The 67277-nt window shown below is 37.5% G+C and overlaps 1 protein-coding gene across 1 annotated transcript; it reads right to left on the reverse strand.

The window, feature by feature from the left end:
- Window positions 1-21040: 21040 nt before the first annotated feature.
- LOC149302819 (solute carrier family 13 member 1-like) lies at window positions 21041-39938 on the reverse strand. Its single transcript, XM_089481998.1, has 16 exons — window positions 39840-39938; window positions 38561-38689; window positions 36736-36872; window positions 35718-35905; window positions 35224-35275; window positions 35104-35149; window positions 33209-33271; window positions 29325-29482; window positions 28832-28951; window positions 28603-28701; window positions 28419-28520; window positions 26334-26437; window positions 25135-25244; window positions 23670-23831; window positions 21384-21521; window positions 21041-21172 (listed from the first exon to the last, which is right to left on the reverse strand). Exons 1-16 carry the CDS (start codon window positions 39936-39938, stop codon window positions 21041-21043), a joined length of 1839 nt encoding a protein of 612 aa, XP_089338124.1.
- Between the last annotated feature and the right edge of the window lie 27339 nt (window positions 39939-67277).

A 67277-nucleotide genomic window follows, 5' to 3' on the forward strand; every position in this document is an offset into this window, starting at 1 on the left:
AACGGAAAGTGGTTTTGGAACAAATTCACCAAGGACACTTAGGCATGGCTCTGTGCAAACGACGGGCACGGGAATTGGTTTATTGGCCTAACATAGACTCTGACATTGAGAGGTTTGTGAAGATTTGTGAAACCTGCAACGAATTTCAACGACGAAACACAAAAGAACCCCTCATCCCCTGGAGTATCCCTTCTCGTGCTTGGCAACGACTGGCTACTGATATTTTTCATACTGAAGGAAATGACTACCTGATTATTGTTGACTATTACAGTAAATACTTTGAAATAGTACAACTGAACGATCTGAAGTCCTCCTCTGTAATTTCGGCTTTCAAATCAATACTAGCCAGGCATGGTGTATGTGAAGAACTTGTCTCTGACAATGGTCCACAATTCTCCAGCGCTGAATTTCAATCTTTTCTCCACGAATGGGGCATCAAGCACAGTCCCGTTAGTCCACATCTACCACAGGCTAACGGACTAGCTGAAAAATATGTAGGCATTGCCAAATCCATTCTAAGGAAAGCACAATCGTCCGGGCAGGATGTTCATTTGGGTCTTCTGAACTATCGTGCAACACCTCTGGAGGGCTTATGTTCTCCTGCACAGTTACTTATGGGCAGAGCACTGAGAACTACAGTGCCAATTTCTCCAAAGAAACTTCAGCCTCAGAACCTTGCACACGAGCATGTAGCTGCGCAACGAAACAAAATAATTTCCAAACAAAAGCAATATTATAACCAATCAGCCAAATCTCTGACACCACTTGCCACAGGACAAGCTGTAAGACACAGAGTAGATGGAAAAACTTGGGAACCTGCACGTATAGTACGAGTATTGGAAACCCCAAGGTCATATGTAATCGAGAATCGGCTGGGTCAGGAACTCAGACGAAACAGATGTCATCTACGTCGTGACTTTTCAAGTTCTACTACATGTACCTCAAATGATGCTGCAGCTTCCAGCACACCCGCCTTAACAGACAAGCTTGACTCGTATTCTGAGGACAACACTGAACCAAATAAAACTACCGACTCCCTGGGTTTAGCATGTTCTACGGCTCCAGAAAGAGAGAATGCTCTGAACACTCCTATGGAATCAAGGGACACCTACTCTAGTTACGGTCGCAGATTGAAACCTAAAATATGGGAGGACTTTGTTACACATTAAATGAGTAAATGTTTGAGGGGGAAGATGTGATGTAATGTTATGTTGATTTGTGACACTGTTAATGTTGTTAATTTCCAAACTCTAAAGTTCTACCTTAAATACTAATATATGGTCTACCTTAAGTCCTGTTATGCAACTAGGAGGGGGGAGCAGACAGAGAGGAAGAGAGAGCATGGAATGAAGAAGTTTCTGCCTGATCTGTCTGTCTTTATTGTACATACAACACACCCCCTTTGTAGCTATAACAGCTTCCACTTTTCATTGTGGGTCAAGGAGATGGAATGAATATAATTGTTGCTTGGTTTTAATGGTCAGCACACATAGTAACCATAGTAACATAATAGACAAGGTGAATGTATTACTTTTCGCAAAGAAAATATTAAGTCATAAAAGGTATTATCTACAGGTTTTAGATTCATTTTAAAGATATATTTTAAAGTTATATTTTAATGTTATTCTGCTCTCAAAGATAAAAATGATCTTATCACTAGACTTGTGCATTCGTCTTCGGGCGAACATGAAAACGAACACGAAGAGTGCGTTTTCGTGTTCGTTCCGAAGACATGAAGAAGAGAAGACAGTGCAGGTAAAACGTAGGCGAAGACGAAGACTCACACACGAAGAATCTTCGCCTTCGTCTACTAATCTACCCGGTCCCTCCCCCATCTAATTTACCTTATCTTCACAGCATCGCGGGAGTTGACTGAAGTGGAAATCAGAAGGTTCGTCGTCAGGGGTTACAGGGCAGTGTGAGTGAGCCTATTGGTCACCTGCAGGGTCTTCCTCTGGCATCAAACAATTGGTTGATGCCAGAGGAAGACCCTGCAGGTGACCAATAGGCTCACTTGCACAGCCTTTTTAATTCCTGATTTCCGCTCCCGTTAACCCCTGCAATGCTGCGTTGGATAATGGGAGCAGAAATCTGTAGGGTAAAGGGCTGTGCAAGCGACCAATAGGCTCACTCGCACGGCCCCTTACCACTAGTTGCTAGGCAGAAAAAAAAAGCAACCTGGGACCCTGCTGCACCAGTTAACTTAAAAGTCCGTGCCAGTGACCAACAAAGTCACTGGTACGGACATTTAACTGACACAGCAGGGACACCAGTGGTCTCCCCACTGTGTCAGTTAAATGTCAGTGCCAGCGACCAACAAAGTCGCCGGTACGGACATTTAACTTAGTATAAATAGCTTACTATAACTTCGGACAGAATGCTGCCCTCTGTTGGTTTTACATTAAGTAGCATATGCTTGAAATCCAAAGTTATTCTGCTACTCAACGTAAAACAAACAGAGGGCAGCATTCTGTCCGAAGATATATTAGCCATATGTGGCAGTGTGTTCATTTTCATTTATTAATTATTTAAATAAAATATATCCCCATGATCCGCTGGTCTCCCCGCTGCAACAGTTAAATGTCCGCACTCGCAGACATTAATTTTGTCGAACTTCCAAACTCTTTTTTTCTATTTATTTTGGGTTTTTTTTGTATTAAACTGTTAGACGAAAGGATCATGGGAATAAATGCAAATGAGCACACGGCCCCATATGGCTTATATATCTTTGGACAGAATGCTGCCCTCTGTTGGTTTTACATTAAGTAGCATATGTTTGAAATCCAAAGTTATTCTGCTACTCGACGTAAAACCAACAGAGGGCAGCATTCTGTCCAAAGATATATTAGCCATAGTCTAACAGTTTAATACAAAAAAACCCCTAAATAAATAGAAAAAAAGAGTTTGGAAGTTCGACAAAATTAATGTCCGCGAGTGCTAATGGCTAATATATCTTCGGACAGAATGCTGCCCTCTGTTGGTTTTACGTTGAGTAGCAGAATAACTTTGGATTTCAAACATATGCTACTTAATGTAAAACCAACAGAGGGCAGCATTCTGTCCAAAGATATATAAGCCATATGGGGCCGTGTGCTCATTTGCATTTATTCCCATGATCCTTTCGTCTAACAGTTTAATACAAAAAAACCCAAAATAAATAGAAAAAAAGAGTTTGTAAATTCGACAAAATTAATGTCCGTGAGTGCGGACATTTAACTGTTGCAGTGGGGAGACCAGCGGATCATGGAAATATATTTTATTTAAATAATTAATAAATGAAAATTAACACACTGCCACATATGGCTAATATAGCATCGGACAGAATGCTGCCCTCTGTTGGTTTTACACTGAGTAGCAGAATATTCTGCCCGAGAATATATTAGCTATATATGGTACTGTGATCATTGGTCGACAGCAGGAGGCCCCCTGCTGGCGACCAATGGAGTTGCTGATACACACATTTAAAGTACTGGCGCCAGAGCTGCGTTAACCCCGTATTAACCCCTTAACCGGAAAAAACGAAGAAAAAACGAATATTCGCCCGAAGAGAAGACAGGAACGGGCGAATATTCGCGGAATACGAAGATTTTTTTTTCCCCGAAGACGAGCACGAAGACGAACACGAAGAGCCCCCTGGTGCCCAAGTCTACTTATCACATAATAAGGACTGAAGAAAAAATGCAATGTTCTTAATAAATATTATTTTTAATTTACGTGCAAAGTTTGTATTGTTACTATTTTTACATTTAAGTATATTGTGCACATCAAAGTTTTTTAGTAGGTATTGAAATCACAGGATAAAGTAAAATGCAATGTAGTTAAACCTGTTCTCCTCACCGGCTGGAGGACTATTTATTTATCATATGTCACAGCTTAACTTGGTAGCCTTTACTCTACTGCTAGCCTAATCCCCCTATTTTGTTTTAGCATATTAAAGTTTGCACACTAATTTATTTAAAAGTTCAGGATAAAAATACATTTACCCTTAGCTGTACTGTCCCATGGGCTACAGGCAACAAACCACTTCCAAGCAGAGGGGTAAGGTAGAAAGTCTACAAAGAAATTTCTGAAGAATCCATGCACTGACATGCAATAAAATGTAACATACAAGATGAGACTGGGTGCAAATGTAAAACCATTCATTATTCAGGGCAGCAAAGTTTTCAATGCAATCCCACACTATGACATGACACACAGTTAATGTACTATAAAAATGCATTATATTTGATTTATTGAACACCAGAGCTACATAGATCCTAATTAACCCAGCTATACTGTTTAATAACCTATGGGAAAAGAAAAATACTACTATCCCAAGTTAAGTGTCAATGGACCTATAAGTTACTTGAGTAAATACTTGATCTCATTTAAACAACATATCTCAAAACTTGATAAATGCAGATGGAAATATATACATTTTCAAGTAAATATTCCAAATCAATGTTTAATATCCAACAATCTTTGAAGAATTAATGATTAATATTTATATTATTGTGCAGCATTGATAGGAAGATCATAACATAGATGGAAATGTACAAAAGCACACAGTAACATTTCCTAAAAGATTTGCTTTCAGCCAAGTAACAGTGGGAGGGTCGAACCTTCTGCCTGTTTCCTGGCATGTTCTTCTAATTAAAAAAAAATCAGCATGCTTTCTCTTATAGCAGCAGCCAAAGTTATCCTAAATTAAGTAAACAGTACTTTTGTAATCTGCAATTTTATACTTATATGCAAAATATACATGTCAGTCATTGTACACAGTCCTTGAATCATTTGACCAATGTGTGAAAATTTTTATTTTGCTTAAATTAAATGCAATGCTATTTTAGTCTAGGCTCAGTGTAGGTATGGACCACCTGCTGCACAGAAATGGCTATACCTGTCTATAAACTACAGCACCCAGGGGATGATTTTATGTTAGTAAATATATATTATCAGCTGCATGTCATAAAAAGACATACATTAAAAGCGCTAGAAAGGACACTCCAGCCACCATACGCACTATGATAGCTCATCTAAATCTTCATAGTGTCCTCCTTGCAGATGCATGGAAGGTGTCACGGAAGCCTTTGTGCCCTGGGCTCCTGGTAGGGCTTGAGGGCCAGCCTCCTCCTTACAGACTAGGGGCCATTGCCTTAGAAGAGAGGCTATTTTTGGGAAGGTGGGTACGGGGGTCCACTTCTTGTTCTAGAGTGCCACATTTCCCCAATTACCATAGACTCTAAAGACTGTAGAGCTCGGACACAGAGTTGGGTTTTATCTGTGGTGTGTTACTCTCCATCAGGACAGAGACCTCTATGGCCAGTATTTGCACCAAGATCTTATATCCATCTGGTTTTGGACAGAAGCAAGGGAACTGCCCACGTTTACCATCCTCCCCACAGACTACAATAGTGTCTCCCTACTGGGCTAAGGTGGGCTGAGTGCAAATATTGATCCGTGTGCAAAGGAATGCCTGATTGAGAACTAAGTGTGTTTGGCTCTTACTATTGTATGTTAATTATAGGGCTGAAACAACGAATCGATAAAATCGATAATAATCGATAACGGAAATCGTTGTCGACGATTTCCGTTATCGATTAATCGAGTGATCGATTTGTTGTTTACTTACCTCCGCGAGCGTTCCCCGCTTCTGCAGTCTCCGCCTTCTTTTAGTTACGTGACGCGTTCCGGAGGTAAGTATTCTTCATGTCTGTGCGAATCGCTCTGTGCGAGTGGCTCCATTCGCACAGAGCGATTTGCTCTGTGCGAGTGGCTCTGTGCGAGTGGCTCCATTCTCACAGAGCGGTTCGCTCTGTGCGAGTGGCTCCATTCGCACAGAGCGGTTCGCTCTGTGCGAGTGGCTCCATTCGCACAGAGCGGTTCCTGTGGGTGCAGGGCAGAGTGGGGGTGGGGATGCAGGGCAGGGTGTGAGTGTGGGGGCAGGGCAGGAGACTGGGTGCAGGGCAGAGTGGGGGTGGGGATGCAGGGTGTGAGTGTGGGTGCAGGGCAGAGTGGGAGACTGGGTGCAGGGTGTGAGTGTGGGTGCAGGGTGTGAGTGTGGGTGCAGGGCAGAGTGGGTGCAGGGTGTGAGTGTGGGGGCAGGGTGTGAGTGTGGGGGCAGGGCAGAATGTGGGGGCAGGGCTGGGTGCAGGGCAGAGTTGGAGACTGGGTGCAGGGGCACAGTGCAAAGTGCTGGGTGCAAAGTGCCAGGGCTGGGTGCAAAGTGCTGGGTGCAAAGTGCCAGGGCTGAGGCAAAGTACTGAGTGCTGGGCGCAAAGTGCCAGGGCTGGGCGCAAAGTGCCAGGGCTGGGCGCAAAGTTCTGGGTGCAAAGTGCTGGGTGCAAAGTGCCAGGGCTGGGGCAAAGTGCTGGGTGCAAAGTGCCAGGGCTGGGTGCAAAGTGCTGGGTGCAAAGTGCTGGGTGCAAAGTGCCAGGGCTGGGGCAAAGTTTCTTGAACAGTAATAGTCCACCTCTTTTCAGAATGTTTGGGGTTATTTTGTTTCATAAATATTGTGTTTGGGTTCTTGTACTTTGAAAATATTGTTTTTTATTACATCATAACAAAATAAGAATGTTAATGTAAATTTTAAGTTGTTTTTTAACATCCAGTTCATTAAATTATTTTAAATAAACGAAAAATTTGCATATTGTTTTTTTTTTATCCGATTAATCGATTAATCGAAAAAATAATCGGCCAACTAATCGATTATTAAAATAATCGTTAGTTGCAGCCCTAGTTAATTACCCTCTTGTACTATTTTAAATACCTGCGTATTTCCCATTAAACTCAGTCCATGCTTTTTACCCTCAAGCCTCTAGTCTCGGCTGATGTTTCTTGAGGGGAAGACGATAGCGTGGCCTATAAAAAGCATGAGGTTCAGCATTCGGAGTAGCGGAGGAAGCCGACTTAAGCGGATATACCCATTCGGGGTACTGAGTTCTGTTACAGGAGGTTTCTGCCAAACTTCTTCATATGATCTTACCCCTTTCTCCTCCCCCGAGCTGTATGTCCATGAAGGAGACGTGTTCAGCTAATCATATCTCCATACATGTGATATACTTACTAGACTAGACTAGATCTCCGAAATCAAGGCAAACACCCCCACAAAACGAATGAAAATCACACTCCCATTCACTCTCTTTCTTAAGCTCTCTGAATGTCTCCATACCTTTTCCGACGACCACTTCCATGTCTTTAAGCTCCACTTCTTCTTTAGCATCTTCTTCATCTCCTTGTTCATTTGTCTTCTTTCTTCATCTGCATCTCTGCAGACATGACCTCCAGATGAACTTCCACAAAATGCTGGAGCTTCCAGTGACATCCTTTCCCCCCACTGGAGATGTTGTGCCCGAAACATTCCCCATTTTGGCGGAAGATAATCTCCTGAGGGGTTAATCATGAACTGTGGTGGCAAGGATTAATTTGCCTTCTTGCTATGCTTCTTGGGTTTTTATCATGAACGGTGGTCAGCATTTCCATTAGGGATAATAATGCCCTCATAGACAGGTCTCAGCAGGATTGTCCTTGAGGATGGCATTTGGGCGGGAATGCAATTCTGCAAGGCCAATTTTCAATTCCCGACCACCCTCCCTCCTTTATTTTATCTTTTAATTATGATATGCCATTATATGATAATTAATCCTCATTAACTATTAATAATCATATGGTCTTTTATTTGGGCGAAGGTCACTTGCCTATTCAAAGACAGGGTAGACTAGGTAGTCTTGGGTAATATGTTTTTAATTCAGGCTAGTAGGGCTGAACAGTAAGATGTGTAAGGGGTCATTTTCTGGGGGTTTGGTACAAATCTATATGTTACATTTAATGGATGTTTAATATGCTGCACATGTTTTAAAGCAAAATAAGACCACAGGCTTATTTCTTCAAGTGGGTGTTTGTTGTTTTGTTTTAAAGGTAATGTTAACAAGCTTAAGTAATAGCTCCTGTAGCGCACAAGCTCCGATACTGAACATTGAAGCAGCAGCCATTAGCATGTTTGCTAGCAAAACATCCATGTTCAAAAAGCTGACTAGTAGAATTCCTCCCAACTTAACATTGTACTCCTCACAAAACTCACTTGATGCATTCATACACAAACTACACGCAAAATGCAAATAATAATGGCCTCAGCATTTATTAATAGAATCAATAAAAGGATAATAGCAGCACATTATGTATAAGAGAAACACTACATGCACTGACGTTCACCAATGAATGCTCGTGTCATCATGTATTGCGAGCATCATGTCCTCACATCTACCATTAGTGTTGGGGTTGGATCTGGGCATAGTCCTATTGTTGAGTCCATAAGCCCTGGATGTCCCTAATAGCCCGACTGGCTTTGAGAGGGTATCAATGCATGCCATGATCCAGCATTAGGCCGTGGTGGAATTTCTGTCAATCATTCCACCATGAAGAAATGGTGATAAGTTTGCTACCGTGACATAAAATATAAAACTGTTGCCTGAATAGCGCAGGGCGACATGTAGTTGTGGGGATAGGAGATTGAGTTCAAATAAAGGTCACCTATTAAAGTCTATGGCAGGTCAAAAGTTCAAGTCAAAGGTTTAAAAAAAAAAAAAAAAAAAATATAGATGAGTTATATAACCAGAATTTTCTGGGGTGCGCTCGCGCTGCTGAGTGGTTTGCCGCCTCCGTCGCGAGACACCGCGAGGCGCCTCGCGCAGCGCTAAGGGCGCGAAATTGCACTATAAATAGAAGTGGAGTGAGGGGCAGCGCTTCATGCCACAAGACGAACTGCAGACTGAGGTACTAACCTGTTGAAGGCTGGTGATCTTAGTTACGCAGGAGAGCCGCGGGCGAAGAAGATGGAACTTCTGCTGGAAAAGCTCCGAGAAAAAGCGTTCACGAGAGGAGGGGAAGCGTGGCTGCAGAGTTGCCTCGGGATGAATATTGAAGACTATACCACCCACTGTTGGGTTGGTAGCGAACAAGAAGTTGTAGCGGAGGCGGAGCCGGTGTGTGACGACTCTTCATATGTTCCGGTATTGCTGGAAGATTCATCGCGAGAGCAGATTGAGTCATCGCGGGAACTGGCTGAAACGTCGTTTTCGGCTATGCAATCACGAAGATCGAGCAGAAGAGGTTGCCTGGCATCCCGGGAATGCGAAGATCGAGAGGATTGTGAAGAACGCGGAAACAGAGGCAAGAGGCCGGTTTCCAAGCAAAAAAGACCCCTTTCTCGCTCTCCGGCGAGAAGAGGGTTAATTTCAAAGAAGAAGCAGCTGCTCCAGCGGCAGGAGAATGCTGAAGAATTACCTCAGGACCGGTATGGGCGACAAGGACTGGCGATACCCGGTGCTGCACACCAGGATGGGGTTAACAGAAGACTTTGAGCACGAAAAAGGCAGAGCTGGGTCTAGCAAGGGTGAGTACAATGATAATTTATGTAAATTAAATGAATTAGTTAGCTCTTTAGTGGGTTGTTTGAAAGATTTTAAAGGTGCTAGCCCTGCTCAGGCTTGGGAGAAATCCTCTTCTGAGGTAAATAAAAAAGTTGTAATTAGTGAGGGTTGTATGAAAGAATCTCTGTCATGTGAAGTGTCACCTTTAGGTTTTCACTTAACTAATGCTTTAAAAGAAAAAATTTGATATACTTTCTCTGTTACCTGCCTCAAAAGAATTTTTGCATAGACATGATAAGGAGGAAGATAGACGTAGACCTGTAGCTAGGTCTTTTAATAACTGGTTACAGGCTTTCTGCATTTATGCTAGTGTATATTGCGAAAAGCACAGTGATAAGAGCTCTGGTTTATTTCAACATCTTGAATCGGTTTTGGAGGCATATAAAAACTTTGGCGGGTTATCATGGTTTAATTACGACGAAGTTTTTCGGCAGAAGTTATCGGTGCATAAGAATTTGAATTGGGGCATGAAGGACGTAGGGACTTGGATTAGTACGATGATTCCACAGAGGTCGGCTACGGTTTCGAGGCCTCAAAATTTTTCAGGTACACAGCGTAGTAAGGGTATATGCTGGGCTTTTAATGACTCACAGTGTAAATGGCCCAATTCTTGTAAATATGAACATGAGTGTACGATTTGTGCGGGTAGTCACCCGGCGCTGCGGTGTTTTCGGAGGAATCAGTCTAAAGAGCAAGTTCAAAAAGGCGGAGACGCTGGTGAAGTGGGAAAGAATGCTCCCCTTTTGAGGCAAATACCCAAGCAAACGGAAGGCTGAGTTACTTGCATTGGGTTTTTCTGAAGGTTTCCGGTTACCGATCTTTGAAGGAAAAGATTTTGTTTGGGTTGAGAATTTAAAATCTATAACTAATAATACAACCGTTGCTCGGGAAAAAATTGAAAAAGAGTTGAGATTGGGTAGATTTGAAGGCCCATTTTCGGTACCACCTTTTGTTAATTTTAGAATATCTCCGCTGGGTTTAGTACCCAAGAAAGAGGCCGGTGCTTTCAGACTCATACATCATTTATCTTTCCCAAAGGGTAGATCATTGAATGACGAGGTTAATAAATTTGAGTTTCCAGTACATTATGCGTCATTTGAGGACGCATTAAAGTGGGTGAGATATTTGGGTAGGAATACCTTGTTAGCGAAGGTGGACATAGAGGCTGCTTTTAGGCTTTTACCTATCCATCCTGCTTGTTTTTGTTCTTTGGGTTTTCAGTTTGAAGGGAAGTTCTATTTTGATAAGTGTTAACTATGGGCTGTTCGGTTTCGTGTTTTTATTTTGAAGCTTTTTCTTCCTTTTTAGAGGGGTCAGTTGTTCAAGTTGCGGGTTTACGATATGTTGTGCATTATCTTGACGATTTTCTGTTTTTAGGTAGAGCAGATAGTAAGGAATGTTTAATGTTACTTAATTCTTTTATGGTTTTGGCAGAATTTTTTGGGGTTCCGTTAGCTTCTGAGAAAACAGTGTATCCGACAACTAAATTGCAATTTTTAGGGATAGAAATTGATACAGAAAAAATGCTTTTCAGATTACCAGATGAGAAAATCAAAAAATTGAGATGGATGATTCGTTTTGTTTTGCGTTCAAAAAAAGTTACTGTGCGATGCTTTCAATCATTATTGGGTTTATTAAATTTTGCATCTAGGGTGATTCCTATGGGCCGAGTTTATTCTAGGCTAATTAGTAGAGGCATTGCAGGGAAAAAAGAGCTTTATCACAGAGTTAGAGTAACTAAACAAATTAGGGAAGACTTGGCGGTTTGGGATTTGTTTCTATTGGGAGGGTAAATGGGCTGTGGACATATGGCCGGATGCATGGCGGCAAGCAGGATGGACCAAAAATATGGTGTTGCTGGAGTTGTTTCCAGTAGTTGTGGCTTTAGAGTGTTGTGGTAGTAAATGGAGAAATAAGCGGTTAATGTTACATTGTGACAACATGGGGGTTGTATGGGTAATCAATACCCTACGAGCAAAATCTTTACCCGTTATACATGTTTTGAGGCGTTTGGTTTATTTATGCTTAGTGTTTAATATATGGTTAAGAGCTAAACATATCATTGGTAAGAAGAATTTAATAGCTGATGCTCTTTCACGTTTTGACTTTAAGAGTTTTCGAATGTTGGCACCGCTGGCGGAGAAGAAAGGGATGGTTGTCCCGGGCAGTGTGTGGGATTTAACTTCTCCCAGATAAGTTCATTAATTTCTAAATCCTTATCCAAAGGGACATGGTGTGCATATACGAAAGCATGGGTATGTTGGTGTAACTTTATGAAAGAGAGGAGGATTGATGAATTTGATGAAAGGTTGGAGTTTGCTTTGGAGTTTGTGCTAAAGCTCATAAGTGATGGTTGTTCTAGAGCCTGTATAGAGAGATACATATTAGGTATTTCATTCTTTTTCAAATTAGCGGGGAAGCGCTCGTCTTTCAAAGAGTTTTTGATTAAGCAATTGTTAAAAGGTTATAACAAGTCGAATGCAATTAGGGATACAAGAAAGCCTATTTCTTTTGACTTAAAAGGGCCGGTTAATATTTTACATAAAGAAAGTTGGGATGATTTCGAGAAACGCTTATTTAGAACTGCTTTTATAATCGCATTTTTTGGAGCCTTTCGAATCAGTGAGTTGGTTGCAGCCAATAAAAAAGGTGGATCTGGTCTGCAGAGTGAGGATGTAAGATGTGAAGGGAATTTAAGAATATTCTTACGTTCCTCTAAAACGGATAGATTGGGTAAGGGTTGCTGGCTGGAATTGAACAGAATTGATTCTTTGATGTGCCCTGTTTTAAATGCTGAGTTATTTAATACCATCAGGCCAAATGTGGGTGGGAACTGGCTGGTGCATAGTTCGGGCTTACCGTTAACAAACTTTCAGTTTAGAAGTGTACTTAAAAAATCATTTATTGCACTTGGGCTGGGTGATCTCGATTACTCTTCACATTCCTTTCGAATTGGTGCGGCCACAGAAGCTGCAATGCTGGGTTTAGACAAGTCGGTTATAAAGAGAATTGGTCGATGGGATTCAAATCGTTTTAAAAGTTATATTAGACCTGAATTGTTATAAGTGCTAATAATATTTTCTTCTAGGTCAACATCCAGCTATAGTGTGGATTGTTGGACATTCGTTTATCTATTGGGCGCAGAAAAGAGCGGCGCAAAGGAGCTACGGCGACAATTTAGGTTTTGATAGTGATGCAGTTCAGATATACTGGCTGGGTATTAGGGGTTTAGGTATTTGTCAGTTGGAACATATTATTTTAGATTATGCTAATGTAACACTTTTTACTTTGGGCCTGACATCCATCATAGTGTGTACACCCTGGCTGGCGCCTACAGGAGATCCTGGCCTCTGCATAGTGGAGAGTTAGGGGTTAATATGACCGTTTGGCAGTGCCTCCACCTAGTAATTACTCTAGGGAGTTAGAGTGTAGTGTACTAGGACACATATATATATATAACTCAAACACAAAGAATGTAAAGTTGTCAAACAGATGAACTCATGTATTAGTTTAGATCAGGAACCAACAGCATTTCAATAATATCAACAGGTATACAGCAAACAAAATATAGCTGAATCAAGCCCAGTCCAAATCACCTGCCTCCCCAAATAATTAGGAACCCAACCTTGTATAGTTATCAGTCCCCTGGGGTAACGTTGGTGCACATAGATGTTGGGGCCCTTGATGGAGGTAATACTTCCCTTGAAATGGGTAGTGATGGCCTCAATGCCTGTAACTAATCCTGAGTACCTTCCTCTGATATCTGGATCTGGTGCAGTCTGGCAGCTTTAGCTTCTGTAGGCCTTCTGCTGTATACTGGATTCAGTAATCCAACTGGAACCACATGGCAAGCTCACTGCAGCACATCTGCCTTCAGACACCTAGCAGCCTGACACAGGAGTCAATCAGCTAATCATAGCAGACTTGTGGGATTCTCAGCAACAGGGAAGGTACAGAGATCTCTTGGGGTGCTTTTTTCTGTAGAGACCAAGTCCCCCTTACTTTTTCCCCAGCTCAGCCACCTCCCATCTCTCTCTCTCTACTCCCCCAGGCCGTCTGGGGGAAGGACCTCACTTCCTATTGGCCCCAAGTCATGCCCAGTGCTCCAGTGATCACTCTCTGCCCAGGAAGTCTGTATCTATGGTAACTGGAGGTATATAGATACCAGGGTTACACTAATATGTTACATGTTCCGAATGTTATCATTATTCATTGCGGGGGGAATGATCTGGGCAAAACAAAGTCTATTGAATTATTATTGCTGTTTAAAGAACTAATATTGAGTCTTAGACGGTTTTTTGTAGACACAATATTGGTCTGGTCAGAAATCATTCCTAGGTTCATCTGGAGTTCCAGGCCTGAATTTAAGGCATTGGAGAGGGTGCGTAGAAAAGTCAACAGATCAATGAAAAAATTCAGGTTTTCTGAGTTTTCGTCATTTGGACTTGGAGGGGAATTGCGATGGTTTATATCGGAACGATGGTATACACTTGTCGGATATCGGTTGTGATATTCTTAACCTGGATTTACAAAGTATGGTGGAACAGGCCATGGCTTTTATGGGGTAGTGCAACAAATGGGATATGTCCATTTGTGGCGGGTGGATGAACTGGTACAGAGTTGGTTTGCCTTCCGGCTTTTAGGGCGGTCGGCTTAGTATATGTATATTTATTTTTTGGTGTATAGTATATGAAGGCTAGACTCTGGGTTTGGGCCAAGAGTTTCGTTTGAATAAATATGTTATGGTTATACAAGAGTTGTAAAGCTTAATAAAAGTCCACGGCCTGGTTATTCCAAGATAAATGTGTTTTTGTCTTTATTTCAAATATTTGGTTATAAGGTTACATTATATGGTTACAATATCCCTTACAACTACATGTATTTTAACCCCACTGCTGACACTGTTTTACCTATTTGGAGCTGTACTTACAACCTTTCCTATGGAAGGCAGCAACTTAGCAATGACTTTATGAGATGAGCTCATGACTGCAGACTCCATAAAAAAACTAATGTATCAATAACACAAAGGACTCCATATAGCACAATACATTGAAGAAGTTGGCCTTTCATGCAAAATGTTTTATATTCAATTAGAAATCATAGCCTCCTGTATAGTTTGAGTGTGTTCTTAATTCATTGCACCAATAGGTAAAATGTTAAATCAGCATTTCCATGTGGTTACAGTGGTGAGCAGAGTGTGTTTGTATGAATGCTGTCATACACTTCCCTTAGAGGTCAAGAGTAATAAAACCATTGTACAGGCGTCTCATTTATCTGGAACATCTCCGTTTACGATTTCCACACAATGGATTTTGTTGTCTGCTACTGAGAAAATACAAAATGTGAAAGAAAAATGTCTTATAACATGAATCGCCATAAGGATGTGAATATTTATTGGCCCCTCACTGCCATGTGTTCCTACAAAATTTGTAAACTGCAATATTGCATCCATTTTACATAAACAAATCCCTTATTTATCCCTGTTGGTAATTAACGTGCATGATTAGAATAAATCATAGGTTTTAGTGTTACACAAGAGAATAATGATTGGCAAACGTGCACACAAATGTTTTGCGTTGGAGACAATTACCTTCACAGCAGATATAAAGTAAATGGATAATAGTAAGTAATACCTCTGTGTGGCTCATTGACACAATCAGGGTTAAGAATATGTATTTGCCTTCTGGCTTTGTTTACCCTTTTCCTTATCTCTTCTAGTCATTTAATCTGTTTTCTGGTCAGGCTCCTGTGCCTTGCATTAGTGTAAAAATTTTGTTTTTTGGGTGGGGTAGTTAAGTTATAATGTGTTATAAGTTAACAGCTGTTCTTGTTTTAACCTTTTCTTTGGAGAAGGAATGTAAAATGTGATCCATTGTTGTTCATACCATTTGCTATAAGCCAAAATGTGGGCCTGACATTTTTTGTCAACAAAGTTGAAACATGAATAATCATACCCATGGAATCTACTTGGTGCCATTTATCGTACGCACATTTATTGACTTGGCAGCACCTTGGCCAGCTATGAATCACCGGCTGTCATGTAATGAGAGGAGTAGGCATATTATAAGCCCTTTATGCGTTGTATGTCATTTTGTGGCCCAAATTAACCCTCAACTTTGATTACCTATCTAATGCCTTTCCCCCTCCCTTTATAATCTCTAGTACAAATGATATTCTAATTCAATTTATCCAGAACCTAATATGATATATGGTGGGCACCTAATCAGCTGGTGTTTAAAATGGCTCTCGTATCATATCAGTCCTAGAATTATATGTTTATTTTACAACGACCACATGCCAGATATGTACTTAATGTAACATATCATTCTCTGTCCCAGTACATGTAGAACACATTTGTTCTGGGATTTCAATTATTCCTGTCCTCTTCTTAGTGTTTTATGATATCAACCTAAGCAGGGGAAATATCAATGTGTCATTCTGAATGAGTTGTTTATGTGTTACATTGTGTTCAGCTTGTGCCCTTGTAGTTTGCATCTGCAATACAGAACACTTCAGCTCTTATAGTTTATGACATGATAATCCCATACTGACTGTTAGCTGACTGATTATACGGCTGAAGAAGAATATTTCAGAAACAAACTCTTTATTCTATATTATTGATTGAATCAGTAAATAAAGAATATGCATATATCCTGTCTTCAGTAAAATCTTGACTTCACGTCACTGGGTAAGCAAAATATTCAAATTAAGGTGCTGACCTTAATTTGAATATTTTGCTTACCCAGTGACGTGAAGTCAAGATTTTACTGAAGACAGGATATATGCATATTCTTTATTTACTGATTCCCATAGTAGTAGTAAACAACAATATAGAGAACAAAGAAATAACCGTAAAACTGAAGAGAAAAAGTTCAGCAATCAGTAAATTATAAGTAAACTGACAGAAAAACACAGAAGAACACAGACCAAGATGAAAACTGGGTATGGTGATAGGAACAACCACAAAAAATTTATAGAACTGGCAACAAGACTTTGAACTTTGAAGAAGAAACAAAATAAGAAAAATACATGGGAGGGTTGGAAAAAATATTATCCGGGGGATAATACAGTTCATAATATGCGAATTTAAATAGAAATACATTATAACATCACAGAAGAAGAGACATTAGGAATTTGATCAGTCACCTAACTACAGGGGACGCAACTGTGATGGAGCCCCCATATATATATATATATATATACCGTATTTCCATTCCAGCTTTTATTGCAGACAGAAGGCTCATATTATGAACATTCCTTTTTTACGGATCCACAAAGCAGCAAACTATATATATATATATATATATATATATATATATATATACAGAATGTGTTTCATATAACCCAGTTTATTAAGATGTATAAACTAGGACTGATAAAGGTAACATTATAGACATGCTCTGTTACTTCTAAAATGTTTGCATGGATTCCATACAAACAAAATGGACTTCCTTCACATTTCTTAAGTCATTTCAGTCTTCTGAATGTCAAGACTAAAATATATGTAAAGAAAAAACTGCAAAGGCAATGAGACAAAGTAATACTTCTAGTATCCGTCAGGTTTTTCTCTTGTATTGCATTGTAGTTTAGTGAATAGACTCTGTGGGCAACCTACTAATATTGCCTATTTATGACTATAGTTATGACTATAGCCCAAGGTATGCAGTTTGCTTTGTCTGTTCAGTTCACATATTAACTTGCCCATCAATGAAGATTAATGCAAAAGAAAAGTGCTCAAGCAGTTAGAGACTACAAAGCTCATCATGCTCAGCCATCCTTAGACATAACGACCCCATTTTAATGTAATACATTTGCAGAAACAGATTTAGAACATTTCTTACATTAGCAAACTAATCCTGTACATAACACAATTATGATCACCGGGGAGGTTGAGACAAGTGCCATTAATTACATGAAAGTGACAGCTTCCAGGGACTCTAATGGGTATTGCTGCTGTTTCTCCAGAACTTATATAATTATATCAGTGAAGCATTAAAAATTCATGTTATACTGGGTACCTTACAGACACTCATGCTTTGAGGATATGATAACTGCATAATATCACAGGGGTACACACATGTGCACATGTTTATGTATGCAATATGCATCACTATTAAATCTAAAGTCAAATACATTCTCAGTTTCTTGTCTAGCATCAACATGGGCTGTTACACATTTCAAAGTGACAAGCAGCATACAATATTTAAAGCAAAATCTGTTGTGAATGTCTAAGAAACAGATTAAGATTTGAAGGTATTGGAAGGCGTGATTTAACGTCAGATGGTGGAAGGCTGGTAACGTGAGAAAAATTTGCGTTACAGAATGGGTAGTAGAGTGAATTAGTCTTCCAGTGAATGAACAAAAAGCAAACCCCATAAAGGAACTCAGGAAAGTTAGGGATGTTCATAAAAATATGCTAAAGAATAAATTGGTCAAAAGCCTTTCAATAAGTTATATTTTTCTATTTTTTTTTTGGATTCACACAGACTTATATTAGTGGCAAGTATGTTTGATATGGGAGAAACCCGTATTCTTGCTTCCAGTGCAGTGGTCTGCCTATAGTGATGGATTAACAACTGGGTGATTTGGGCATTTGCCCCTTGCCCCCTAGTGGCAATGGCCCCCACTAACTACATGGTTGCTGCAGTGTAATTTCTGTAATAGCCTGAACTGCACATATATAGTATAGTACTTGTGCTGGATAATGTTTGAGATCATATGGGGCACATTATGCGCATTGGAGTTCTCTCCTGCAACAGTGGTATGTGTAAAGTTGAGTCTCTCCCTCACATAATATAAAGTAATCTTTAAAGTCGGAACAAAAGAGATAATAAAACCACAGTCCAGGTTGTATTTATTTGAACATGATAGCTAAAAAGACACAAGAACAAAAAAGCACTACAAAAAGGGATAAAAGGAATGGCAACAAACAAGAAAAATCACTTTTGCATCCCTGGGAGGCAACCTGAATAAAGATGATTCTGTCACCGAGGAGGTAATGAAAAATGGTCGACCTAAGGGGAAAGAGGTACCCAAAAGACATCAGGATAACTCTAGTGAGAGACTCACATCTGAACATCGCAGGCCTGAACATCCAATTAGATCAAATAAAAGAGATACAAAATAATTTAAAAGAAACCAAGAAAAGTTTAATCGCTTTGAGTAACAGAATACAAATAAATGAAAAGATACATAGTATACATTTCGAAATTTCCTCAATGCAGGATGAAACGAAGAAATACTCATAAAAGTTGGAATTAAAATCAGTGAGTTGGAAGACTGGTCCCGTAGAAACAATTTGCAACTAAGAAACATTCATAAATCTAAAAAGCAGAAAAGGTTAAAAGAATTTAGATGGGGCTTTTTTACCCCACCGGATATGGCTATGAATTGTATTATTAGTAATAATAAGTTGAGGAAATGTGTTCAACTTGGGGTTTACATCAGACAGATTCCCAGTAGTTCCCAGTGTGCATCCTTGGGAAATGAAAAAAAATGGTGTGGCTATAGTTTTAGGTAAGGACACAACTTTTAAAATTAAATAGCAAAATATAGATTCAGATGCCAGATTCATTTTATATGTGAACTCAATACCGGCAGCACAACTAAGTCTATTTCCCAAAGACAACCTCTGGATATGAGGCTGAGCACGTGCACTCCACTTCTTTGGTCGACCATGGCGAGGCCTGTTCTGAGTGGAACCTGTCCTAAGCAAACCGCTGTAAGGACTTGCTCACCGTGCTGCAGCTCGGTTTCAGGGTCTTGGCAATCTTCTTATAGCCCAGGCCATCTTTATGTAGAGCAACAATTCTTTTTTTCAGATCTTCAGAGAGTTCTTTGCCATGAGGTGCCATGTTGAACTTCCAGTGACCAGTATGAGAGAGTGTGAGAGCGATAACACCAAATTAAACACACCTGCTCCCCGTTCACACCTGAGACCTTGTAACACTAACAAGTCACATGACACCGGGGAGGAAAAATGGCTAATAGGGCCCAATTTAGACATTTCCACTTAGGGGTGTGCTCACTTTTGTTGCCAAGGTTTAGACATTAATGGCTGTGTGTTGCGTTATTATGAGGGGACAGCATATTTACACTGTTATACAGGCTGTACACTCACTACTTTACATTGTAGCAGAGCGTCATTTCTTCAGTGAAAAGATATAATAACATATTTACAAAAATGTGAGGGGTGTACTTACTTTTGTGAGATACTGTATATCTCACATGCTCACTTATTCAGATATACACACCATCACATACACATAAATACATATATTATTTTAAACAAGTGTATTTGCTGACCATTTTATTTTAATTTTTTTACATAACGTGTTTCAATGATACATATGAAATTGCATTCTGACAAACAACAAGCTGGCTCTTGTTAGAACATTGTAGCAATAATATAAGATCAAACATATTTACAATTGGGTAAAAACAGTATTTACATCTGGACAGTTACCATTCTATAAGTATTTACTCTTTCATTCAAAATATTAAAAGAATACAGAGCTCTGAAATTATATATGTACATTATTATTATTTTTTAAATCCTCTATAAATAGTTAACTATGCACAGCTGTTAGGTAACATTGTTGCATAGTAAAATATAAATTAGATTTAGAACTCTCAATGTGTAAGATTATTTTACATACAGGTTAGCCTTAGATGATTTAGATGTAAAGAGATTTTGATGTAAATCTCTTTAAATATAAAATTGTAGGTCTAAGTGTAAGCAAGTCTCTCGTAAATCCATATTGGCAGGACATTTTCAAGTGCATTTTCAGGGCATATATACTGCTAAAATGTATTACTTTTGCTCAATCAACCTAATAAAAAAAACAATGCTTGGCAAACTTGGTGTCATTCCACAACCAGTTTAGTTTGATTACCACCCGGCTCTTTTTTAGGGTCTGAAATAAATTTTTAGAAGTGCATAACGGAATATTCTATAAATAGTAATCAATATGCAACACGAGAGAAAACATGGAATTAACAATATCTATAGACTCACTTGGTGTTGTTATGGAAAGCAATAAACCCCTGCACATTAAACACCACCTCTAGCCAGGCAATAAAGCAAAGTTAAGACTCCCCTAACAAGTATGAAGTGAATTGGCTGAAATCATGGAAGACAGAGATATGCTGACAAAAGCCCAGTTCTCCCTGTTCTGCGCTAGACCATCAGAACACTCACATGCAGTTAAGTAAGTATATGGATGACAAAGCAAAAAAATTAAATATTGAAATAAATAATTATCATAGGTGCATTATCAGTTGCGTAACCATATAAATATTTGCCCTGAGCAACAGGAGAACTGTAGATGAACAGTACATGTCCTGAGACCTGTGTCATCATCCTGACAACCACCCGTTCCTCGAAGATGCAGCTGTCCTGGTTGCTTGGGATGATCTGTTCGCAGCATATTTGATCTGCATGCCACACACTAAATATCATCGAACAAAAGCAAATTTACTTAAGCGTTTTTCTGTTGGTTTTTTGTTTAAAGATGGCACTTAGCGATTTTCACATATTAAATATTGACTGGTTTATCTAATATTGTTATGAAACTTAACAGAATTGCTATACATTGTTAGGTAGTTATGTGGTGATAGTTCTTGAGTCTGTCTTAAGGCGCCGTGATGTTTGAAGTTGCCCATGAAGGGAAGGTTTGAAGATTGAACATTGGAATTGCCCATGTTGATATTGCAAGCATAACCACAAGAACTCCTAGGATGTTAATGCCCAAACCAGCTTTTACCTAAAGAGAACAAAAAATATATATTATCTAACAGGAAACAAGCTGGTAGGATATGCAGTGGATTTAGAAGTAGCCTCTTTACTTTATATTGTGGGTAGCTCACTAGCTTCTGAAGTACAATTCTTAAAACAAAGAAGGGCAGCTACCTGTTGGTTTGCATTTTGTCTGTGTGTGCATCATATAACATAAAATTATTAATTTCACTACTCACCATGTCCATAACTTGTAGATGACCATATGAAAACACAATAGCGTTTGGTGGATTTGCTACAGGAAGAACAAATGCAAACGAGGTGCACAATGTTGTAGGGATGAGTATATAGAGAGGGTTTACTTTTATGGCTTCCGCCTGCAAAGGAAACAAAATGTGATTTTAAATGATTTAATCATGGAAATTATCTCTAATTTAAGAACTCTTAAATATTTTTGAATAAGTCCTAAAAAATTGATTGATCGTGTCAGATTGTATCTTCTTAATACAACCTGCCAGCTAAAATACAAAATATTAGACACGCTTGAGCTATATAATATCTACCCATTCAACACGTTAGATGAAAATACTCAATTGTACAAGGGCATTTATGCAAACTCTTTGTGGACATTGGGCAATGATAAATTTGATAAAAATGCTCAAGCGTGTCTTTAGCAAAGCTAGTAACTTGACATCTATGGAATGATAGCTATTATATAAACAAATTAAAGGAAGCAGGAGTTTTCTGTTTTCTCCCTTTTTGTGATGTCTTGAGATTGAGGTGCAAATTATTTACAGCTGAAGCATTCATTTATTTCTACTGCTGGTGGGCTTTCTGTCTAGCATGAGAAGGCTCACGTTTGTGCTCCGGATTTCTTTTCCTGTACATGTGCTGGCAAGTGTGGTTGGAGCCCTGCCATTTACTCCAGTGTGAGTGTGTAAAGTAACTGAGCTCCTCAGTATGCCTCTCTCTCCTATGGCTGCCCCTTCTGTCTAATTGCTCTAGCCTGCCCCCTCCAGTGTCCCTTTGCTTTGACCAGCCCCCCTCTGGCTCACCCTTTCTGCTCTGATTGGCCCCCTCTGCTCTCACCCACTATATCTGTCCATTCCCACTTCCTCTGCTGTGACCCAGGGAGAAAGAAAGAGAGGAATGGATAATAAAAGGGGTAGGGATAAAAGGAGAAAAAGACAGAAAGGTCCTGAAAAAAAGAGGAAGAGAGGGAAAGGGGAAGGGAAAAAAAGAAAGAGAAAGAAAGAAGGAAAGAAAGGGATAGAGAGAGGAATAGATAGATATGGATAGCAGAAATGCTATCACAACATAGAATGGAGAAATAAGGAGGAGAGGGGAAAAAGTATGAAAAACAAGATTAATAAATAGGGGAGAGAGAGACAAAAAGAGGGGAAGAGGAAGGAACAGAGAGAAGAGTGATAGTATGAGACGAAAAATGGATAGTGAGAAAAAAAGGGTGAGAGAGAAGAAAGAAAGTAAGAAAGAAAGAAAGAGAAAAAGAAAGAAAGAAAATAAACTGTCATTTATATATATGCTAGAGTGTGCATATATGTGTGAATATATTATATAAACAAACTTTATAGAGTGAGTAATGTATTAAAGCAAAGTATTAAAAAGAGGTGAGCTATATTACAGGTATAAATAGTTAGGCATATATTAACTTTCTTAATTAACCTGTATATGCAGCAACACTGCATTTTGTGTTAATGTGTATTTTTCCTGAAACTTGTATATGTAGTATTCTAGATGAAGCAGGCAGTGTGACTGTAAAGGGTATTTCAGCTGTGCAGGTGGTAAAATTATTGCAAAGGTAAAGCAGAGTGAATATATTAAAGCAACTGGATTTGACATGTAATGAAATGTGTGAAATAAATTAAGAGACTGTAAGCTCTTTTTGGGGAGGATGTTGTTGCTCTTATTGTAACACCATAGATTTCTGACTAGCAAGGTTAAGTATGAGCTAACAATTATACTCCCAACAATCTTCATATCTAAAAAGGAGACATGGACACAGAAGCGGTTGGCTGGGAAAGTAGGGAGACATTCAGAGAGAAAGCGTGAGAGAAAGAGAATAAGAGTGTAAGAGAATGTGAATGAGAGTGTGAGTGTGAAAAAGCATGAGAGTGAATGAGAGTGAGTGACAACCAATTTCTTTTCCGAATGTAAAATGCTCTCTGAAATGGCAGAAAACAAAATTCGTTGTCCAAAAATGAAAGGACCAAAAATGACCATTTGTCCAAATCCTTTTTGGTCCATTTGTACAAGTCTAAGATCTATATATCTATAGCTTATAGTATACATATATCAAGTGGATGTAGTTCCTTTAGAGACATTTTTAGCTGGGGGGGCGCAAACCAAATGTATAGAGAGGATTCTGCATTTTATGTCATATGATGAGGACACTGAATTTTATGTCATATGACGGCCGGAGTGTACTTTCACTAACAATTTGAAAAAAAAACAAACAAACAAAAAAAAAACAGATTGTTTACTGTTACACAGTTACGGTTACTCACCAGCGGTGCCAATATTGGCAAGAATATTGTGATGGTAGCTGGATTGCTGGCAACTTCTGTTACTGATGTGACTATTAAGCATGAGATTAGAATGACAAGCCATATTGGAAGAGAACCTAGTGGTGTCATCTTACTACCAATCCATAAAGAGAGTCCTGAATCCTGTTGAGAAAGCACAAGAAATTGTAAGATAGAAGGGTGAGGCAAGAGTGTTCTCTGTCTTACCTGTACACATTCACCCAGCTGGCAACCCATGCAAGATACAGAACTGAACTGTTTTTGCATGCTTTCCACCTGGTGCAAAATACCCTACTGCGTTGCACTATTTCTTACAAAATGTCCCTATTTTTGAACATTGTTTTTTAATCTTGTTATAAACGCAATTGCAAATCTTAACAGATGCTACCTGTCTAAATACAGTAACAAATTCCAAATGTACAAATATTTAATTGTGAAATTTGGCAGTGCACCAATGCTATGTCATTAGAAATATTATAGAAATGTCATACTGAGGAAAAACAGACTGCTGTACAGTTAAAATCTCTATTCAATTGAGGGGACACAGTGACCTCGAAAATTATTTTATGCCCCCTGAGGAGTGTACTGTTACTTGTCATGAGCGGTGGTGCTACTCTATAATCCAATTAAGTAGCTGTATAGGCCCTCCATTGTTGTTAGGGCTTAAAAAAAGGAATGTGGGGCCTAGGACAAATATGGACAATTTGGTTCATGTAGTATGTTTTTTTTTATTCAAAAATACCTCAAACCTTCTTTCTTGGACTTGTCTTATGTTTTAAATAGCCCAATCTCTGCACTATGCTCGCTTAATTTACCAAGCTTGGAGGCAATGCCATTAATTTACCCCCTTCTCAGCGTTAAAATACATTCTTGCATTACATCTAAACTTTTGATTCATAATGTTTCTGCTTTTATAAAATATACAGTATCTCACAAAAGTGGGTACACTCCTCACATTTTTGTACATATTTTATTATATCTTTTCATGTGACAACACTGAAGAAATGACACTCTGCTACAATGTAAAGTAGTGAGTGTACAGCCTGTATAATAGTGTAACTTTGCTGTCCCCTCAAAATAACTCAACATACAGCCATTAATGTCTAAACCTTGGCAACAAAAGTGAGTACACCCCTAAGTGGAAATGTCCAAATTGGGCCCAAAGTGTCAATATTTTGTGTGGCCACCATTACTTTCCAGCACTGCCTTAACCCTCATGGGCATGGAGTTCACCAGAGCTTCACAGGTTGCCACTGGAGTCCTCCTTCACTCCTCCATGACCACATCATGGAGCTGGTGGATGTTAGAGGCCTTACTACCCCCCACATTCCATTTGAGGATGCCCCACAGATGCTCAATAAGGTTTAGGTCTGGAGACATGCTTGGCCAGTCCATTACCTTTACCCTCAGCTTAGTACGTAATTTGGGAGTTTCATAGAATCATTACCTCACAGCCTTCTGCCAAGGCAAATCCACCACCAACAAGAATAGCTATGTCCCAGGGCATACAGGCTTGAAATTCCTTCCATGTAATTAATGGTACATAGTCAAAATTATCTGTAAAAATACAATTATAATAAATATAAATGTCATTATTAGTTATAACTTTCATAGTAAGCATGAACACTAAATCTTACTGAAGCTTTTGATCTCTACCTTTACACATTGTTTTGCCTAATGACCTTAGCTACTACATATCTCCACCTTTTTAACAAGTTTATATCAATAGTAAGTTACCTTCTTCCCACAACTTTTGCCTCACTCAGGGGCGCTCTTAGTATCAGATGACCAAGCAGTTTCCTTGGGTGCCTTAATCAGGGGGGAGCCCACTGCTGGAGGTGCCGGTTCGCTTGTGAAGGGAGCACAAGGTTGAGGAGGCCTCTGCCTTAGCACTCCCTTGCACTATGTGCTGGCAATTGATGCCTAGCACTGGCATATGATATTCTCAGCGCTCAGAAGTGAAGCCACGTGGACCGCAAGGAGCACTGAAACAGAAGTATGTAGGAACAAATCTTGCTCTCCTACCACTGGAACCAATAAGGGAAAGAAGAGCGATAAAAATAAGGGGGAGAGATAATTTGAAAGTGGTGAGAGAGTGCATGTTTTGAAAGTGTTTGTATGTTAGGGGAAGTGTGTCTAAAGGCAAGTAAGCGTGCATCTGGAAGGGCAAGTGTAAGTTTGTAAGGGCAAGCATGAATGTGCATGTGTGTGTGAGTACATGAGCAAGCATTTGTAAGGGCAATGTATATGTTTTTATTTTGACAGTCTATCCATTACTATTGCTAATTTGGGCAAATATAAGGTAAAGAGGGCTCTGCTTGAAGCCTTTAAAAGTAGAGGAAGGTATAACAGAAAAGAGGAAATAGCTATTTTATGATAGCTACAGAAAGTATTGGCATAAGCTGTTTATGTGTGTTCTCTCACCTTAAAGATTGACAATCATCATTCAAATGAATAGGATGAGTACATATCATTTTCCTTTTTCTTTGCAAATTAGTACATATTATTTCATGTAGAAATAATAATGCACACTGTGTATCATGACTTACACAGATAAAGATATCCAGCAGCTTAGCAAGGGCATTCAAATAAACAGTCAGGTCCATCGAAGCACTTACAATGAGAAAAGGGAAAAATATACTCAACTGATTTTTCCTGCACTCGCCTTCTTCCAGGGATATGCTGGGATGATAAAGAAAAGAAGACCCAAAAGCAAGGCAGCTGTAGAATCAGTAGCATATCCGCTGTATCTATAAAAGCAAAATCAACTGATGAGCAATATTCAATAACACTGTAATTCTATAAATGTTTAAACTGAGCCTTACATTTTGACTTATGTTTCCTTTATACAAAGCCATATATTGCATTGTCTTATCAGGGAGGATTTTGTACATTTTTTTTAAAACTTAAGTTTAGGCACAGAATATTGTTTTAAAACTACAATCAAAGTCAGATCCATAAGTACTTGGATAGTGCCACAATTTTTATAATATTGGGTCTGTACGCCACCACAATGAATTTAAAAAGTATAAAATATTATATGAATCCTGAAGAATTACAGCAATTTTCATACCCTTTCCCCCATTTTCAGGGGCTCAAAAGTAATTGGACAAACTAACATAATCACACAAATTTTTCTTAATACTTGTTTGAAAATCCTTTGCACTCAATGACTAATGTCTGGGACCCATGGACATCACCAAAATCTGTGTTTCCTCACTAGTGATGCTTGGCCCGAACTTTAATGAAGCAGTCTTAAGTTGCTGTTCGTGAGTCTTTCTGCTATAGGTTGATCTTAGTTTCATCTGTCCAGAAATATTGTTCCAGCACTGGGTATGCATTTTTATATGTTTATTAACAAAGTCTAATCTGTCCATCCTATTCTTGGGGCTAAGTGGTGGTTTGCGCCTTGTGCTAAAACCTCTGTATTTACTTGAAGTCTTCCCTTGATTGTAGACTTTGTAGACAATTATATGTCTACCTCTTGGAGAGTGTTCTTGACATGGCTAAATGTTGGCCTCTGGAGTGCTTCGGGCCTTTTGATGTGGATGAGCTCACCAATACGTTTCTCTTTTTCAGAATGTACCAAATTATTGATTTAACTACTCCTAATTTAACTATTGCAATCTGTTTCTCACCTCCCTCCCCTCCGGAAAAGTGATAGTGTACTTCACTTCCACTGACTCTCTCTCATATTGAGAGTTCAACAACTTCCAAATGCAAATTCCACCTTTGGAATCAACTCCAGACATTTTAACTTCTTAGGTGTTAATAAAATGATGAGGGAACAGCCCTGAAACATGCATCTCAGCGAATAGTTCAATTACTTTTGGTCCCATGAAAAGTAGGGGACTACATATAATAAGTGTTGTCATTACTACACCATTCATCCAATTTGGATACAAATTAAAGTCCTGTACCTCAATAACATCTTAATTGATTAATTTCAAATCCATTGTGATGGCATATAGAAAATATGAAAACGGTGTCACTGTCCAAATATTTATGGACCTAACTGTAAATTATGGTTATGTTGAAAAATGTTTAATGCATTTGTTTTGGTTCCTCGTAATCCACCACAAAGATGAACTCCCTGCTAATATGTTTTACTTACTTTTGTACATATTGATCCCAAGTGGAACTAATTTGTCAAATGGGCTGGTTTCCTTTGGCTAGCTTTTTCTGAGAATGGGCCATGCTTAGGTCAACCATGTTTCACTTAAATATTTTCAGGAAGAACAACAAGTCTCCAATATAATCTGTTATAGGTATTAATGATTAAGGGGACAGTGTGATTATTGTAGCTGTATCCACACTAGCTATAACTGGGAATGTTGTAGCTTAACCAACTTACAAGGATATTTATGGAGCACAACCGCGTGTAAAAATGAAATGCTTTATAAAAGCATTTTATTTGTGCATTTCGGAATAAAGTCCTGCAGCCATTTCATCCATACTTTATGCAGGAATATTTGTTGCGTAATGAATTTATACTAAAGATGCCCCTCCTTTCACTCGAAACATTCTACTTTTGCAAAGAAATATTATAACTAGGATAGTGCAAGCATAGATTTGCTGGAAGAAGCCAAATATTAAGCCACACCAAATTCCATATTACAACATCACTCAATATGGTATCCATGCCACTATAGTTTGGGAAATGAAGAACAATGTGTTGTTATGTAAGCCAAATATATTATGACTTATTGGATATATGAAGTATCTACTTACTCAGGAAAGAGAGTGGACCATCCAGGAATAAAACCAGGGTCTCTTGTAAACCACAACAAGGCCATTAGAACAAACAGAATCAGGGTCATTATTTCTTGATAGCTATAATAGAAAGTTCACCTTATTGTTTTTGCATACATGATGTGTACATTCAACAGTATTAAAAGAATTACAATATTTTTACCTAATAGGACCAAGTCTTTTGTATTCATCTTTAATCACTTTTGCTGAAGCTATTTCACGTGGTGTCTTTACTTTGCCGCATTTAAACATTTCTTGAAAACTGAAATTCAAAGGATAGGAAATATATATAGTAGATAATATATAATATAAACCATTTTCTATTTCGACATATTTTTCCAACAGTCTTAAGTTAATTAATCTTATGTTTAAGAACAGAATGTTAAACATACTTGAATCCAAGGAAAAGCCATTGCAGCCAGATCCATGACAAAATGAGAAGAATGACGCTGATTGGGATGCACAGCAAGAACCAGGTTCCAAAATTAATTTCTGTGCTCTTTGGGTACCTCCTGAAGTGAAATACATGTTAATATTTAATCAAAATGTTAGTATTGCTCAGTATAACTCTAGTTTTCATAGCAATATTAAAAACGAGTCCTCTGTAATTCTAAGAAACAAATCTACTTTGTTTTCCTAAGGTTAAATATAGATTCATTTAAAACGGTTGGTTTTAATTGACAACGGGTTCTGAAAATAATACAATATTATACCTATTATTATATTATTACAATATAATACAATATTATTATAATAGTAGGTATGCTCAACGTCATGAAATAAATTAATAAGCAATGCATTTGTTGGATGTATTCATTTTTTTTACTAAAATACAAATTTTTTTTTGATTACTTATTACTTTTTGAGACTGTGAACTATACTCACGTTTGAAACTGCTCGGCAAAAATCAGGTTGGTTGAAGTCCCAGTAATAGTGGTCAGTCCTCCTATTGTAGATGAATATGCAATGCACAAGCACATTGTCTTGCACATCATGTGATCCTTTTTATTTCTATATCTGTTTTCTGTTGATGCTGGTGGTTCCTGATGGAAAAGACATTCACATATGTTTATAATAATAAGTTCTCTTGCTGTTAGTGAACTACCAATACATTTTCTTTAACCTATTACAAGCCCTACAAGGCTTTTAATTCAGATTGTAAACCAAAAGGGGTATACGTGTTGTTTATCTTAGTTTTATATGGTATTCTGAGTACATGGTTTATTGTTATTTTACATTGAAGGGAGAGCACATTTTTTCCATGGTCTTTTCCATTTTTCTTCTACAGCATACTTTATCTCAAACTGTGGAGATACATTTATATTTGTATGTGTATTACTCTTTTACGGGTACATCAAAACATTTGCCCCCTTAAGTAATACGATATCAGAAGGTGAACCCTTGCCCATTCGTCAGTTTCAGTGACACTTACCACTTTATCATAGCAGGGTTACAAAGATAACAAAACAAAATCTTTATTGTTTAATGCCTTGTATGTTATTGACCTTGTGTTATCAATTACTAGTACCATAAAAATAATTATGTTTTTAGAACAGAATCCAGCATGCTCAGATTATTACCCTCCTGTCTAACAGCACAAAAAAAAGTGAATAATAAAGGTCATAAACTTTCATATAACATATTGGATACCATAAAGAAGGTCTATTGCCAAACAAAAAGTATGCATTTGATATTATTAAAGTAAATCTAAGTTTTTTATTGTGCAATACTACCACACTATCAGTAGTGTAATATGCAATGCAAGATTTAACAGGTAGGGTGGCAATTAAAAATATGCCCCCCCCATACTTTATAATTAAAGGATTATTGTTATAATATATGCAATCACATTTTCACACATCTTGCATATAAAACCCAGGCGGCATAGCATTTAACTGTGTGTAAAAAATATAAAATTTTAGATAATCTTTTAGATAATCTACCATTTAAAAAAAGTAGAAAAAGCCCAGAGGAGCATAAATCAAAGGTGATGTGTGTCATCCTTCTTAAATAAATTGTAGGGAATCTTAAATATTTTTTTTAATTAAAAGTAGATAAGAATAATGCACTAAAGTTCATTATGATACAAAAATATAACTGCAATAAAATGAAGCAGGAATGCTCTGTAATTATGCTTTCTGAAATTATAAATACATGTAAACAGTAAGCTATGTGAACAATGAAAATGGGATGTCAAAAGGTCAATATACCTTGTAACTTCTAGTGCATCATTAACTATATAACAAAGACTAAAATAATATCTGCAGGTCACGCATAAAGAAGATTACATAAAGAGCTGTGAGATTATCAATTTTCATTGACACACACTGTTATGTCAACATACATTGCTAAAGGAAGCACATTATAATCAATGTTATTAGATAACATGTTAGCGAACCCACATTATCAACTAATAATCATAAAACATAATTAAAAAAATAATGCTTGTAAATTTTCAACTTGTTTTACCTCCCCACAGGAGCTGTTCTAACAGATACAGGAATGTATGATAAAGTAAGGTTAATGACCTAAATGATGTATACGTGGGGCCAGCATGTCAATATCTGCAAAGCACTCAGGAGAGCATTTAGATGGCATTTTGTTTACATTGGTCATGCTAGGGTGGAAGTCGACTTGGGGACATGGCAGTGGAGGTTGGAAGTTCAAAATCTCTGGTCTGAATAACCAAACACAAACATTATTTTTCAGTGGCTCACTAACGGGGTGAAGCAAATGACTCTAATGGCCATCCTTGTCAAAATCATTGTGAAACGGTCAAAAACAGTTTTCTAACAGGGACTTTAACTGCAATATACCAGTGATGCTCTGATATGATATCAGGTACTTTCTCTGCTGATTTTTCTACCTAATATCTAAGCCTGGTGTCTCTTTCCTCTCTCTTTGCTATGCTGATAGCCATGATCTCCCCTAGTTATCTGTTCCGTGACTCACAACATGAATTGAATAGGTCCAAAAGGTCTAAGCTCCATTACTAATTTTCCACTGCCTACATGCACAAAATTAGGTAGAAATGCTGCTTTCATTTTGAGGCAGCAAACATCACTATAAATACCTAAAGGGCAGCACATAGACATATGCATAATACTTGGAATAAAAAAGCAACTCTGATTAACAAAACCAACAAAACAAATAAATAATATTTTTCGTTTTGAGTTCTATCCCTTTGAGGCACTAGGCACATCCAAAAGTAAACTGTTAATGTCTTTAATGCTCGGTAAATATTTATAGCACATTTTTGTTACTTTTCTTTTACCACATAAGCTTTAGCATTTGAACCAGTAAAGTCGCATTAAAGTATAGTTTAGTGCCTCATATTTTAGGTGTTAAAACAATATATGAATATTTAGTTTTTTGTTGGAAAGGGAATGAATAATATGTATGGAAAATTGCCCTTATATGTTTGAAACATTGCCTGGCTGTGAGAGAAAGCATTTGTTTTATCCGGAGTCCCTCATGTAATGAAATAAATACATCTTTTCAATTTTGTTTGTTAAATGCCACTTATAGGACACTCTACAAGAGGAGAACAAAACTGAATTTAATGTACCTGCCTATACTTTTAGCACCTCTTGGCATTGTTAGAAACATACTATTTAGTGAATATATCCCACCACCTGTAACATTTGCCAAGCTCTTAAAAGCATTAGGAGTATTGTAGTGTAAAGCAGGCATCAACGTGCAAAAGAAACCTGCTCGATAGGAAAACTATCTAAAACTGTGAAATGAGTTCAATTTTAATCAATTTTTTATTGACTTAAAACAGAAATATAAAGAAGTACAATTGATATTAATCAATACAAACAATACACTTTTTTTATGCCTAGTTAAGTATTAACTCTTTGTTCTAATAATATTGCATGTTGCTTTTAATGTATTGTATGATAAAGACACTGAGATAACCTGGGCTGTAAGTTCATTAATGTCAACGACACCCTAAGCTGTCATTAACCTGTGTAGTAATAATTATTAAACAGGTAGGGTGTTAGTGAACTTGTGTTCGCCCACATGTTCCTTCCTTTATATGTTCTCTTATCTATGCAAGCTGAGTATAGCACCCAATATAAAATGTATGGTGAGTACCAGGATGTGGGGAATACCCTTCTAGCAGGTTAAGAAGAAAATCTTTAAAACTAAGTTTGTGCATGTAGAGCAGAATTGTTTGGCCTGTGGTACTTGTTCTATACACAAGAAACGTCTGACATGGCTAGAAAGAGCATCAGAACCTTTGTAATTTCAAAGGTTAAAGGTAATTTCCCATTTAGACATATATGGTAGATGTAGTGTTGGAACTATGGAAACAGCTGACAACAAACATTACTGGTTATAACTGATTAAAGAAAGGTTTGATAAACAGCATAAATAATGACCGGAGTGGTAATGTCTGCAATGTGGCAGCAAGTTAAAAATAATGTATACCAATGCTTTGGTGTTATATCATCTGCCTTATTAACCTAATTTATTATAAAAAAATAGTTTTATCTGTTTGGGGTTTTTTTGGAGCTAAAGAAGTGCTCATAGAAAGCATGCTGTATTACAACATTAAGTTGAGACTGGTTAACAATGTGTAATAAAATATTTATTATGGCCTATACATTTCTAAACCGTGTTTTGTACAATTTTCAACCCTTTTCATTATATTAACTCTAGTCTTTTTTGTACACCCATATGAACATAATACAATATAATAACATTGCTAATGCATAGCAAGAGTATACAGAATTTGGAGATTTAAATGTGTTATTTCTTACCTCTTCAATCTCTTTTTTGTCAATTTGATTGTTGACCTCACTTGGAAATTCTTCTTCCATTGTCTATTTTGGAAAAAAAATATAATATAATCAATAGATCTATAATTTATTTTCTATTACTCATGATTACTAATAATCTAAAAAATATTTAGTGAGGCAAATAATTATTTAAAAAAAACAAAATTAGATGAATTTGCTGAGCTACAAATCTCTGACCACCTGTCTTTATATTATTCACAGTTAATATCCAGACAGCTATATAGGTGCATAGACAAAATGTGCCTTAATGGTAGTTTTCTAGCTTTGCATGGCTTGAGCCAGGTTACAGTTGGCATCCTTTACTTTGAATTCCTCAAGATAAAGGTGCTTGTAGCATTAATATTAACATTAGTATTCCTTTTATACCGTATATATTTATTGCAGTTATAATATATATATATAGTAAGGGAGCATTTATTTTCAAACAGAAATGATATCTTTACTCTACACAGTTTGTTCTAACCAGATTTGCAGAGACGAGAAAATAAATAATAATAATAATAATAATAATAAAATATATATATACCGTATATATCTTTTAACAGGAATAAACATATGGATGCAGTTTTATACATAATTTGTATGTCAAACATAAAACTTTATCTTTTGGAAAAAGAGCATTATAAAGCATACCCCCACCGTATCACTACATTCAAATTTGTTTAAGATTTATAAGGTGTATTTTACACTTATGACTTATTCACAAAAGGGCAGATTGATACCTGGCAGGTTTCTCTGCAAAAGAGGCTGAAGTTTTATTTGCAATGACCACAAATAGGCTTATGCTTAGCATATCACTTATAATGGAAGATCTCTTAACTACATGTTCACATGTCTCATTTTTTACCACAGTTTTGCAGGAGGAATCATCTGTTTGTTTAAATCTTTTTAGGCAGTTTAGGTGTGATTTTCGATGGTTTCAAATACGGGATTCAAAACCCTCTCTGCTGTCAATAAAGGTAACTGCTAAACTGAATTTTCAAGAAACCTTTCCATCCTTGCAACTCACTAAGTAAACCTTAAATTATTAATGATAGCGCAATAGTGATAGTAGGAATGCCATTTTCCGTAGGTCTGAACTAAAAATGCAAGTGTTGGTTTGTCTTTGCCTTATACTGAATTACTGAATAACACGTTACATGCAAAATATTGTATGAGTTATATGTGAAGGTATGTATAAAAGGAACTATGAGCCTCTATGTATAATGTTACAGATAAGCAACCTATGTCTTTTTGGCACAAAAAATGACCTTTTTTATATACTTTATAGCATCATTTTACACTTATTCATTACCAGAGCTCTGTTTTATTGTGCTTGCTTGTTTTATACATAACCTCCTAAATCTTAATAGCTATGTGAATTATAGTACAATTTAGCTTCGATACCTTAAAGGGTCCTTCCAGTGCCCCATGGAACACCCTAAGCACTACTTCCATATGCACTCCTTTAACCTATATTTAGATAGAAGCTGCAGCTCCTGGGCTACAGCAGAATGCCTCCACCATGGTCCAACATTTTGTCAGTTGGTGGCAAGAAAGCGCTCCTATTAAAATCAATGGGAAATCTTTTCCTGCATTAGATCCCCCACCCATGTGTTCACAAAGCCAGTTCTATAGCTGAATGCCGGTAAATATATTACATGCATGGAGATGTTTCTGGTTGACCACATTTTCTGCACAACCAATAGCCAAGGTGTTGAACGGGGCAATTACATATTGGAAATATTCTCAGCTGTCATTTGCATTAAAGTGCATATGATGGCAGGCGTGTCCCTATAAAAACAGTATCATCAAGTTTTTGCCATATAGGACTGTGCCTATCGGTGTTGACAGTAACAATGAAATATGAAACATACCACATCTTTTTCAGTGTCCCATACAGTCACAGCTCCATTACTGTATCTGAAAGAAATAAGTTACATAAATATCCATTTTTAGTTCATTAAAACTAAGGTTTATGGAACTGTGGTCCTTACCCATTGACGGATTTCTCAGAAACATAATTTGTATCAGTTTCAGCGCTGTGTTCTGTAAGTTATTAACACAAAAGATAAAAAATCATAAACATTTTTTCACACCATTTAATTGTATTCCCTGTTGTTATTTACCCCATTTTTAGTAACTGTCTATAACAGGGAAAAACAGGGTGATTGTTCATCAAACCCAGTACTTTAGTTTTGCTCTTTTAGCAAATAACATTACAATGCATCTGGATGTCCTCAAATGTTTAAAACCATGTAACAAAAAGAAATAAACTCAAAAGTACTAAATGTTCTTTTCAAAACTTCTTGTTTGAAACTTCTAATGTCTGCTTACATTTATAATTTCTTATTTTTTACCAGGGTCAAAATGCTATATGATCATATCACCAGCCCTCTACAGAGAATCAGAAAAAATAGGCAGAAGAAGGCTTCTATATAATGTGCAGCTAATTAGACTGATTTGTAGCCGAATAGGAAATGATATGTACCATCGAGTTCTAATGCTTCATTGTTAATGCCACCCGATGAACTGAGTTGCATGGCATCAACTTCTGCTTCTGCATTAATGATTTGCTGTGCTACTGCTTCAACTATTGGCATCACCATGGCAGCAGTGGAGGTGTTGCTAAGCCACATGGACAGAAAGGCTGTACTGAACATGAATCCCAGCATAAGCCTGCAAACGATATAGAAATTAGCATGTAATGGGTCATAGAACAAAAAACAGTAAAGTGCTGCTATTTAAATGCCTAAAATGGAGAAAGAAAAAGGAGTCTAGAGTCCAAGTTGATAACTGTAATTGGGCCAGCACCAAAAAAGCTGTAAGGTTATATAGGTTTTCAGAACCTCGGACGTCTTTTCCATATGGAAAAAAGATCTCTGTGTTCCTGACGACGTTTGTAACTTTACATCTTTTTCTGTTGTCCTAATAAAATGCATCCATTTTGGCTAAAGACTTTTGTTCTTATTTTACAATCTGACAGCCAGAGTGTTTGCATATAACCGGGACATTTGTAAATACACAGAATTGCATGTGTTGGATTTTAACAGGATTTTTTTTTTGCTGTTAATAAGAGCTTGGATTACACATTGGATTCTTCTGTCATACAAACATCAAAATGGGATCTGTTCACCAAAGAGGATGGCTGTAGACCCCTTCCAGAATATATATAAGAATCCTTATTTTTAAACAAAAAGCAATTAGCCTCTCAGGCAAATTATATGTCAAGCAGCATTCTGTGAAATCAATATATGGCTGATTTACCTAATGGTTAAGATAGGGGTAAATCTAAAATCTGGACAGTTAGTGGTCATTGGGGACTATTTGGCTAGCAAGTATATTGGTTCATTAAAAAACATTTAACTTTTACTTTTGACACAATTAGTTCTGTACACTCACCACCTTCTGCAACAATGCTTATTATCTTGGCATTTTTACTCGCCTGCTGTGCTCATGCCGCTGTGATTTTACTGTGCTTCTACTCATTTAGTGTTACTATAACTTACCATCCTGGATTCACCCCAACTAACATGACCATCTTTAGAGCAATCCTTTTGTGCAAATTCCATTTTTCTATTGAGGTTGCCAAACAAATAACACCAGTCAGCAATAGATGGAAATCTTTGAAATATGTAGATGCGATCTGAAATTTAAAAAATAAATAAATCATGTGATGTATAAAAATAAACAAATCCTATAATAATACTCTCTATGGGTAAAGCTGAAGCCCTTCATATTCTTCATATTCTTCTTCTTAATAAAGTCTTGCTTGTCCCCTTTATCCCTCTACTTGTCTATTATCTGATCTCACACGCTATTAAACCCTTACAAACACTATAAGAGATATGTGATACCAGCTTCTCAAAAGAGGTTAGTGCTACCATAATTCATTAATTTAAAGCTGATACACAGGCCACAATATTGCTCCATAGACACCCGATCAGCTGTTCTGTTGCAGTGTGTGGCTCCTGACTGGATATGCCTAGCCATATGCTACATGAGCATACAAATGCTACATGGGGTCTCTCTCCAGCCTTTGGCCACACATATGTCACTGGTGACAGCCCTGGTAAAGTACTCATCTCCACTCCACCCCGGGATATGTGCCTGTATTAACAGAGCTATTTTAAGGTCCAATGGGGGCAGCAGCTCTTCACCCTTTTGGGCACCACTTCTCAATGAGCTGGTTAAAAGGAAGCTCACTGATCACCCCTACCAGCCCATTACATCTATGGAGGACAGTGCCAAGTCAGCACAGTCATTGTGACTTTACTTTTGTACTTTGTACTTTACTTTGTACTTTACTTTTACGCAGTGCTGCATATTCACGTGAGGCAGAAAGCTGGGATATAATGTCATATCCCAATTTCAGAAGATGGATGATGGCGAGGAGATGGTGGCTGGTGGCACTGCTCTGGCTTAGGTTGAAAATAGCATCAAGAAAATGATGGCAAGGTGGGGCAATGGGACAGTTTCCTTGCACGCTACCAGGATTTCAGGAATTTTGGCCTCTGCCGCTGGCTTGTATTTTTTTCATTTGTTTGACATTGTGGGGTGTAGAGTTGAAAGACTAATTGGCATTATTTCCACTTTGGGACCTTCCTGTGTCCCTTTAATTGATTTTCTTCACGGCCTCATTTGGTGCCTGTATATTGGGAATTAAGTATGTTGTCTGGTTTTGAGCCACTATATAATTAGGGCATTTTCTTGTTCTTCACATCTCTGGGCTGAAGGTTGTCAGTCCACCCCTGAGTGGTGGGAACCAGGCTGGGACCCATTTTTATGTAAAGATGTATTTATGATGATACTAAAACAACACATAATTGGAGGGAATTAGCAATATAACTGATTATACATGTACCTAGCGGACCACTTTAGGCACTCAGTGTGAGGTAAGTGGGTTTGCCTATAGACTAGACTTGTAATACTTTTGTCCTTTTTTTTTTTCTTTTCTTTACTGTAAGTATGGTACTCACTTATCTAGAATTTCTGGACCAGAGCTGTACCACACCAACCCTCAAGCTCTACAAACAGGCCGCAAGTTTTGTAAACCCTAGCTTCAGCATGTTCATTCATTCATTTTAAAATCATGGTTTAAAAAAGCGAGAAGTAACACGTAGGGACTTTCTCTTATTGAATGGTACATTTGTTAGATATTGTAAACAACACTTCCAGTTTAAAAAAAAAATCTTCCATAAAAGCCAAAAACATTTCTTTGGAACTATTATGTGAGTTTCACATAGAAATACTTCCCTGAACTAAATGAATATCAGCAATAGCAACTTAGCAACATTGAAAATCAACTGGATTCGATGTTCGATGTGTACTTACTGTTTTAGATGGTAGAATGCCAAACAATGGAAACATCAAAGCGGGTATAAAAGCTGTCACAGAAAGAGGCAAAGCTTCTGAAAGCCAGAAAATAGCAACTACGAACAAAACGTATGCACATTCTGCTTCCTGGGATCATAGAAAAACAAGAAAAGGTATGAATGTAAGCCAATACATAAGCAATGAATAGTTTTATTAGTTTGTCATGAAACGCTATTGAAAATAAAACAATAATCTTCAGTGTTCAGTTAATGATTCATTATACTTAAATTATCTTGCTTGTTTATTATCATAATATTATATATATATATATATGAGCACTCTCGGGTGCTAAGTAGGAAGTTATACAAAACGCCCATTGCACCAGTGTGCCAGGCGCAGTAAAATTCTTACTGTGTTTTAGAAATATGATCATTCTTGCTGACACTGAATCAGCTTAATGCACTGATGAAAATGAGGGAAAAATACATGTTTTTATTCTTTTGGCAAACACTATCTGTTATTTGGCAAGATACATGAGATTAACACTGGTATCAATGCATCTTATTATATATTATTTGACTTGGGTTGTGTTGAATTAAGAAACAAAGCAAATTGGCTCTGGAACATCACTAGAATATAACCAAAAATTCTGATTGTTGTTAGAAGAGGATCTAAAATTTTATTTTTATCTAAAATATTAAAAGTTTAATATATAGATATTTCTAAACCACACACAATATAACACTGGCTGTAGCTAGGTGCACCCTATGGTAATCAGGAATATATTTATCTAACGTATCATCTATGAACAGTCATTTACCCTTCTTACATTTTAATCCCTTCCCTCTTTTCAGTATTAATATTATAAATGTTTTATATAGCACCATCATATGCAGCAGCAATGGGTAAACAGGACATAACAAGTATTGCATCACATAAGGTAAGGGGGGAGCTGTACAATATACAGATGTCCTTGAATCTGTAGGAATAGCTTACAATTGTCTACTGTTTTCCAACAGAAACTGTATTCGAATGTCAGTACATGCTAAGTTAAGTATATTTTTTTCATTCTGTTCAGACTTGAAAATACTTTTATATTTTATTTCTCTAGAAAATGTCTGTATCCATAACTTCGAAAAAAACTTCATTACATACGTATTAAGCAAAGTCACTAAATAGTTGTTTATATGTCCTTAAATGAATTTTTGCTTTTAATTTACAATTATTTAGTTTGCAATTATGATTATATCACAAAATGCTAGATTAAGTATTGTAATCATAAAATAAGTTGACTTACTTTTGTTTGTATAATTAGAGGTACAGGCAGCAAACACAGTGGAGTTAAAATAATCAATAAGAGTCTACGATACATCCAAATATAAGTGAGAATCTTCATTGTAATGGAGAACAAAGTCTGCTTTCCTGTGAAAGTGTAAAAAAAAAATGAGATGACACTTAAATAGTAAGCCTTGATTAATGTTTCTCTAAGTAGCTACCTTTAACCACTGGAATACAGTCTTTTCTAAACGTAGTTAAAGATAAATTTTTATTGTTTTACTGGCTTCTATATTGATCAACTTTTAAGTAGTTGCAGATTATACATGTATAGGGATTCTTGGCAATTGTTTAGCTGAATCGTCTACAGTAACTTGAGTAGACGACTGAACACTTGCTTACAGGATCATTAAAACAAGTCCAATGGGCGCAGGTTCCTTTTGATTCTTCTTCCCTTTATCTATTTTCATTTGTATATGTTGGCACAAAATAGCAAGTCACACCAAACATCTACTTTCACTCTTAATGAACATAGGAAAAAGATCAAAAACTGTACAGTTTTACTGTTTTGGTAAATATAAAACACCCATCAACATCATTTACACAATTAAATACCAATCCTTTTATACGGTATTCCTATAATAACACAATGTGTTAAGACTTTAAACAACTCTTTTCTTCCAAAGGTTGCAATTCTTGCTGAATGGGGGTTAGTTTCCCTTGTGTGCTCAGTTATCATTAACTTGAGATCCATGCTACATTTATCCAAAATTCCCTCCCATTTGATGGACTCTGTATCATCCAAACCTTGTGATGGTCTCTTAAATATACATGAAGGCCTCTTTGCAAAACACAGATAATGTTTGTATATGGGGTTTGGCTTTAGTTTCTTTTTTACTTAGGTAATTAAGTTAGTTAGTCCCCCAGTGCAAGTATTTGAAGGTATAGTGTCCAGAGATCTGGATACATTATTCAGGGGTCCTACTTCTGTGATGAAAGGTGATAACCTTCCAAGAAAATAAAAGATGGCATTGAATAGATTTAGAAATTATTCCATCATTTGTTGTCCAGACAAGCCTTGGAATTGTTAGACAGACATACACATATTTCTAAATGTCAAAGACAGCTAGAAGGTAATATTTTTTAGTCCTTTGGAAGCTGACCCCACTTTTCATACAAGCTGAACTTCATTCTTTGTTGGAGGTGGGGCTCAAGACAATAGGTTTAACTGCATGTGTTTTTCAGTAATTAAGGGGTTATTACCCCAACCATTCCAGTCTTTCACAGGGTCCCAAAAATTCACACGGAAATTCTCCTCCTCCAGGTGACATAAAGTGTCCAGTATAGGATCTATTAATGAGCCAAACTGTAGTCTGTTCTTATTTAGACATGTCACTGGCCCCATTTGTTACAAAACCTCCAAGAGACAGTAAACATGCTCAAGATATTTTTTCTAACTGAAAAAAATTGATATTAGTCAGCTCATCTTCCTGTGGACCATGGACATTGAATCTCTTTATATTAATGTCCCCATAGTACATGTGATTGTAAGGGATATGTACCAACACAAATCCACCAGATTAAAACATAAACATTCGATACCTTTGAATAATAAATAAAGATACCAACAACTTCATATTGGATAAACAGGCCGTGGTCTTTTATTTAGCTTACAATGTATCATTAACAGATTGCATACATTAACTGAAACTTTGTAACCATAAAAGCACTCTTGGCCCAAGCCCCAGAGTGCAACCATACTTAACCACTTTAAGACCATCCGCCCTAAAGCCAAGACAGTCAAATACACCACCAGTTCACCCTTTTCTTTTTCTTTTTATAAAAAGGGCAACCTTAACCCAATAAAAGCCACAACAATAAAACATTTAGAAAAAAAAAATTATGGGTGGGAGTCTGGTTGCCTGAGAAGCAGCTCATCCATGCTTCCACTCTTGGTTCTCTCGCTATGCTGCTGCTCACCAGACGCTTAATGGAGGTCAGTGCAGACAGCTTGCAGTTCGTTGCAGGTAAGAAAAACCCTACCTCAACAGGTGCTATTTATAGGGCAAATTCCCACCCTTTGCGCAGCATGAGGCACTCGTGAGCGCAGCACAAGATACCCTCGCACACAAGGTGGGCAAAAAAGGTGGCAAAGTTAAGCGGCGCAAGCGCACCTAGAAGTTTCTTTCTATTTTTTTTTATATTATTATTATGTACCTCATGCCTAACCTGTTCTACCTCACCTTCCCATGACCCCTCTATCCCCACAACCACATGCCGCCCCGACTGCTAAATCGGGTCAGGGCTATCCAGTTTACTACTAAAATTTGAAGTGATGACACATTTACCTCAAAGGAATGCCTCAGTTAACTGTTGTTATTAACTTTGTCTAACAATTTCAAATATGTTTTATATCCAGGCTAGCTGAATTGCCATGGATGATGCACTTTTGACACTTCGGTGATCTATACTCCCAGCGCTTAATTTTTTCTCTGATTGTTGGGTAGCATAGATGATGTGATATTCTTTTGCAAATATGTAAATGACAGTTTAGACATGAGAACACATTGGCTACATGACTATATCAGAAAGCTATCCCACTTAACTCTCTTTTACACTTTACAATTCTTGCCATCCTCCAACTATGTTAGAAAACATACCAAAAAAGCCACATAATTCACATTCAAAATTTAAGTACAGGTTCTGTGGTGAGTGAAAGGGAGCTTAAGAATTGAGGTGACAGGTTTATTCAGAGGGGGTCTCCCGGGGAGGTGTTCAATAATGCTGATATCCCAATGTTTATTCTTCCATTTCCAGAAAAATGTATAATAAATTGCTAAGCATTGGCATATACTCAAACAGGAATCAGTCTTACCTGCCAAACCAAGAATATATAGGTATAAACGGTTACCCAATTTAAGAAATTACCTGGTCCAAAGTGACCTTGTTAAGCCTTTGTGTGTGTGTGTGTTTGCTTACAGTTCTACATAGAGCCAACATGATGTCTATAGGGTGACCACATCAGCCATGTTTGCTAGTACACAACATCATATCCTGGTGCACAGAAGAAAGATCTCACTGAGGGGAAAGCTCAATAATTATTATTCCATTGTCGTGCTCTATTTATTTTTTGTTTATCGGTGTCATTTGCAGGTGCCAAGACATACAGTTTAGTTCTGCAAAGGTGGAGTTGATAGCTATAAGCATCTGTTAGCAAAAAAATATTTACAGTTAGTATTTATGTCACCGCTGTATAGGATCTATAGGTTTTTACATGAGAAATAAGTACAACATATATAATATGTATATTAACAGAGCATGACATGTATGGAACTGGGTGAAGCTGGCATTTATCTATGCCTGCTTGCATGGACACAGGACGAATACTAATGTGGAGAAACTTTTGCTTGCCTGTGATTTTCCAGCTTCAGGAAATAGTTCCAAGGCATAGTTTGTACATTATACCTTAAGTATGTTCTTGTAAAGGAAATATCTTGTCTAAGGTCTATACACAATGTTCTCAGTTGTTTCAGTTCAGAACCTTTGAATAACACAACATGTCTATGCTTTTCTCATTGGACTTATTTCTCTACCTTTTTCACTTAAAACTATATAAATCTATACGTATACCTATATACATGGACTTATTTCTCTACCCTTTTCACTTAAATCTATATAAATCTATACGTATACCTGTATACATTACTACATTTTGATTACCTAGCTCCCTCTATCTTCCGATCATTTCACTACAGTTGAAATTATAAGTGGTGGTTTTACATTTTTTAGCCAGTTATAAGCTGCAACTCCTTCCAAATAGAAATGCAGCAACTGCCAGCAATGTGGGACTGTTAGATGACACATTGTATGGCCACACTATCTGCCCTCACTGTCCAGAGGGGGGTGGTACATGTGCAGGGTATTTTTTCTTATTTGTGATTTATTAGTGCATTTGTGTTTGTCAATTTCATTGAGTTTATTTGCAGGAGTGAAGGTGACTGTGGCATAACAGCAGGGATCAGACAATTTTTTTGCAGTGTGCTAGGCTAGTTATAGATCAACTGACAGCCTGTTGGCACACTTTTTTTTCTAACAGAGGGGTTACCGCACCACAATACTAACTAATGCTAAACAAAGAATCAGATCGGATATTTAAGCGTAAAGTAAAATATTAGCAATTTATTTGCAGATATACCTCTATATACTCCTATGTCTGGTAAGATGAAAAGTATATCAAATAAGCATTGGTACCTTTTGAAACAGGAATCCAAATTGACTAAAATATATTTTTCCCACGTGCCAAGCATGGCTTATAAGGCTTTCTCTAATCAGAGAAACAAGCTTGTCCACAGTGATTTAAGACCTAAAGACATACCTGCAATATGGCTTAAAAAATCCTATTAAAGGTAATTACCAGTGCGGGGCAATATAACCTCACAATGTAACCACACTAAGTATGTTAATCACCACTACACAGAGAAAATAATATACATTAGGCAGTTTATTAATTGTTCATCTGCTTTTGTAATATTTATGTTGGTTTGTCTGTGTTCTAAGATTTAAATCCGCTGCACCCAGAGACGGTTGGGAAACAGAATTGCGGAAGCAATATTGATTGGTACAGACAAAGAAATCACATTATTGCAAAGCTCACCATCCTTAAGATGTTTTGGTCTTAAATTAGTTCCTATGCACCAGGTAAAGATTAACTCCTTGTTTAAGAGGGAGGTTTAAATCAAATCAAGTTCTTATCCCACAATCAAAAAGAAAATACTGAAAACAGAGGGCTAAAAGAAAGAGTCTAGAAAATTAGCCAGATTCCTAAACTGTCCCTAATCAAATCATCATAAAAAGAAGGGCAAAGATAAACAACATTCCAAATATTTTCTCTGGAATTATGCTGAAATAGTTATGATAATTGAATATATAATCAATTTATTTCTCATAATGTGTTATGTATTTATGTCTTCCAACACATAAAAGCTCTGACTTTTTGTCTGAAATATGTTGGGCCAAATTTACTCACATTGACTCACTCTCTCACACTAATTCTTGTTCACTCTCTCTCTCTCTCTCTCAAGCTTTCTTAATGTTTTTATAACTCTGACTACCACTTGCACTTCTGTCTACCACTTCCACATCTTCATCTTCTATACTTTATCTTTTTCCCTTCTTTCTTCTATCTTCAATTTGCTACCTTCAATCATCTGTCTTGGTCTGCATCTCTTCGGACATAAACTAGTTGGAACTTCCGCCAAAATGGTATATCATGCAGCTACAGCTACTTCCCTGTGTTGGCCCTTCACAGTGAATTGAAGCAGCAGAAACAACAACAACTCTCCTATTTCCTATGGTGTTCAGCCATTTATGCAGGAACTGCATAAAACTTCTAGAAGTGCATTATTCTTTTAAATTTTGCTTTCAATTGCACACTAAGGACCAGAGTTTTTTGTTGTATGTGACCATAGCAATTTTTGTGTTTTTTGCTATGTCCTTTCTTCAACCATTATTTCCCTGTTTCTTATTTTGCATACCCACACAAATTGTGGGGGACAAGGAGAGCTTTTTATTCAATCCATATTTGTGTAAGACATTATTTTGGAGGAATACAATAAAATACTTGTTAACTTGCCCTGATTTAAAAACTACCCTATATTCCTATATAATTTTATTTTATTTTGTTTTCTCATTTTTGAGGGGTTTTATTTTTTTTTCCTTTCACTTTTCGTTTAAATCTTATCGAAACCAAACTATATCCCTAACCTTATCTACCTAATTAATTACTAGCTAACTGCTGCCACATTAACTACCTACTAGAAATTAAAAAGTACATATAAAAAACAACCCACAGGTTAAAAAAAAATGTAAACTTTTTTTTTTAATTAAACTTTGGGACACTGGGAATCACTTTTTCTTACCGTTTTCTGTCTCTCATCAGCTCTCCATTGAGAAGGAGAGAATCAAAGACAAAAGCACTGTCTATAAGACCTGCCTTTGTTGTTTAACTGTATCCATTCATCTGATTGTAGAAGTGATCATATGAGCAGAAGTGTAGGGGGAATCCGCTGTGGGCTGACCACTCTGGTCATGGAGTGGCCAGCTACAGCAGTGACTGCGCATTCACCGTGATTGTGACAACGTGGGTCTGTTTTTACTCAGAAGCTACTTTAATATGCATTCATCTATAGTAGAGCCAGGAACACTAAACTGTACCTTCATCTATAGAGCCGGGGTATCAATAAGCAGTCAAGTCAAGTTCCTAAATGTACCAACACAATATAATCAATTTTACTCAGTCTAAGACAGTATAATTTCTTAGACCAAGACCTGTCCTAGATCAAATGCCCCAATATAAAAATAGGTTTAGTACCTACCTCACTTGGGAGAAGGACAGTGAAAATTTGAAGGCCAACACTGAGTCATATTTGCTGCGTGTGCTAGATGTCCATATATCATTAAGAAAAAACATCAAAGAATACTCCAGCACTCATTTGATGAGTTTTACTATATAATGAACTTTTAACTCTATTGGCACAGTGTGATTCATCAGAATCAAAATCTCTCTAATCTGCCCCCACCTTCTAATCTGCACAGCTACAGCTTCCTGATTAAAAAATAATCATAGCATAAATGCTATGGAAAAAGTAACAAAGAGATATAAATATTCAAAAGTGCATGTACAAGTTATTCCAAAGAAAATAAATACATAAAAGTGTTATTCTGCAGTTGACATGGCAGTAAGCTAAATATGTAAATAAATAATAATGATAAACATAAAATATACATCTATGCATAAAAAGAGAGGTAAAACATTATTATGGCGTTATTACTAAGGATACCTGTCAGATATACCCATTAGCCTACCTCCCAAGTGTCTCGGCTTCTGTGGGTAGTGGAGATCATGGGTCAATTGGGGAGATCCTCTAACATCCCTAAACATTGTTGCAGCACAGACATCCATTGAAGCTCCCATGTGGTCACCCCACGAATCTCAGCAGCTAAGCTACTCAAGGTGGCTCTTCATATGAGGGGCGGGTAATACCCTCCATGCCTACCCATTTTTGGGACCTGATCTTGCCTACTCATGCATTTGGCCCCACTTATTGCCTATAGCCACCCCTCCCAGACACAGGTGTCATGATTTGGTCACCCAAAATGTTAAGGGAATGCATTAACATACACTCATGAGTGCAAAAGTGATCTGCTTAACTCTGAAGGACATCTCATCCTCGTCAGACATGACTTCAAGATTAATGCTATGTGTGTCACTGGCCTTTCATTTTCTGGCAACACAGGGGTAAGTACAAGATTTGCCTCTGTATTTCAGCACTGTCCTAGTAAAATCAGGATGGTTGGCAATATTTGGACAAAATATTGGAAACCTCTATCTGCCTTGAAATACCTGCCTGGTAGACACTGTGTGGGCAGTCTTGGTTCCACCTCGGTCACCTGACATAACAGGATCCCAATACGTTCCTGTCTCCCCCTGCAGGTTTAAGTTAGTTTGAACCAGTACAAGGAGACAGAAAAATTGGGTCTCAGGGCCACTGTGACCCCTGTAGTTACTCCACTGATGCAAATATCGCTATATGGTAGTTTGTGGTCAAGAAAAATAAGTTTGAATGTGACTAAGCAAAATAACAAGTGCACAAACTAATTATGAAAATTATGGAAAGGCATTTCCGTAGAAAGCTTAGCTCTAGTCAGGCAGCAGACTTTGAAGCTGAGTAAGGAAGTGACCCTGGCAATCAAGCAATTAAAAAAAAGGCACTGGGGCCAGAGATACTATTAAAACATTTCACCCTTACTCGCTGGCAGCTAATATCACCTTACTTCCCCAGGATAAGCACATTTTTCTTGAGAGAAACTTGTGTTATGGCTACCAGATGTTCCCTGGGATGGTAGACATGTGAAAAACGTAAAAATTTGATTCATCCAAAAAATAAATAAATCTTATTATGAAAAATTAAATAAGTGTTTACTTTCCTATTAAGAAAACCCAATACGAATCATGAATAGCAAGGCTTTGAAAACAAAGCCTTTTTCTGCCTTTTACTGTAATATCAACTTGGTCTAAATCCTGACATGTGATACTTTTCATTACCAAGAAAAAGGCTAAACACAATAATAATGGTTGTTTAGGTTTCCTAGTATCCTTAAGACAATGCCACCATATTTTGCAAGTTTCTATAAACAATGAGAGCAGATGCCACTGATAAAGGTTTCTCTTAGTTGGTATCTATAAACTGACAGTTCATGTGAAATCTGGTCTCCACTTTAGTGATCATTTTAGCACAGGTGAATGTAAACTTACTTAAGAGGGACTCTATATAATATTTTGTACTTGTATTTATAAGGGCAGGACTTGGAGAATCCCTTTTTTTAAGTAACAGGTAAGGTGAGGTCCCTGACACTCTCTGGACTTGCCTTTTATGTACAGCAGAACCATCGCAAGGTTAAGGAAGCATTTCACACTTGGTTTCGCACTACAGGGCCACTAGCAACAGCAGCACTGCACCAATGGATACACACATCCAGCCGCATGTCTACCTTGGATGTAATGTACGTTCAGCTGTTGAATAAACTCTAGGAGCATGTTATGGGACTTTTCTCCAAAAAAAGGACCAGTTTAATTAATTGATCCATCAGGGTAAGGAGGATGATATGGCAGCAGCAGTAGTAAGCAGGGTACCGGGAGTAGGTTGATAGTAGATATTAGAAACAAGAATAAAAATTGATTTATCAGAGTAAAGAAGGGCATTGCAGTACAGCTCGGGTGCTGGCAGACCCCAGTTCCCTCATCGATCTTACAATATGAAATCTGTCTCATTTAAGTTTTCCCCTGGCTTCCTCTACTGAAACCAGGAAGCATTGGTATTGCTCAGCAGTACACATACTCAGCAGTACACCTATAAAAACAGCAGCCAGTTGCTTATATACTAACCAAACATCAGTTTTCAGATAGCAACCATGTGATTGGCTGCTACTGTTCCTATTGATTTAAATTGGAGCTCAGATCCTGTACACTAAAATGTGAGTTCTACTGAACAAATGCAAAAGGCTTAGCACTGCATGCTCCTTGGTTTTCATTACTGAAGGCAAGCAGATAAATGAAGTCCTGTATAGTTAGTCAGTTTGTTGCAGAATTGTTTACATACCAGATCAGTCAGCTTATGATTATATTGAACGTAATGTACATTGATCTCGATTTTATCATCCAAAAAAACCCATAAAAATAAAGCTGGATTGTTCCTTTGAATTAATAATTAAAGATTAAGAGTTTAAGGAAACATGGTTTCTAAAGACACAACTTGACACACACTAACTAATTAAACAAGTGATTGCTGATAATATTGTTTATATGAATAATCCTCTGTAAATTTTGTTGCAAAGCTACCATTTATGATACTATATTGCATGTTGTGCTGGTATTTTGAGTATACCATGCAGCTGTATACCAACAACTGAAACCTTGTAATATACAAATATTTGGTTACATTGTACCCTGCAGTTTTGTTTTAATTTAGCATTGTGCAGCTGAATAGTTTGTAACCACAATCTAGAAACATTACTCCTCATATAGTTTGATTCAGCCAGGGGAAGACTAACCCCAGCCAAGTGGCCCAGTAATAAAGCCCCCCAAATGAATGCTCTACATGCAGGATCCAGTCTTGTCCAACACACAAAGCAATTGCATAAAAAACTCAAAATGTGATCCCAGAAAGGACCACTACAGATGTAAACATATGAACAAGATACAAGTAGTGGCCTAGACACCTAAAATCAGAGCAGCTCAGGGGTAATTGCTTAACCCGTGTGCCCCTTGCCAGCCCTCCAATGGGTTGATCATAAATATAATTAAGTTTATAAATTGTGCAATTGCTGCTCCAAAGATAAATACAGTTTAACAAAAGTATTTTTAGAACATAAGGATGTACTCATTAAAAAAATAAATTATGTAGTAAAAAACTTTTATGCAACAATGGTAAAGATTATCCTTTTCATCGCCTAACTGAAATGCACTTTTAAAAAAATCGTAATAATATTCTTTAACCAAAAGCTGAATAAACAACACATACCTATTTGCTTTCCTGATTTAAGGAGGAGTTAAAAAAAAGGCAGAAGTCTAGTAAACTATAAGAAAAATATATTCCTGGAAGGGGGAGGCCATGTATTTGTTAGTTAAGTGGCATGTTCTAACAACATGAGATAATTACCTATTAGATAAAAGACCTATTACAAAAATGTCCTGAAGTTGATGAACTCTGTATTATTATTGTTTTTAAAAACACAACATATAGACCATGTTATGCGGTACTATTTAGTGTGAACATAACTTCCATGGCAGATCCAGGTAAACCAACTAAAATGACTAAAATGTAATACATGAAAAATACTCACAAAAATCCTAATGATATGAAGTAGATTGGATGCGAGTGCTCAGACCGCTGTTATTAAACTCAAGTACAAAGAAACCAAGCTTTAATCGAATCTGATCCTGTAACTTTATAGCTTTAAACCAATTGAATATCATATCAACTCGTTTCTCCCCTTTAATATTGTTGAACAAAGGACGTGTTCATTCTGATGTCTTGATCTTGAGCATAAGTGGGCTCATTTTAATTAAACTTTTACACTGGTATTATCTTCAGATTTGGCAGGATTTAACAAATAACTTCTTAGTAGCATGAAGCTGATTCCCTTCCAGTTCTTGTTTATTTGATTATTAAAGATTTGGATAGGGTTTGGGTTAGGGTTTTAAAAGATCACAGATCTTGTTTTCTACACATTCATGGTAACACCTGTCTCCATTAACAATTGTATTTAATAAGATATTCAGGCCAAGATAAATACTCTATCATAATTAAAATATACACTATTGAACAGGAAATTTGTATTTTGAAAATATAAATAATATGAATAAATACTATAAATAATAATCTCGAAATGATAGGAAAACACTGTAGGGTTTATTTTAATACTTGCAATAATATCATAAATATTTCTTATATTTGCTCTCTTCCTTCTGATCACATTACCATTTATTCATTTTACAAAAAGGCATAATAGTATGTTATGTTAGTGAATATGGTCAAAAAGTAAAATGTTAATTTTCAATGTAAACACAAGGAGGAGCTGGTCAAATAAAATAGTGATGAATCCTTGCCTAGAATGGCAAGTCCAAGGGTCTAACACTTTGCAATGTGCCAGTTTTCAAGGGAGATGTTTTATCTCCTCAACCAGCCTATTTATACTATGAAGTCTATACGTCTTTAAGGCAGGACACGCTGTGATATAAAGTCATATCCTGATGCTGCATGTGCTGGAATGCTAGGTCAGCCTTAGGGCAGTCCCAAAGGTAAATAACTCAATGACGATAACATAGATATCCACAAATGCAGGTGTTATGGTGACCAGGAATTGCTTCCTGTATCTAGGTTTTTAGCTTCTGCGCACCTAATAAATACATAGTTTTTATGCAATGTCGTGAGGCAGGCGCTCAGTGGGGTAATGTGGAATTACAATACCCTACACTAGTAGAGTAAGCAGCTCACACTGCATATAATAGGTAAGATGAGTTTTCTGTGTGTGATATAGATCATACATACAGTGCTGTGAAAAAGTATTTGGCCCTTGCCAATTTCTTATGTTATTGCTTATTTTTCACATTAAAATTTTTCAGATCATAAAACCAATTTTAATATAAGAAAAAGACAAAGTAAGTAAACACAAAATGCAGCTTTTAAATGATGAATTCATTTATTGAAAGAAAAGAGTTAATTAAAACCCTAAACCTAATAACTGGTTGTGCAATCCTTGATGGCAAGACGGCAATGATTGCAATCAAACATTTGCGGAAGTCTTTTACATCACCGTGGAGGAAATTTGGCCAACTTTTCTTCACGTATTCGTTTTAATTCAGTCACATTGGAAGGATTTCAAGCATGAACTGCTTTTTAGGGTAATGCCAGAACATCTTAACCAGATTCAAGTCAGGACTTTTACTAGTTCACTCCAAACTTATTTTTATTTCTTTTAAACCATTTAGAAGTGAATTTGCGTGTGTGCTTCAAATCATTGTCCTGCTGCCCTTGAGTTTAAGGTCATAAACTGATGGCCAGATGTTCTGCTTCAGTGTTTTCTGGTAGAGCAGAATTCATGATTCCATCAAGTGTGGCAAGTGCCTAGGGTAGTGTTGTGGTCGTGGCCTGTTTTATGCAAAATTATGCTAATATTTAAATACACAATTTAGACAAAACACATCTAACAATACAACAATAAATTTGATTCAGGAATACAGTTAAATTATGTAAAGACGAATACCAACAGATGTTATGATGTATAATGATATACTTTATTAATACCTCTAGCGGTAAAAACAATATATCGAAAAAAGGTTACCATAACAAAGTTACAGACAGTCAGCAATTATATTCTAATAACATTGTAATAACATATGTACTTAACTTCAGAGAGTATCAGCATATCAAATCACTCCTTTGGTGTTCAGTTTCCAAAATGGCTCTAGATACCAGGATCATATAGAAGACTTTAAAGGATTCTTTCAGTAGTTGTTTTCTAATTCTTAGTTACAATACTAGGCACTTAACTAGTCCTAGCTTCTTGGCACTTAACTAGCCCAAGATGGAAGAGCAGCTTTCTATTTCATACTTTTTCTCTGGCAAACTTTCACAGCTCCCTTAGCTTCTGCCATGCTGCTTCCTTCTTGTCCTTCCAGTCTCCTCTGCTCCTCCTCCTTCTTCCTGGAGTTCCTGATATCCCATTGTTCCTGGCATAGCCCACATGGCTTTTCATGTAGGTAGCCATTATCTATGGTCTTAGATAAACAATAGATGTACACATCACTCACTCTCTAGTGCTACCTGGTGGTAGAGGTAAGGCACTTCTTAAACAATAGAACTAATTGGTATTGTAATGTATGCCACAGTTAGGGGAGTGGTTTATCCAAAGGGAGATACAGATATTGCGTCTGTGACGTGAATCACTAATAATGGACGATGCAATCCATGTCCACAACAGGTAGCCAGGACCATCACACTACCACCACCGTGTTTGACTGTTGGCAGGGCCGGCCCAAGGCAAAATGCTGCCTGGGGCGAATTTTAAAATGCCCCCCCCCTTATCTACCCTTCCTCCCCTCCGTCCCTGCCGCCCCCCCACCCCCTTGTACTTACCCTTCAGCAGTCCTGCGGCGAGTCTCCCTGTTCGGTCTCGGTGCCGGCTTGTAATGCTGAGCGCGGGAAATCTTCCGACACTCAGCATTACAAGCCGGCACCGAGACCGAACAGGAAGACTCGCCGCAGAGGAGAGACAGAGGGGCGCCGAGTGGGTACTGACAGCTTGGTAAGCGAAAACCACTCAGCGCCCCTTTCTCTCTCGCTTTTTTTTTTTTAAAAAAAGGGCTTGGGGCGGCAAAGTGCCGCTCCTTCAAAAGTGCCGCCTGGAGCGGTTGGCCCACTCGGCTCCATTGTCGGGCCGGCCCTGACTGTTGGTATAATGTTCTTGTTGTGGAATGCTATGTTGGCTTTACACCAGATGTAGTGGGATCCATGTCTTCTAAAAAGTTCCACTTTTGACTCATCACTTTATAGAATATTATCCCAAAAGTATTTTTTTTTATTTTGCAAATGTGAGACAAGCCTTTGTGTTCTTTTTGGTCAGCTGTGGGTTTTTACCCTCATTCTTATTGTGAAATCATGGACACTGACCTTACATGAGAGTGAGGCCTTTTGTGTATTTACATGATTTACTGGGCTCTTTTGTGAGTCGTTGATGCGCTCTTGGAGGAATTTTGGTAGGCCGGCCACTCCCCTTAGCAATGGCTTTGTAACCCTTTCCAGACCGATAGATGTCAATGACTTTGTTGTCATCTGTTCTTGAACTTCATTAGATGTGCTGCTTTTTGAGACCTTTAGCCTACTTTACTTTGCAAGACAAGTTTTATTTAATTTATTTTAGTTTCAACAGGACTGACAGTAATCATGCCTGGGTGTGTCTAGTGAAATGTAATCCAATTATCAATTCAATTTGGTTAATTGGTTGATTTTATATCTAAGGGGGCAATTACGTTTCCACATAGGGCCAGGTAGGGCTGGATAGCTTTTCTCCCCTATAAATGAAATCATGATTTAAGAACTTTGCTTTGTGTTTAGTCAGGATATCTTTGTCTAATATTAAAATCCTTTCTATCTAAAATACTTAAGTGTGACAAGTATACAAAAAAAAAACAGGAACGAGGCAATTTTTTTTGCCCAGCATTGTATTAACCACGGTTTGGCCTCACTGACACATTATTGGATCTAATTAAGTAATGCTATGAAACTGCATATGTATATATTGCCAATTAGATATGTTTATTCTAAGTATGTTGTTTTTCTACATACGCAGAATAAATATAAAAGAAATTCGTTTTTTCTAAATATGCAGTATTCTAAATAATTATTGTTTTGAATTTAGATGTTATATATATTTTGGGAATCTGTAATCACTTAATCCTAACACCAAGCCACTTTATCTCTTTTACTCTCTCTATCACTTTAAATAAGATCTAGTATTTCTATGATCATTCTAAAATTACTTGGAAATGGTGGCATATTTGTGTAGCACATTTTACCCAACATGAGTAGCATGCAGATTAAGGCGTACAGTTTAGATTTTCAGTGTTTTTGAACATAAAAATGATTCCATCTCGATAGTTATGGACCTACCATTAAGTCTACATCATGGATGAAACATGTCACGATTCTTTCAGTGGATTGTTGCAGAGATGAGGTACCCCCATTGGTTGCTTCACCAAGAGAAGGATAGACTGGCGTGAACCACGTGCTGGGATATCCTATATGGGGAGGGGATTTTTGTGGATTTTTTGGCAGCTTGTTATGGATGTCTAAACTTTTGGAATAAAAATTACATTTTCTACTACAACCCTGTGCAGCGTGATTACTATAAGGTAATCTCTGCTATGTACGGCTTTCTTGTTTCGTTTTGTTGTTTCACACGAGTCATTAATGGTTGCCAAGCGCACTTCAGCAGCCTGGCTATAAAGCTGATATACGGGTGCTTCATTCCCTCCTAGAGTTGACATTATCAACTCTAATGACTGGGAGGATTATAGTTACCTGCATAGCTTTATTAAAACCCTAACAACCTTGCTTGTGTATTGACAATCTGTGGCACCTGTCCATGTGCAGTTACCAGCTGCCTGTTCTTGCCATAACTAGTTACCACACTTGAACCTGCTAGATCTCCCTGCTTTTTGACCTTTGGCTTGTTATATGACCATATACCCTTTATGATCCTGTGCTGGCTGCCTTTGACCTTTTGGACTGATTATTGACTTTTGCTTTTGGACTGTCTGCTACTCGATGTCTACAACTTCTGCCTGAAAGCTCCCAACTCAGTCCTGACAGTTTGTTTTTTGGTACTCCAATTTTTCTCTATGTATAAAACATATGTGTCTACCCTTAATAATTGTTCTGATTCTCGCCTTATACATGTCTTATGTGGAAATGGCTAGAATCCTCACTGTACTGCATTAAATGGAGATCAGTAGATGGCAGCTTGGTTTTAGAAGAAGTATAGTTATGGATGACAGCTAAAAGATTTGTAGACCCCAAATCCATTCAGACTAATGTGTGAGTTCAACTATAACACTCTTGTTATGAGTAATTCTCGCTCTTTGGTTTATTTAGTAAAGTTTCCTGATGGAATTATGTGCATCAAGGAATTGATGGTATCAAGGAACTAATTGGTATTGTAATGTATGCCACAGTTAGGGGAGTGGTTTATCCAAAGGGAGATACAGATATTGCGTCTGTGACGTGAATCACTAATAATGGACGATGCAATCCATGTCCACAACAGGTAGCCAGGACCATCACACTACCACCACCGTGTTTGACTGTTGGCATGTATTGCAAATACATGTTCATTCCCAAGAGTTATTCACTAATCCAGGAGAATGTGTATAAATTTAAGATTTCCTAATATCCAACATTGCTATTGTTTTATGAAACTGATGTGATTCTTTTATAAAGTGTCCGTATGCTAACAATGTATTATGCAGTCCCAACTCAGTCCTTCTTGTACTAGAAGCTCTAGAGTTGGTCTCTTATTATGCAAAATAAAATGAATTAGCAATGTTTAACTCCACTGCGAACTCCTGGATCATTGACTACACCTGTCTGTAACAACAAAATTTAACTGATGTGACATCAGTAATTCACGGAAAAAAAAAATTCTACCATTTTATCATGTCTTTAACAAGTCTATTAAACTTTGGACTTCTTGGCACCCTCAAGTAAATATTTTACAATAATTAACTTAGGGGGTTTGTAATGCTAGTCCACACTTTGTCTACTAGTATCTCAATCGCTTACTTTTAAAAATAACACAATGTTCTAATAATGTTCTGTAAATTCTATTTTGTAACTCAATAAAATACTGATTTTCAATCTGTGAAAAATTCCAGTTTGGAGAGAGTCCAGTGCTTTTTTCTCTTTAATTTAATGTGTTTGAGGGTTTATTGATAAAAAGGTTTATTGGCTCATAGCTTCTATACAGATGGACATTTCATTAAACACATTCAAATGTACACATTAAGACAATCTTATCCTATAGTATCTAAATAATAATCAACAATTCCATAAGCAACTCCATTCCACTGTAACAATACAATATTCTAGGACAGAACAGCCCCGATGATGTTTACGCTTAGAGGCAATTTGGGATTTTTTTTCCCCAGAAAAAGAAGACGGTATACTACAAGTTATGTTAAACTAATGTAAACTTACCACTCAACCATACAAATGTAGAATTTGATAACAGATGAGAACTAATGAGCCCATATAGTTTGCCATTTTTCCTAATATAAAAACCTCAAACCTTATTTCGTCCTTGATCTTGTCTTATATTTCCGTTAGTTGTTTAAATCCCTTCACACAAATTCCAGGCACACAGATTCAAAAAAATGACTGCTTACTGCAAAGATGCCACATATATTTAACAACTTTATATTTTAATCAGCACAGTGAGTACTGCAAGTCTAATAAGATTACAGCATACCTGTGCACTTAAAATGAGATCAAAATAATCAAATTAAGTTTAATTCACTAAAATAAGTTCCAACAAAGAGTAGGGTTCCCTATTAGGTTAGTCTTACTATAACCAGGATATGTTCCTTGAAACAGGAAATCCTGGAACAATAAAGTCTCATTTGTTAATCTGTAATGGTGATTACAATTTTATTAGTTTATTGGTATATTTATTAATTAGGTTTATGTAGCTAAAGGGTAGTCTGCAAATCATTTATTATAAATATGAAATATGTGTTTCAGGAGAGAGCAGGAATTCGAATAAAGATCTGAATGCTCTAGCTTGAAACTTACAAAATTTGTGAAAACAACACTACCCCAAAAAGGAACTAGCAAGAACACATTAAATAAAGAAAAAAAGGGAGTGCCCAGGTGGGTTTACTATTGCCCATCCTCATCTAATCCACAGAAGCTGTGTAGAGCCTGACCTTATCACATGATTGTAGAAACGGTGCCTGGCATTGCAGCCACGTTGTCACCCACTTTTCAATTTGGTATATTGTTTAAATTATGTCATAAAGGTAAGCACTCCGGCATTGAAAAGGTTAACTCCACACACATAGAAGTTTTGCACTTCAATGCTGAAGAAATGAACAATACACATTTGAAAGTTGTACTTTGGCATTGAAGAGGTTACTTACAAACATATGGACGTTTTGTGCCAGCTATGCAGCTTCTACTATTAGAGGGGGCACCAGGCCATTAGGAAACAACCTTCTCCCTGCAAAAAAGTACCCAACCAAAATGCAGTTTTTTCTTAAAAAATTGTCAAGCTGCTCCAATACTCACTACCTGGCAAATCGAACTTAGAAGAAGTCAACACATTTAATAGTAAATGTACAGTTTTCCTTTTTAAAGGAAGTCTCGTGCAATATCTCGTGCAATGCCTCTGCTACACTACAAAAAGGATATTATGTTTTTGACTTCTAGGGTCCAGTGATGTATCTAGCTTTTCGGCTGCCCTAAGCTACCTCCCAGGATGTCATATCATGTACCATGTCTTTTAATGAAGTCCATGGAGGCTGTGCTGAGCCAGCACAACCTCCATAGAGTAAATGGACTGTTTGGGGTGATCAAAGATCTCCTTTGTAACTGACCCATTGTGCAATGTGGCACCAGAGGGCTTTATCGTCCGAGTCAGCCTTACCCAGGGTATGTCACTTCTAGGGTCCATATATATATATATATATATATATATATATATATATATATATGTGTGTGTGTTTGGCATGGAAAGGTTCATACTGGTCCTGAGTCTCCCATGAAAGCCCTGCCTATTTTCACCAATCACCATCCAGCTCTTCCCTATTTTCTTCTGTTGAATTTAGTCCCATGCCCCTCTAACACAGCCATTTTCAAGCCCTTAACCCCTTAAGGACCAGGCTCATTTTTCGTTTTGTACCCTGTGGGACCGCAGCTGTTTTGACACTTTTGTGGTGCTTGTGTTCAGCTGTAATTTTCTCCTCACCCATTTAGTGAACCCACATAAGTTATATATTGTTTTTTTCAGGACAAGATGGGCTTTCTTCAGATACCATTATTTTGATCGTATCATCTTATTTACTATAAAAAAAATAAAAAAAACATGGTGAAAAATTGAAAAAAAACACATTTTATGACTTTTATTTGAAAAATCTTTTACTCACCTAAAAAAGCAAGTAAAAAAACTAGCTAAATAGATTCTACTACTTGTCCTGAGTTTAGAGATACCCAATGTTTTTATGTTTTTTTGCTGTTTTTTGTAAGTTATAGGGCAATAAGTACAAGCAGCGTTTTATGATTTCCAAATCTTTTTTAACAAATCTGGTCATTCTGCCTCCATCTCCTCTTTGGAATATCTTTGAAGCGGGTTAACTCAATTTAACCCATTTAAACCATATATTTTTGAAAACTAGACACCCCAGGGTATTCCAAATGCTGTTATTTTAACCCTTTCCATGCACCAATTATAGAACTACACTTTGTCAAACTTTGTAATAGTATTTTTTTTTTATTTTTTTTCCACACAAATTGTACTTTAGTTATAGATATACAGGTTCTGGTATATGCCACTGTCAAACAACCCCCCAATATGTGTTCAGGAACATCTCCTGAGTGCAGTGATACCCGACATGCATGGGTTTGTCGGGTTGTTTGAGATTTAAAATGCCACATTTGGGAAGTGCGCTTTTTTTCTCCGTTTTGGTCAGTCTGGACCTATGCCCTATCTTTGAGCTTGGCCACTCCAATTTACCCCATCAGCCATTTTTTTATATATTAGACACCCCTTGGGTTTTTGAAGTGCTTTTATTTTAACTCTTTGTTGAGATTTTTGAGAAATTTTAGCACTTGCTCAAAATAATAAACCTTATTTTTTTATTTTATTTTATCTTTTTAATACTTTTTTATATTTTTTTTACACATTTTGCAATGTACTGGATGGTTCATCTAGTGACATCACTGCATAATTATTTTTAAATGTTAGCACATTTTTTTTATTTTTTTTCCATTTTTTTTTTTTTTTTTTATATTTTACTAATCACATAGTGATTAGAAAGCTGGGCTCCATTGACTTGCATGGTTGAATGCAGTACCTGTATTCAACCTGCAAGTGGAGCCAGAGTTCTCTAGAGGGTCTGGAGACCGTCTAGCTAACTCTATCATCTTTATTGTTTATTTTCCCGGACCGCCGCCATCTTGCTTGATGGCGAAGATCACCGGCAGCGGCGGCTGTGACCGCTCTCCGGAGCGGTCACAGCCCACCCAGAGGTAAGTGTTTGGTGTCGCTGGATGCCTCCTGATTGAGGCATTCCAGCGACACCATTTAAGTTTAGGAGGCGATCGTCGATCGCCTCCTAAACGCTTTTAAAACGGGCGTCCGCCGCCATTGACGCCCCGGGGAGGGGCCAGACATGGCCCCCGATGCCGATCTCGGCGTTACTGAATGCCTCGACATCGAGGCATTACAGTAACGCCGTTTAAGCGAAGAAAGTGATCGTTGATCACTTTCTAAGCTTATTTTATTTTATGACGGTTCAGGACCGTCAAAGGTCATTTAGCGACCTTCATGTCATGACGGTCCTGAACCGGCAAAGGTCGCGAAGGGGTTAAGCATACCTGGAGTGCACATGTAGTCCTATATGCCTCATCAACATTATGCAGAATCCAGGTGTGTTGTCTATCAAACAATAGCATGCATGTTGTATATGTCTTGTGATTTTTTTCCATATATTCAGAATAGTGTAAAGACCTTACTTAGTTACATATGATGGAAATAACCCCAAGATTACATAATTCAAAAATACATTTTCTTCATATTTGTTTTGTGGTATATCTCAGGTGCAACACATGGCTAAATGAATGGATTAAATACTGAAATAGCTGAGAAGGTATGTTGTTTGCTTTGTCCCTGGTTGAACCTGATAATTGGAGACTAGCCAGTCAGTAAATGTTCCAGAAGACATTTAAGACTAAGGTGTTAAGAGTTTAAGCTTTGACATCATGTTTGAACCAGAGAGTCAGCAGGAATGAACCTTGGTAGGGCTTCTGGAATACTATTATTATCAGCTAGTGAAAACCTTTATCAAAATCAATGCAATTACAAATAACTTAAAAAGACTGAAATTGATAGACTTTTTGTTTGACCATTTCTTATTATCATGAGTTTGAATTACAAGGAAAATGAATGTAGCCATTTTGTCCAAGAAAAGATGCAGTCTTTAGCCTTTTATTGGGTCAACGCAGAGATGATGAATTACACCATCCTTCAGGGCCTCAAAGGCTTCTCTCTTCGAATAAAACCATCTTTAGTCATGCAACACATTAGATAAAGTTGTATACATATTTTATACATAACACCTATCATTAGTAATGGATTGTTCATATAATGTGAATACTTTTTAATGTCATTCTTAATTCATTTTTCTATGGACTCATATTGGGGTCCCTGCATCAGGTGATATTGCAGGGACATGTTTGCATTAAACATGCACATGAAAAAGTTTTCAGCAACTTCTCAGCCCTCTTTGCCCTCCCTACCTGCCCCAACTGTGGTGGTGGGAGTGCGAGGCATTGGTCTCGGTGCGGCACTTCATGTCCCGACGCTCAGTGGTGAAGCTGCACATGCCACGGCAGGACCGGGTGACTGAGGCCTCGTGCTCCCACCACAGGACTTCACCAGGGTAAGTAAACTGCAAGGGGGAAAGGGGGTAGATAGTGAGTAGGGGGAGGAGAGGGGGTAGATAAGAATCTTGAAATAAATAAAGAGTGAGAATGAGTGAGAGAATTAATGAATTAATGTGTGGATGAATTGTGTGAATGAGTGAGAGAATGAATGAATTGGTGTGTGAATGCGTGAGAGAATAAATTAATTAATGTGTGGATGAATTGTGTACATGAGTGAGATAATAAATGAATTAATGTCTGTATGAATTGTGTGAATGAGTGAGAGAATGAATAATTGTGTGAAGGAATTGTGGATGAGTGAGTGACTGTATATGTGTTTTGTGTGTATCATAGATGTATAAGTGATTTTAGGAATGGCAAGGATGGTACAAGCAGGGTGTTTGAGCTTTGGGGACCATGATGGCATGGGCAGGGTGTTTATGGGACAAAGATGGGACAAGCAGTGTGTTTATGGGACAAATATGGCACAGGGCGGGCTGTTTGGGGACAAAGATGTCTTATGCTGGGCTGTTTGGGGACAAAGATGGCTCAGGCTGTGCTGTAATTTGTGTGTGTAATTTGGGTGCTGGTCAAGTTCTATGTGGACACCAGGGATCTATGCCTGTAATTTAGGTATTTTTATCTATACCTTTAATGCTGAGTTTATATGTGATTTCCAGTTGATCTATACATGCACAGCCAGTTTTTTGTGTTATTCTGTAGATCTGTATCTGCTATGCTATGTTTCTATACATTATTTATGTTTACCTGCAAATACAGGGTTTGTATATCTTATTTAGTTGATCTATACCTGCAGTGCTGTTTCCATGTGTTTATTTGATTTATACCTTCAGTGCTGAGTTTACATGTGATCCCCAGTTGACCTATACATGCAAAGCTGTGTTTTTGTGTTTTTGTGCTATATCTGCAATGCTATACACACAAGTGTTTACATGTATTACATAGTTACATAGTTACATAGGCTGAAAAAAGACATGCGTCCATCAAGTTCAGCCTTTCCTATATCTGTTAATTTGTTGCTGTTGATCCAAAAGAAGGCAAACCCCCCCCCTCCTGTTTCGCTCTTTCCAATTTTGCACTAACCAGGGAAAAAAAATCCTTCTTGACCCCAAAACGGCAGTCAGATTTCTCCTTGGATCAATAAGCTGTTTCCCCATAATTAAATATTATATGCCTGAATATTATGTTTTTCCAGGTATCCATCCAGTTGCAGTTTAAATGTCTGTACAGACTCCGATAAAACTACCTCTGGAGGCAGAGAATTCCACATCCTTATTGTCCTTACTGTAAAAAACCCTTTCCTCTGCTTTAGTCTAAATCTCCTTTCTTCCAATCTGAACGCATGACCATGTGTCCTATGCATAGTCTTGTTTATGAACAGATTTCCACACAATGGTTTGTATTGGCCCCGAATATATTTATATAATGTTATCATATCCCCTCTGAGGCGACGTTTCTCTAAACTAAACAGATTTAAATTAGTTAACCTTTCTTCATAACTATAGTGCTCCATTCCTTTTATTAATTTTGTAGCCCGCCTCTGCACCCTTTCTAGTGCTATGATATTCTTCTTTAGAATAGGTGCCCTAAATTGCACAGTATATTCAAGGTGCGGCCTTACCATTGATTTATACAGAGGCAAAATTATATCTTTATCCCGCAACTTGATGCCCCTTTTTATACACGACAATACCTTACTGGCCTTAGCAACCGCAGACTGACATTGCACATTGTTGCCTAGTTTGTTGTCTATAACAATTCCCAAATCCTTCTCATTTGTCGTTACCCCTAATTCACTACCGTTTAGGGTGTAGGTTGCTTGTGCATTCGCTACCCCGAAGTGCATAACTTTACATTTGTCTACATTGAATTTCATCTGCCATTTGTGTGCCCAGTCCCCCAGTCTATCGAGATCCCTCTGCAGCACTGTAATATCTTGCACGCACTGTATAACTTTACCTAGTTTAGTGTCATCTGCAAACATAGAAACATGACTTTCATGATTTATAAATCTGTTGAATAAAATTGGTCCCAGAACAGAACCCTGAGGGACACCACTTAACACTTTTGAGCAACTTGAAAATTTACCATTTATAACAACTCTCTGTTCTCTATCTCTAAGCCAATGTTCTACCCAAGAACAAGAATTTGCATCTAGACCAATTTCCTTCAGTTTGAATACTAACCTATTGTGTGGAACCGTGTCAAACGCCTTGGCAAAATCCAAGTAGATTACATCCACTGCAACCCCCTGATCGACACTTCTACTTACTTCTTCATAGAATGTATTGTTTATTTGATCTATACCTGAACTACAGGGAGGAAGGAAAAGAAAGGTGTGGGAGTGGAGGGAGTGATTGCATGCTAGGGTGTGTGGAGGGGGTGCACAGGAAATAATTGCCTAGGGTCCAAGTTTTTGTTACAAAGATTGCACTGTTAGCTGTTTTTTCCCTATATTTAATGTATTTAAGGTACATTATTGTTACCAGTTATATTTAATTGTACTTGTTTGCACTTGCACATAAAAAATCTGTTATTAAAACTAGTTGTTTGTTACAAGATTTTTTCCCTTTCTTTTTTGTCGAGGGGGGCGCCAGAGAAGTAGTTCGCACAGGGCGCCTGAACAACTAAGGCTGGCCCTGCTTGTATTAGTATCTGTAGTTCATCTGTGTCTGGAAGTTGATGATGCTTGCTGCTGCATAATGCTGTTATTTTATTTAATTAAACAATTTTTAAACAATGTATTTTCATCTTGGAATTTTGACATCTGTTTATACTGCTACCAACCAATGTGCCAATATTTGTTTTGTGGTTTTTTTGGTATGAATTTGCAGCCCCTGGTATAATAACACTGCAGCAAGTTTTTCAACAACAGTGATCCCACCCATGCATAGGTTTGTCGGTTTGTTTGGGGGCTAAAAGGCTACATTTAGGAGGTGCACATTTCTTTTTTTTAATTTTGACATCTGGTCAGTCTGCACCCATATGTGAACCCAGCCAATTGTAGGACTTTAAAATAAACATTTGTTTTACATTTTTGGGCATATTTTCTTTGAACTGGATTTATGGTGATGGCATTGGGGTATTTTTACTTTTACATTTTATTATATTTTTTTTACTATTTAAAATGTAAATTTTGAAAATATTTTTTATTTTTATTTTACTGATCATTTAGTGATTAGTGGTCTGGGTTCCATTGACCGGCATGGTTGGCTGCAGTACCTAGACTGAACCTCTGACAGCTCTGTGACGGAGACCCATATTCAGACTGAGTAGCTCCACCCAAGAGATCTTCCTTGCAGCTGAAAGCTCAATTGCACAAGGGGTTAACCCTTTGTAATCACCCCAAGCACTAGTTGAGACAATGTAGGGTACAAACCAGACCAGACTTTTTTAGAGTCATTGATCGTCACGTAAGCACTTTGTTTTAGCCACGGGGCACCGCCATATTTGAAAGGCATACAGACTTTCAATATGGTTGATATGATTGCTCCTTTTAGTGATCGAACGGTTCCCCTACTTTTTTTAGTGTTGCTTAATGCCTTGATGTTGAGCCACTGCAGCAGCACCGGCTGAGCGAAGAAAACAATAGTTGATTGAGTTGATTTCTACACTCGTTTAACCCCCTGATTTGCCTGGCACGTCAATTGTTGTCAATGGGTTAACTTACTGTTTCTATGTTATTAATAGTTTACAACTCTGATCATCCACCAATTGTATAACTAGGACATTTAATTTAAATATTACTAGACAAACACCTTAAGACGTTCTCATACTGCTTTATGGTAAGCAATAGAGTGTCTCAGTGTAGTCACCCAAAGCTTCTGATTTATTATGGCATATTTTATTATGGCCTATTTTAAAATGGATCTGCCCATTTCTCTTGATGTAGAGACTCAGACCCTTATCAGTCCTTGGACTTCTCTTACATTCAGGATAGCTCTATGCCCTTTCCATGCATGTTTAAATTCTCTTACTATATTAGTCTCTACCACTTCTGATGGGGGCTGATAAATGTATCTACCCTTTAAGATGCACCTGTACAAACCTGCAGGGACATGGATGATACACAGTTCTGGAATTCAGTAACCTTTTTATTAGCAAACTACCAATGGGCATGTACTACAAATGTTCACATTCACAATTGCTCTTGTGGTCATGGTTTGGACTCACAGCTTTTAATTCTCAGGAATTCTGTGAAGCATTGCACTCTATGCCTTGAAATGTTCCTTCCACTCAAACTATATATTTTTTTTTATTGAGTGTGCATGCCTGTTGTGTGGCAAATCTAAACATTGGTTGATAATGCTGGTCTGGCTCTGAGCAGTATTTATTAGTGCCGATGTTGAACCTGTCAATGTGTTATTTAATCTTTACAAGAAGCACAACATGTTCTTAATGAAAAAAGTCAAACGATCACTATTTAACTCATCAAAACATAGTGGTCCCAGCTCTTCCTAGATACTTGCAGTACTGTAGGAAACTAAATTTCCTGAGCACGTGGTTGTATACAGACATGTTTTGTCTCTATAACCTTTGGCTCAGAAACACTGCAGAGACTCAGATTTCAAAAAAAATGTGTATTTAACTGTCTATTACTCCACAGCATCCACAACTTGCACATACGAATTAAAGTATTATATTTTACAGCTTTATGGTTTAAGCTCCAGTGATCATATAGGTGTGGGCCTCAGAGAAACCCTGGGCACCTGCCTCTTACCTAACTTAAAGGCAGCCATGCTTTCCCTGTTAATGTTTGTATGGATTTTTCTCTTTTCCTTTGCAGAAAGCTTTCAGTTTTACTTTCCTCAACACATTTTAAACTCAAGTAAAGAGTAGTATTACTTGAAATGTTTTTAATCATTTCTTTTCATTGTGCTATTTCTACATATATATATATATATATTAGACTTGTGCATTCATATTCGGGCGAACATGAAAACGAACACGAAGGGTGTGTTTTCGTTGTTCAGCCAGAATACCGAAGAAACGAACATGGCGGCGGCAAAACGTACACGAAGACGAAGATGCACAACACGAAGAATCTTTGTGTCAGTCTTCATTAATATCTGGAGTTGGGTATATCACATGCATGGAGATGTATTTGGCCGAATGCATCTGAATGGATGACCACTTGTTCTTTGTGGAGTCCTGTTCAGTGATGTATTTAGTTTTTGTGCTGCCCTTGGCCTGACTAAACTCATGCGTCCCTTAATGTTTATTTGCCCCATCCTTTCCACTCCTTATTCTGTAAACTCCACCCTTTTCTCTTTTGGTCCCACCCCCTCCGCTTTAGGCTCCATCTTTTCCTCTTTGAGCACCACCTCTTTCTTTCTGTATATTAAGCGTGGATACAGAGTACCTAATTGTATATTTTGTGCACCATTTCAAATGTTTTGTCTATTATTTTAAGAAATCATAATATTTAATTAAAATAATGAAAAGTGCAAATGTATCTTGTTTTACCAAGGTTAGCCATCTATGCCAACTATACTTGAAGGATCACAGATGCTCAAATTGGTTGAATTAGCACATGGTCATTCTATGATGTGAGCATGGTTTATGTAACAGCAACCGATGTTACTGTACATTCACACACCATTTGTGCCATGCGTAGAGCACATCCTTACAAAGATCTTAACAGTGCCATCTTTGTCCCTTAACATCTTAACAGTACCATCTTGTCCCCAAACAGCTTAACTGTGCCATCTGTGTGCCCAAATAGCTTGTCTCTGACATCTTTGTCCCCAAACAGCTTAACAGTGCCATCTAAATACAGCATACATTACATACTTACCCTCTCTTTCCTTCCCTCACTCACCACTTTACCACAATTATATTTTCCTCACGTGAGTCAATACCTCTTTTATACATGAAAATTTTTTACTGACCCTTGCAGTAGCTACCTTGACATTTTTTGCAATTGCTAAGTTTATTTTCCCAAGTACTTACATTTAATGATTTTCCGAATCCCTACTCAACCTCATTTAACCCCTTCGCGACCTTTGCCGGTTCAGGACCGTCATAACAAGAAGGTCACTAAATGACCTTTGACGGTCCTGAACCGTCAAAAAATAAAATAAGCTTAGAAAGTGATCAAGGATCACTTTCTTCGCTTAAACGGCCTTGCTGCAATGCCTCGATGTCGAGGCATTCAGCAAGGCCGAGATCGGCATCGGGGG

The sequence above is a fragment of the Sceloporus occidentalis genome, unplaced genomic scaffold, assembly GCF_023333645.1.
Source record: "Sceloporus occidentalis isolate IW3139 unplaced genomic scaffold, rSceOcc1.0.p SCAF_17, whole genome shotgun sequence".
In the NCBI taxonomy this organism is placed as follows: domain Eukaryota; kingdom Metazoa; phylum Chordata; class Lepidosauria; order Squamata; family Phrynosomatidae; genus Sceloporus; species Sceloporus occidentalis.

Excerpts from the sequence above, each read along its gene's own strand:
- LOC149302819 (XM_089481998.1), bottom strand. The coding sequence starts at position 39,938 with ATGAAGATTCTCACTTATATTTGGATGTATCGTAGACTCTTATTGATT. Across the intron at positions 28,521-28,602 it reads AAAAGACTTGGTCCTATTAG|CTATCAAGAAATAATGACCC; the intron begins GTAAAAATATTG and ends TTTCTATTATAG. Across the intron at positions 26,438-28,418 it reads TGGTCCACTCTCTTTCCTGA|ATACAGCGGATATGCTACTG; the intron begins GTAAGTAGATAC and ends TTGCTTTTATAG.